The following is a 69285-nucleotide window of genomic DNA, read 5'->3' as shown; positions in this document are numbered from 1 at the left end:
ACCAGAGACTCGGAGATGAACTGCCTTCCGAGGTGACTTTTCTCACAAGAACCCGATTGGTCGGCATTTTGTCATGTTAATTTTCCAAGAACAAATTAAAAAGTCTTTCCGCTGGATCGGCAGGTGTAGGTCCCCGTGGTGTTCTCGTGTGTAAATAAGGCACGCTCAGGCTCCACTCCCGCGGGGAGTCGTGTATTTTATTCATTATCACTCGGGTGATCTGAGATGGCCTTCTCCACCCCCACCACTGATTCCCAGGTGACAGAACAACTGGTGATCAGTCTGACCTCGTTTACCACATTATAGGCCACCGTTGCCAAATAGAAAACACCAAATCACGTACTGAGGAGAACGGAGACCACACTCCGGCCGGGCACACCGTGCTGCTGGCCCCGGGGTCTCCGCCCTCCCATTTCCGACCCTTGAAGGATGGCTTCCCCGCCAGCCTGGCAGCCCTCCGCTCGGGTCAGCCCCGAGTTCCTGCAGACGGCGCCACTCCCGGCCCAGCGCCCTCGGCGACGGGATCCCCCCTGACGAGGGCTCACGATACCATCTCTTAAACCCCCGCTCTTCCGGAGGCCTGGGTCTTAGACGATGGGGTCCCCGAACGTGCAGTTCTCCTCGATAGCGAGGTTGTAGTCGGCACCCTTCCCGTCTTTGTAGGTGCTGGTCACTATCCGCATCCAGCCTCGCTCACCCTGTGGGGGGGGGGGGGGGGGGGGGGGCACCACACGTTCGCTCACCCCCGTCTCCTGTGCCCCCCGCTGCCCGTGCGCCGCCCCGCCATCGTCTCAGGCTGCGTGCCTGCCCTTCCCGGGACCCCTACTCAGAAATACCTTCTGTGAAATACTTTGGCTTGGTTAATATTTAACAAGCGAGGTACATGGCCCTGTGAGCCCAAAGAAAATTAATGTAACTAAAATGTTGACTCTTCAAGCCGGATGACTTAACTACCTATTAATATCCCCGGTTTATGGTCTTTTAATAAAAACACCGAGTTCATCACTTCGACATTAATCACTCTCCCCCACTTCATAGTAATGAATTTGTGTCTTCAGCTGTTAATGGTTAATACTAGGCCTTAGAAATGAAAATTCTGGCAGTTAATTTATCTCCCCTGGATTTTTGACCAACTCAAAAGTAGTTTTGAAAAAATGCCGCCGTATTGGGGCGTATCTCCTAAGAGAGCCGAAACTGTGCCGGCAGAAGGGATGAGACGGTTGTAGAGGGACGATCGGGCTGAACCGAAAGTTCCAAAACAGTGCTTTGCAACCAGGGCGGGGTCCCCAGGAGACACTTGGCAAAGTCCAGAGACATTGTTGGTGGCCACGTGGGGCGGGGAGGAGCCACTGGCGTCTAAGGGGTAGGGGGGCTTGACAACCCTCCCCCCACGAAGGATCTGACCCTAGATGTCACCAGTGCTCCTGGGCCGGAGCAAGGAGCCCCCCAGCCCCCGCTCGGCGCCGCAGTTCCCGGCTGCGGAGCCTGGGGGAGGGTGGGGGGAGGGCACCTACCCACGGTTCTCCCCAGGAGTTGCGGACGATCCAGTACTCCGTGCCGTCGCTGACACCCCAGCCGGCCACAGAAATGACGTGGTTTATGTAGGCCCTGTCGTGGTACTCCGCGTAGATGCCTCCCGTGTAGTTGACCATCTTCTCCGTCGCCATGATACCGCAGCTGAGCGCAACCACTTGGATCAGCACTCGGGTGGGAAGGACTCACCCCCCTTACAGGCGGCCCCGTGGACCCAGCCCGGGTCGTGCATCGGGACGACCCTGCCCGAACTTCTGTCCCTCACTCGAGTGTGCGCACGTGTGCGCGCGCTTCACCCTCGCTACGATCCCAGACGCCCTACGATCCCTCACGCGCCCAGACAGGGAAGTCGGCCCCAGGGAGGGGGCGGGGGGGTGACACTGACTGGGGCCCCTGTGCCCAGCTGGCGGGGGGCTCCGGCTCCTCACCTGATGGGGCCGTTGGCGTAGATTTCTGCCATCATCTTCTCCCGCCCGGAGAGGGAGCCATAGTCGCCGACTTTCCAGAGGGTGTAGTTCTGGATGGCGTGGCACTCTTTGAATTCAGTACAGGTTCCACACTGGTTAAACTTGTCGCACTCTGCGGGACAGCACGTGAAGTCGGCGTGAGACGGGCTCCTCGGGGACCCGCGGACAAAGAAGCACGTGCACACGCCCTCTCCACGCTTAACTAACAACAGGGAAGCATCTTGCCGACGGGTGCTGCCGAACTAGGCTCTTCGTCCGGCTGCGAGGGAGCGGGGAGGACCCCCTCCCCAGGCTTTGGCGGGGAAGGAGCACACAGGTTAATCAGCTCATAGTAGGCACTCAAGAGCGAGCCTGTTCTCCTTTAAAGGCCAAGAGCAGGGTCTTTTCACAATACAGCTGAAAGGAGTGGAATTAAACTATTAGCTTTTAATAAGGTAATTGTATTGCTGGCTAGTGAACAGGCCAATACATTTGGAAAAAATTAAGCATTTTCTTATTTTTTTAAATTTTTTTTGGTTTGAGGAGGTTTCAAGAAGTAGGCTAAAAAAAAAAAACCAAGTATGGCTCTTAGTTGTGTAAGAAGACACCATCCCCTGCGCTGTCCCCAGGCCCTCAACATCCCACTTTGCACCCCTCCACCCTGCCTTGTTACGGCTCTCGTGTCACCTACTTGTTACAATTTCCCAGCCGTCCAGATTCCTCCCCCAGGACCACAGACTCCTTGAGGCCTAACCTGCCGGTTTCGTTTGTCCCCAGGACACCAAGTGCCCCAAGCCCAGTATCACTGGCAAGGGACAGATCCGTGGCCACATTTGCTAATACAAAGAGCGGACCATGTACCGCAAACAGTCGGCTCTGCTCAGTGGCACTGGTGGGTTGGAGGGGCCTGGCCTAGGCTGGACGAGACCAGTGCAGGGTGAGGGAGGGCAGGGCCCCAGGGACCACCTGATCCCCCATCCTGCAGAGCCTTCTCCCCTTCACCTGCCCTCTCCTTGGTTCTCTGACCCCTGTTGTATTTACCACTTCAACAAGACTCACCCAACCAGTCTGGGGGAATTCTTTCTGGCTGGGCACTACGGCTCCGGAGGCGACGTGAGGGCACCGTGGGTGTGGCCCAGAGTATGCTCGGGCCCTGAGGGGACACTGGGTGCTGCCGGAACTCACCCTTTTATGGAGGGAGAGGGCAGGGGCGGAAACGCACTCGGGCTCCCCCTTCCTCCAACACTGCGGTCTCAAATGTCCCATTAAGTTCATCCCAGTTCTCCGCCCTGGCCAAGAGGGAGCTCTGACAGCGACAGGTGACTTAACGGCCAATTACGGGCTGGACCTTCTTTCCTTCGGCTTCCAAGGAAAGCAGCCTGGGGCTGTGCCAGCTCCCGAGACTCCAGGCAGGCTGGCTCTGCTGGTCCCTGCAGGACCCCTCGGCCCCACCCCTGCCCGTGTGCTCACAGCCCAGGCCGGGGAACGAGCTGATGCCGTGTTCCAGCTGGGCCCTCGTGCCTCCAGTTCGGGGCCGCAACCTACCTGCAGGCCTGCTTTCCTCACCCAGTCCTGGAAAACCTTCTCTTCCCTCTGCAGGGCTCACCTTACAGATGCCCAGGAAACCCCCAAAATGCCAACATGGCAGAACCCAAGCACCGTGGCCAGTCCTGGCCACAGGGGACACGAGGCTGGAGACACCCGCCCCAGGTCTTTTCTGGGGGTCTTCTCAGGAAGGACCGTGGACTCCAGCTGCCCGCTCCCCCAGCCCCACGGGGTTCAATTTCAAGGTGGCGGGGGGGGGGGGGGAGTGCTCCCCGCTCCGTCCCGCCCTCCCCCAGCGCCCCAGCCGCGCTCTCCCCGGGGGGACGGTGGGGGCGGGCGGGCACCTACCCTGGTCCTTAGCCTGGTAGTTGTTGCAGGTCTCGTCGGGGATGCCGTGCTCGTGGGCGTACCCCCACACCGGCAGGTCGTTGCCCCCCTCGCAGGAGCCCGCGTCGCCGCAGTCGATGACGTGCTGCACGGACAGCAGGGTGGAGGGCCAGGCCCCCTTCCTCTTGATGTTGATCCGGTCTGCAAGGGCGGCAGCACGCGCACCTGGTCAGCGCCCGCCCCTCAGGGTGTCCGCACTCCAGGGCCCCCTGCCCCAGCCCTTCCGGGCACGGAGGTGTCTGTCCACACCACTGGCCACCCGGTGCCACACGGGCAGGGCCAGGTCCGTCTGCCCGCGCCTCGGAAGGGCCTGCTGAAGGGCCGGTGGGCCCGCCGGTCCCCAAGACAAGAGCGCGGGACAGGACAGTCCTGCCCCTTGAGGCGCCACCCCCACAGCAGCCCCGGGGCCCCCTCACCTCCCTGGTGTCACCGCACAGACCTCCACTCCTCTGACCAGCCCCGTGCCTTCAGAAACCCGCCGTCAATCTGCGCCCGCTGCCCCTTCCTCCGTGCTCCCTGGCCGCTCCTTGGCCCAGAGAGCTGTCCCTGCGGACACCCCTGTGCAGCCCCCCGGCCTCCCCGGCCGCGCCGGCTCCAAGCAGCTGCCGCCACGTCACCTGCTGACCACTGCACGTACTTCCCTGGGCCCGTGTCCCGCAGGGCTCAGCTCCAGACCCCAAGCACGCCGCCTGACACGCAGCAGGGGCTCACGAAGTACCAGCCGCGGAAACGAGGGAACGAATTTTCTTTTCCTGACCCGAGCCCGGCCCTGGCTGCTGACCCCGGGAGGTCACGCCCCTGGCAGCTCCTGATGGAGGCTCCCCAGCCTCACAGCCCGCGGTGCAGGGCCTGCGGGCCAGGTGAGGGCCCCCTTCGCCCTACTGCCCTCTCCAAGCCATTTTGCCTCCACCGGTCTCGGTTTCCTTCCACACCGAGGTAAGGGTGTCCCCGTCCTTGGGCTGATGCCTGCTGGTGCACGGGAGGGTTTGCCCTCAGGCTCAGCCCCAACCCCCACCCATCTGAGGGCTCTCCAGATTCCACTGGAAAACTCCAAGGCAGGTCCCTCGACTCCCTGCCACCCGGCGTACAGGCTTTCTGCACCCCCCACCCACCTTCTGTGGCACATCCCTGCCCGCCCACCCGAGGCCCAAGTGGGCCCTGGGCCCTCTCTCCCCCATCAGTACCTGCACACACGTGGACCTGCCTCTCCTTCCTCCCTCCCTCCTCTCTCGTCCTTCTCTTTCTTTTTTTTAATGTTTATTTTGAGAGACTGAGGAGGAGAGGCAGAGAACATCCCAAGCAGGCTCCATGCTGTCAGCGCAGAGCCTGACGTGGGGCAGGATCCCATGAGCTGTAAGGTCATGACCTGAGCTTAACTGACTCCGATGCTTAGAGCCACCCAGGTGCCCCCGACATCGGCAAAGGGCCCCTGAGCCCCGCACGCGCCTCCGCACACACCGCAGTTCTCTGCTGCCTCGTGAGGCTCCGGCAGCCCTCCGGGTCTCCATTCCCAGCCCCGCTGTCCCTTCGGCGCCTTGCCAACCTGGCTGGGGTCTCCTCCCCACTGAGGAAGCTGCTCTCGGAAGGCCGAGGACCTCCATGCTGCCAACTCTGAGGCCTACTTCCCCAGCCTCGTCTCCTCCGGCCCCTGCCCGGCAGCGGTGGGCAGCAAGGCTGCTCCATCCGCGGCCCGGTCTGGCCTCCCCTGCACCCGGATCAGGCGTCCCCTCCCTCCCTGACCCAACCCCGGGGGGGGGGGGGGGGGCGGTCAAAGACCCTCCCCGCGTGGCCCGAAGGTAACTGGAAGTTCCTCTCCACCTGCTCGTCTTCCTCCATCACCCACAGGTGCTTGTCCACACCTGCTGTGCGCCCGGCTGTTCTCCGCACTGGGAACCCAGCGCTGGACAGAAAAACAGTCAAAGCCCCGACCCGTGGGGTCCCCACACAGGACAGGGAACCCGCGTACAGAGGCTCTCGTAGGTCAAGTAAGCATTCTGTGCTCGCTCTGCGTGCAATCGCGGAGGGTTTCCGGTGGGACAGAAGTACAGTCCGACCTGGGGCTCAGTAGACGGGTCTAGGCTGAGACGGGACGGCAGGGGGGCGAGGGGGCAGAGACCAGGCGGTGCCAGCGCCCGGGGCTCAGAGTAGGGGTGCAGCGATGGGGGCTGCAAAAAGCACAGGGGTTCAGAACATACCCTGAAGGTAAAACGGACAAGATCCGTCCCAGGATCGTACGAGGGGCGGTGCTAGGCTTCCACGGGAGCGACGGGAAGGATGAGTGGCTCAGCCAGGCGGGGTGGGGGGTGGGGGGACTGAGGCGTGAGGTGTCCGGGCAGAGGGAGGGCAGCGGACAGCTGGTGTCACGGAGGCGCAGGTGAAGGCTGAGTCCCGGGGAACCCAGTGCTTAGGGGGAGGGGGAGGAGCTGGCAGAGGATATGGAGGCGCAGCCAGGAAGTAGGAAGAGCCGTAGTGTGTGGTGAAAGGCGGGGACAGCGCGCCAGGGACAGGTGATCAAGCGCGACCACGGAGGGCGAGGCCCGGCGGCTGACGGCTGCACCTGCCGGCGTGGCGGCCCCTCGCGCCGAGTGGGAGGTGAAGCGAGGCTGGACGGGGTCTGAGGACGGAGGAGGGGGCCCGCAAGTGGGGCAGTGGCTGGGGCGGCATGGGCTCCAGGCCTCCTGCTCATTTGCTCCTGGCGATGGCCGGGTCCAAGCACAGGGCAAAGGGCCCGGGGACAGGAGGAGAGGCAGACCACGACCGGCTGTGTTAGGTGGCAGCCAGCCGGGCCGGCGCCCCTGGAAGTCCCCTTTTGAGGGCTTCTGGTTTCTCAGTGAAAGAGGAAGGAGGGTCCTGCTGCTGGGGGAGAGCGTCATTGGAGGAGACGGTTGCCCCGGAGAGTCCGCTCCGGAGATGCGGCAGGGCTGACCCTCTGAAAATGGAACCAGGTGGAGGGCTCGCCCTGGTGACCTTTGTGGCTCTTCTGTCCATCCCCCACCCCGAGGGCCACCACAAAGGCCCTCTTTCAGTTCCGCGCTGTGAGCACCATGCCCGCCGAGGCCTTTGCCCCGACCCTCCGCCTGGGGCCTGCCCACACCCTGCCCGCCCGGCCCAAGGCCTTGCAGGGGCTGCAGGGGTTAAGCCTCTGGCTCCACATCCCACTCAGGGGGCCTCCCAAGCCTCCCACACCTTGCAATGGCGCCGCAGCCTATCTGCCCCCCTTTCCTCCTCCTTCTGGCAGGGCCAGAAGGATGCCCCAGACCACCCCCCTCCACTCCTCGACCCAAAGACGCCCGGCAGAAGTCCTGGCCCAAAGGCCAGGCTTCTGGGCTCTACTCCCAGCTGCCACTCACACCACACCCGAGTCTCCTGACCTCCTTGCCAGGGACCTCAGCTTCCTCATCTGCAAAGTGGGAACAGTCCCAGGGCAGCTCGGAGGCTTCAATGGAGCCACCAAGCCTCAGAAGCGGCAGCAGCCTCCCTGTTCTTAATCAAGTTAACACAAGGCCACGAGTACACCAGGCCTGCCCAGTGAGCTGCCCCGCGGGGACGAGGCAGTGGTCCCCTGCCCCCCCAGCCAGGCAGTCCCTTCTGCAGCGGAACTCTCCCGTCACTGGAGGCCCCTGGGCCGCCACTGGGGATGGCGGAGCCCCTCCCACACCTCCCAAGCCAGCCTGGGGCTGAATGGAGGCCCGAGGCTGGGGGAGGTCTCTGCTCCCTGCTCTCCCAAGGCAAGGCCCAGCAGCCCTCGAGGGTGGTGTGGCCCTCAGCTTCCCCTCCTTCGTCCCCTCACCGGGGCCAGGGGCCAGATGAGGAAACCGGCCAGCCTTGCTCAATATTCCAAGCCCAGGATGGGCATCAGCTCAAATATTAACTGCTGCTGCAAAGCAGTTTCACTTCCTTGTCCCCAAATACTGGCAGGGGATTTTGGGTGAGTCTCACCTCTGGTCTGATCCCAAAGGGCCGGGGTCACAAGCTTTGGGGGAGAAACGGCACCTGGGAGCCGCATGTCACGGGGCGGCTGGCCCTCGTCCTGCCTGCCACCCACGGGCCCCAGGCGGACACACAGTCCAGCCTGCAGCACTTTGGCCTTCCCTCCACCGGGAGGAACCGCAGAGGTCACAGGTCAGCTCCCCTAGGCTGGAGAGGCTCGGCCACCTCCCACCCCACGCAGAGCCCGGGCGCAGAATCCCGGTGGCTGCCTGTGCCGCCCAGGAGGCAGTGTGGACAGGCCTTCGCGGCCCGCGGTCCGGAGGGGCTGCGGAAGCCCACCTACCCGCCATGGCGCTGGTGCTGCCGTGGGCCCAGCAGGAGCCGCAGTACTGGGGGATGTGCTGGTTCCTGGTGACACTGGCGTAGTTGACGCCGTTCACGTTCCGCCAGTCCCAGCTCTTGGGCAGGTCCCTCGGGGACAGATACTCGTGAGGCCGGGGGTATGTCCTGGGAAGAGACCAGCACGAACAGACTCAGCGCCCGCTCCCCTCCCCAGAATGACAGGCTGTGGGAGTCAGCGCCCGAACCCCCAGGGCAGCCCCTCTCCCAGGGGGCACCCCAGCCCCCCTTCCCCCCGGGGTCGTGAAGGAGGCGGCGCAACCCCCCATGCGGGAACCACATGGCTTCCCCGGCAAGCCCCCGCCCCCACCCAGGCCCCCAGGTGAGGCTTGTCCCACCTTCCAAAGGTAAAGAAAAAGAGCGATCCCCCCCAGAAAACACAGGATCTGGATTTGACCCTCAAAGGTCACGGGAGGCAGGCAGCACGCCAGGTTCCTGGAACCCGGGGGAGCCCCGGGTGGGGGGCCCAGCCCCGCGCGCGGCCGACCTGCGCCCCAGCTTGGACAGCTGGTCCCCCCGCAGGGGCAGGCGGCAGCTGTGACCCGCTCGGAAGTAGGGCCCGGCCCGCGCGCCCGCCAGCAGCAGCAGCAGCAGCAGCAGCAGCGGCCCGGACGGCGCCATGGCTCCCGGCCCGCCGGCCTCTCCCAGCCCTCCCCGCCCCGCCCGGGCCTTAAGCCGGCCGCGCCCGGCGACACACCCCCGGGGCGGGGCCGGCCGCTGGCCCCGACCCCGCCCGCCGCCCCGCCGCCCCGCCGCCCGGCCCGCGGCCCGGCAGGTGCAGCCGCCCCCGCATCCCGCGCGCGCATCCCACCGCGAGGCCCGCGCGCGGCCCCAGGTCTGCGCCCCGGGCCTGGCCTTCCCGGCCCCGTTCCCCAGAGGCCCGGGCTCTCCCCGGAGAGGCGCTCCCCGTCTGCAGAGAAGGAAGGAGAGATCCTTCTAGAAGATCCCCGCCCCCCCACCCGCCCCAAGGAGAAATTCCACCCGGCCCAGAAATCATTACCTCTACATTCCAACTTCCAAAGTTGCTTGAAAAGCTTTCCTGCTAACACAACGCGTCATGGGTCACAGGGGAACCGAAAGCAGAAGTGGGTCCCCGAGGCCCTGGTTTTACGGACTTAACAGTTGCCTCCCTCCCTCCTGCTCCTCGTGGGTGGCAGTCCCTTGAGCAGACCCACTGGCGGCCGCCTTCCTCCGGGAAGAAGAGGTCCGGGCGCTTCATGCCAGGGGCCTCACGGGCCGTGGGGGCCACGGACGAGCTCACGCCGCTCTTGCAGGGCTCGAATGGGCATTCCGTGGCCTCCCCGCGGCCCCTCCCTCTGCCCGCGCCGGGCTGGCCATCAGACGTGAACACGCGTGCCTCGTGGGCTTCCAGCAACTTCCCAGACCACCCTCGGAAGCGCTGAGGTGGTCGGGGAATCCCGGCAGAGCGGGGAAGCCTGTCTGGCAGAGCCTGCTGGAGCCCGGCGGGCCACAGAGGCAACGTCCGGCCCCGCTTTACCCGTCCAGAAGTTTAGTCCCTGCTCCTGAAAAGCCGTTCGCGGAGGCACAGTGCGGACCTGGGCTCTAACCACTGACGTGTCCTTTAGCTTCTTGCGAAGTCGGCTCCTGGTTGGGAGGTGGGGTGGGGGTGGGATGGGGCTGCCTCCTGGTTCTTCGAGATCGCGCTCAAGACTGCACTGGGGGGAGGGGGCAACTGAAACCCGGCCTCCAGATGCTGGTTTGCCCCCGCACGTGTCCCGAGGCCTGGCCTCAGAGCCCTTTGCTCCACTCTGGGTAGGAAATGTGTCGCACAGGCTTCCCCTGCCGCGTCACATGCACTAAGGTGAATCAGGTCACCCACATGGGGGAAGAAAGCCAGTGGCTGTCCCTGCCATGTCACCGGGTGGGGTATTCCTGAAAGGTGGACTTCTGGTACCTTCTAAAGAGAAAGCTAGAAGTTCATCACTGCTTCGGGACAGCCAGAGTGCTCACAACATGGAGGGTGACAAATATCGTGGAGACCCTTATCGCGACAGACGGGCACGGTCCAGACGCCAGTCACGTGTTTTACAACATCGGATCCCAAGGTCCAGGATGGGGAAGGCTCACTCAGTGCTTCCCCTCTGATGGCTGGGCTGTGAGGTCTGAGGCCTCATCCCTAATAATGGGTGAAAATGTGCTGACCTGTAAGTTTCTCCACCGCAGGGGCTGAGGGCAGGTCACCCGACGTGGCCGCTTTGGCATGAAGGTTACTCTCAGCGGAAGGCAGCTGAGACCCCGCGGGCTCAGAAGGAACATCTGCCCCTCCCTTAACTCCATCAAAGAATCTAAATTGCGGGTCTTTCCCGGAAGAAAGGTTACTGGCGAGATACATTTTATCTGGGCGACCCATCTGTGTGGCAGGACCCACGACGACGTCTACTTCCCTGCTCTGCTCTTCTTATCTCCGTGTGAAGGGCACTCCTTCCCTCTCAAGTCCCAGACCCCGTCCCCCTAGTTCAGGTCACGTATGCCTCATTTTGCCTGTCGTTGGAGTTTATGTCTGCGTGGATTCCCGGTACGCACGCCATTAAATGTGATTTTCTCCTGTTACTCTGCCTCGTGTCAATTCGATTCTTACTCCAGCTAGAACAACCTTTGAAGGGGACCGGAATCCTTTTTTTTTTTTTTTTTTTAATGTTTATTTACTTTTGAGGGAAAGAGAGACAGAGCGTGAGCAGGGGAGGGGCAGAGAGGGAGGGAGACACAGAATCCGGAGCAGGCTCCAGGCTCCGAGCCGTCGGCATAGAGCCGGACTCGGGGCTCGAACTCACGAACCGCGAGATCATGAGCTGAGCCGAAGCCAGATGCTCAACCGACTGAGCCACCCGGGTGCCCCAGAGGGGACGCGAGTTCTTGCTGCCCAGCATCACTCATACCGCAGTGGGCGAGCTGGCTGCTCTGAAGATGCTCTGGGTGTAGACACTGCGGACGCAAGCGTGTGACCCCCGTGCTCAGCCGGTGCCCCGCTCGGTCTGACACCGGCTTTTGCACCAGGCCCGGGTTTTATTTTGCTCCAGGCCCTGCAAATTCTTTGCTGGGCCTGACTGCTCACTAGGCCTCTCGGGGTGGTCAGGGTCAGACAGAGGGGTGGTGTTTTAAGGTTCCCTGACCCAATTCTAGCCTGAGACGCGGGTCCCCTTCCCGCTACCCCCCCAAACACCAAGCAGTTCTCAGACACCAGTTGGGTGTCTGATTTTTCGGTTCAAATCCTGACATGGTCTGGTGCCGGATTCCAGTCCTACAAGACTGCCCCCCCCCCCCATCAGAGGCCACTTGTGAGCCCCAGGCTGTCACCTGTGCTTCTGGCCGATCGACTACAGATTGGAGGTTCCAAAGACCGCCCCTCCCCCCCAACCTTACATTCGATTAATTTGCCAGAGCAGCTCACAGCCCTCGGGGAAATACTTACATTTACCAGCTTATTAAAGGATAAGAATCAATGGCCAGATGAAGAGATACGGAGGGCGAGGTACCCAGGAAGGGGGCGGGGCTTCCAGGTCCCCTCCAGAGGCCTCCCTCCCTGCCCCGCCATCCATTAACATAACAAAAGACTTTTATCGCCCTGAACGCTTTCAAAATTCCAAGGCTTTAGATTGCTGTGAGCTAGAAACTGTGGACAGGGGCACCTGGGTGGCTCAGTCGGTTAAGCGTCCGACTTCGGCTCAGGTCATGATCTCACGGTCCGTGGGTTCGAGCCCCGCGTCGGGCTCTGTGCTGACAGCTCAGAGCCTGGAGCCCATTTCAGATTCTGTGTCTCCCTCTCTCTCTGCCCCTCCCCTGTTCATACTCTGTCTCTCTCTGTCTCAAAAATAAATAAATGTTAAAAAAAAAAAATTAAAAAAAAAAAAAAAAAAAAAAAAAAAGAAACTGTGGACAAAGACCGAATACCTGGGAGAAACAGATTTTGGTCATCCAAGTGACCAAATATGAAGTTCCTACAAATCACGACATTGCAGGTGGAAAGTCAGGTGGAAAGGTCTGGAAGCATCAGCCCTGTGGAAGGCAGGTTGCAGGGAGGGGCGGGGTAACGAACAGGACCTCTGGAGGTGGCAAGTTGGGACACCCCAGGATCTTCCTGACAAAGAAGCAGCTCACGCTCGGAAAATGATGGAAAACCGGACAGGAGGAGGGGGAGGGAGTTCGGACATTTCAAATCACAACTTTCGGGCCGCCTGGGTGGCTCAGTCGGTGAAGCGTCCGACTTCGGCTCAGGTTATGATCTCGAGACTCGTGGGTTCGAGCCCCGCGTGGGCCTCTGTGCTGACGGCTCGGAGCCTGGAGCCTGCTTCGGGTTCTGTGTGTCCCCCTCTCTCTGCCCCTCCCACTCACACTCTGTCTCTCTCTCTTTATCTCTCGCTCTCAAAAATAACTAAAACATTCAAAAAAATTAAAACCACAAGTTTCAAGGCAAGGAGAAGGAAGTGAGGTCTCATGTGATCACCCTGTCGCCTCGGCCCCTGTGATGTTTCAAACCCGGGGAGCCAAGCGGACGTGGGGCTCTCTCTCACCTCTGAACTTGGCTGTGGTCTGTGGGCGCCTGTGTGCCTGGCTGACCGCTATCAGAGCGGCTGGCTGCATCACTTTGGGGGTTACTGGTGCGGCAGGATTTTTTACCACAATACCCGGGATTCATTGCTGCTTCGAAGAAGGAAGAGGTGAACACAAAATGAGCAGCAGCCAGAAGTTTCTTAGACTGTAAGATCAGGAACAGAATAGTAGGAAAGCTCTCTCTACAGAGGAGGGACGTTCCGAAAGTGAATGCCTGAGGACTATAGGCGAGGGTCCTTCTTTTTTTATGTTTTTATTTTTTAAGGTTTATTCATTTTTCAGAGACAGAGCGTGAGCAGGGGAGGGGCAGAGAGAGAGGGAGACACAGAATCCGAAGCAGCTCCAGGTTCTGAGCAGTCAGCACAGAGCCTGATGCAGGGCTTGGACTCATGAGCCGTGAGAGCATGACCCGAGCCGAAGTCAGACGCCCAAAACAATGAGCCACCCAGGGTCCTCGTTTTATAACGTTCTGGTCAGCGCCCCCTTCCCTGCCTCCTGGTTCCTTCTCAGGTTCTACCCTTACTGGCTTGACAGCTCTGGGCACTGGATTGTCCTTCCCGATTGGCTCCATTGGTTTCCATTGTACAAAGGGTGGTCCGTGGCCCTACTTAGGTCTTTTGTCAAATTCCCGAGGGCAACCTGGGGGGAGGGGAGCAAGTGGGGTCTGTTCCATTCTTAAGTTCCAAGATAGGTGTCTTCCCCCTCCCCCACTCCCGCCAGGGACCTCAGGCCCTAATCTTTCCCTCTCTGCCCACTGAATCCTACAGCCACTGGGTGGGGGACTCCTTTCCGCCGACGCTTCCAAAACACGTTCCATTGGGGGGGTGGCTGTGGACACAAGCGAACCCGATTTCGGCCCAGCGGCTGTGCCGAGAGCAGTGTTGGGATGAGCTGCTGTTGGTGAAGCGGGTTTGGCCCCGGAGCCCTCGGAAGGGCACGCAGATCAACTTGGACGGTGCCTGGGACCCAGAGGAAGGCACCTGCCTGAACTGGCCACCGCCCCCAGTGGCTGCCCCGGGTCCCGGTGGAATCTACCCTCAGGATCTGCTCTCTTCAGAGCAGAGCCACCGGACCAGCAGCTTTGGGGACTCGGCAAACCGGACTCCACTCGGTTTCGACTCCACTCGGCTGGTTCCCGACTCCGCTCGGCTTGCCTGAGGCCGTCATCGAGGATAATGACTCCTCTACTCTACCCGCCTGGGCTGGAGGAGGCTCAGGGCAGGGCCCCAAGCCCAGCTCGTCTCTGGGGCCCCCGCTGCCTGGGCTTGGCTCTGGCCGCTGCCCTCTCAGCTATGGTTAAGCCACCGGCAAGGAGTCTGGGGCAGCATCTAGAAGCTATGTGAGAGCTCAGAGCCTCCCCTGAAACCGCTACAAAGTGGCCTTCCTGGGAACTGACTGGGCGCCCGAGGCCCTTCTTCCTGGATGAGACCAGAGTCATACCTGTTCCCCCAGTGGTGCTTAAAGGCAGAGGTGCTAGCATTCTGGAAGACTCTACAGTTTGGGAAGTGTCTGTCCTCACTTGATTCTTGGCACAGTTCGGGGAGGTGGGGGTCAGGGGCCATCGTCCCATTTCACAGGTGGGAAGATGGGCTCCAGGAGGTCGAGAGACGCTACGGTCAGCGTGAGGCCTGTCGCTGGCAGGTTTGAGAACGCTTTTTGGTTTTTTTTTTTGACCCCATTAAAAAAAAAAACAAAACTCCTGGCAAACACGTGACCCAAGGCCCCAACACAAAAGCCTGCTCATTTCTAAAAATAAGGGGGATTTTTTCCCCCCCTCATTGTGAAGAATAGCACGCAACCTTACAGTTAGGCCCGGGCTGGCCTGCCCTCGCAACCTGAAGGACACAGGATGAGCTTTCGTTTAATCTGGGGTTGCCTCAAAATCCTTTCTTTCCTCCTTCTTTTGTGCCGCGTTGTCTGGTTCCCGCCCACCAAGCTGCGGACATTTCCCATCATTCCACGTTCCTGAGTGTGGCCACATCCCAGCTCCCGGCGTCCGTTTTGCTGGGTGCCGACGGTGCTCGGTGCTCAGTAGGCAAGTCTGGCTTTGCGGGGCACCGCGGCTTCCTTGCACATCCACACTCGCGTTCACTTCCCAGGCACCTTTGCAGCGAAGGCCTTTCCGAGGGGCGGCCAGGTGCACAGGCCATCCTGCCCCTGCCCCCAAGTGCCTTCGTCGCCACACCCTCTCCCGGCTGCACCCGTCCGCTCGGGAGGGAACGCGGCTCCCTGGGGCCCCACCGGCAGGCTGACCCCCAGCATCACCTTCAGAATGCACGGGGCACAGCTGGGCAGGCCACATACAGCCCACTCGGGAGCTGGCCCGTGACCAGAGGGGTCCTGGACACTCAAGGACTGATCAAGGCTGCGGCCTCTCTACAGTCAGGCCGTCAGCGGTTTGTGGCAGGTCACTGTCCCAGCCCTGGGGATACAGCAGAGGTAAAGTCCTTGGGGCAAGCTGGAGACAGGGGTCCTCTGGGGAGTTTGGTCTGGGACGGTTCTTTTAGCTATCCAAGGGGTTGTTGGGATTGAACGATGAGGACATAGCCATGGAAAGTGCTGGACTCTTAAAACAGAAGGATGTATGCAAAGGCCTTGAAATACAAACACACTGGCAAGCGTGACCAACTGGAAGAATGCAGTGGGGGTCGTGAGTGGCCCGGAGGTAGGCAGGGGTGGAGTCACCGGAGAGCAAACGGGACCCTCTGCGCACCTCCCAGACGTCACAGCCACAGGGACCCCAGCTTCGACCTTGCACCCCAGGCGATGCTCCCACAAGAGCCTGCCCGGTTCTGCCCCCCTCTCAGGGCAGGCCTGCACCTGGCTCTGCTCCGGCTCCCCCCACATGCCCCTGACAGGTGTCTCCCATCAGGGATCAGAATGACGACACATCAACTGTGGCACGAGGGTGAAGAAGGTTGGTTTTACGCTGGTTGCTGCTAGTTTCCCGGAAGGCAGTGGGCGAGGTTTGATTTCTGTTTTATGAGATCTTGTGACCATGGGGAGGGTGAAAGGAAGGAGGCAGGAACGGGGGGGATGGGGAGGTCCAGGGGTCCTGTGGTCGTGGAGGGTAGAGCTGGTGGCGATTGGGGGTGGGTGCTCCCGGAGAGGTGGTGACAGTGGACGCATAGGACCACGCACCTGGGAGGTGGACAGACCCACTTACCGACCAGAGGCGAGGAGGAAGGTGAGCTGAGCTGAATGGTCCAGATGCCTCAGATGCCCAGCTGGAGGCCGTCTGGCCAGCCTTCTTCTTCTTCTTCTTCTTCTTTTTTTAATGTTTATTTATTTTGAGAGAGAGAGAGAGAGAGAGAGAGCACAAGCAGGGGAGGAGCAGACAGAGAGGGAGAGGGAGAATTCCCAAGCAGGCTGCGCACTGTTCGCACAGAGCCCAGCGTGGGGCTTGAACCCACCGACTGTGAGATCGTGACCTGAGCCGAAATCGAGAGTCGGACACATAACCGACGGAGCCACGCAGGCGCCCCAGCCGGCCTCCTTCCTGACCTCGAAGCGTATCCCTGGACGTGAGGGTCCGAAGACCCGGGCCCCATCCCCGTTTCTGCCATGTTCTCCTGGGAGGCTCCCTCTCCAAGCCTGTTTCTACCGCATGTGGAGAGCGCCTTGCTCAAAGGCGGCCCGAGATGCCAGAGAGCTGGGCGAAGGCCAGCGGGAAGGGGGCGGTGCTGTGCCGTCTCCGGGGTGTGGGGCCCAAACCTTCCTCTTCCCGGAGGTCCCTCAAGCCCCCACGTGGTGCTCGGCCAATATTTGTTGGGTAAACGGATGGATTTCTGAGACTTTACAGCAGGGGTTTCTTGGGCAAATATGGGGCCTTGAGCAGTACGTGTTCTTGTTCGATTTCGGCTCCGGGTACTGGGCCATACACACGGTGCTTATCTCTGCTCCTGCCACGGCATGACGCTGACCAGGAGCTGCACGCCTTGGGAGACGGGAGACATTCAGCTGAGGTCAGCGTGACCACCCACCTCCAGGGTCACCGCGGCCCAGGGGACGTGATGTGCGTGCACCTGCGCGTGCGTCTCCTCCTGCAAACCCGCAGCTCAGCATTGACTCTACCGGGGCCCAGAGGCTGGACGGGGGTGGAGGGCAGCCCGGCGAGTCCCACGAGGTGCGGCGGTGGGGGCGACGGGCTGCCCTCCTCCGTGCAGCGGGGCAGCCCGGCTTTGGTGGACACGAGCGATGTCTTCCCGGTTCTCTTCTCTTCTACTGACTTATTCATCCTCCCAGAACTTTCTTTCACAGTAAGAGAACACGCAGAGAAGCGGAGTACAAGAAAAGTAGAACTCAGTTCATCTGATGATCTGCCCACACCCGCTGACTCACTCATAATGGCCCCTCAGATGTCAGTTTCTTGCGAAGACATTTGGAAAAATTTCTGCTTCTGAATCACAAGCAAACACTATAATTCGACAATCTTCTCTGAGTTATTCAAGGAACTTCAATGCGCTCAGAGGTGGAAGGATCAGGGGTGGATGAAATCGATGAAATCTCTGAGTACCATGCTTTTTTCTCTTAACTCGACTTTGTTCGCCAGATGGAGGCGGGGGTGGGGGTGGGACTGGATCTGACCACTGAGGGGCATGTCCCGGGGAAGTCTGGAAGCGGCCGATTGGGGGTTTCTGGGTGACACTTGGTTTTCCTTATCGTCTTAGGGCTGTTCCCATAATAGAGTCAAGTGTCATCCAGGAAAAGGCCGGCTACCACCGCCTCTTCTCGTGGACTGATGGCCTCGGCCTGCCAGGGAGAAGGTGTCACGGCTCAGGGCCGGCCTGGTCGTACTTTGCCCTCTCGGCGTCCCTGTCCTGTGGCATCACCCACCGTGCAGTCGCAGGGAGGCTTTTGCTCCTGCCCTCTGCCTTCTCGGGCGGAGCTCTAACCAGCCTCTGCCACAGCCCTTCTTCGTGGGCAGAAAATGACTTCCTCCTTCATCACAGACCGTCGCTCTGAATCCCTGCTGCTGTTCAGGGCTGGGGGTGGGGGGTGCCTTCAGCCGGGCTGGAGAACGGACCACGGGGAATGGTGGCCTCTCAAGGGCCACTGTTCACCTGCGTCCCGGGAAGGGACCATTTCTGTTAGTCTGAGAAAGGCACACACATCCGCCATTTCCCTGGCTTTTTGCTAAGCGGGCGTCCGAGGAGAGCTCTTTCCTCGGGGGAACAGGTACCTTGGTAAAGAAGGACACCACAGCAGAGGCGGTGGGGTCTGTGCATCAGACCTACCGCTTTCCCCTGGGCTCCCTCCACACGGTTCAAGTCCAGCGCGGAGCCCTCTGTCTGTGCCCCTGACACACAGTAGGCACGCAGTTCCTAGGTGCCGAATGAAGGGCGTCGTCCACGCATCTGCCTCCAGCCTGTGACGCCCGTGTGAAAAACACTGCCTGCAAAGGGGCGTTGGGGGGCCGCCCCTGCCTACTCCGTCTTCCTTGCAAACCTGGGACTCAGGACCATCATCCCATTTCACAGCTGAGAAAATTCAGATCTGGGGAGGAGGTGGGCCCCCCTTTCGAGCGGCCGGGCCCGTCCCTCCCCCCACCCCTGGCCGCAAAGTGTCCCTGCCCAGATCTGCCCTGCCCCTCACAGCATCCGAAGCTCAGACAGCCACCCAGACTGAGTCAACACTCCCGGTGGAGCCCAGAATCAAAGCAAACAGGGCTCCTCTGCCCCCCTCCCCTTTTTGCCAACTGCCCCATTAACAGAAAAACCTTTTAAGCGCCCATCTGGAAAGCTGGCCTTTTCCCTCCCTGAGCAAACTGAGATGACCAAGGGGAATGTGCTCCAGGGTGTAGGTTTGGCGGCGGGGGGCGGGGGGGGGGACCCCAACACACTGGCTCCTGCTCATACAGCAAAGAATGAACACAGGAAGATCAAAAATGCCCCCCTGGCCCGGCCCAGCGGTCCCTGCGGCAGCCAACACGGGCTCTTTCAGCAGCCCTGCCGGCCTCTGCTTCCCGTAATAGCTCGTGCGGTCGCTCCTTCTACGATCTGCTCCTGGCACCCAGTTTTCTTGGAACAGTCTCTACTCTCAGTCTGGACCACCTCTTAGGGGCCAGAGAGAGAGGTCCTCAGGCACCACGCCCCCACCTGGCCCATCAGGACATACTGGTGAATAAATACATCATGGGCTTTAAGAAAATTTGCCATTCTGGGGCGCCTGGGTGGCTCGGTGGGTGAAGCATCCGACTTCGGCTCAGGTCATGATCTTGCAACTCTGAGTTCGAGCCCCGCGTCGGGCTCTGTGCCGACAGCTCCGAGCCTGGAGCCTGCTTCGGATTCCGTGTCTCCCTCTCTCTGCCCCTCCCCCGCGCGTGCTCTGTCTCTGTCTCTCTCAGAAGTGAACAAACATTAAAAAAAAAAAAAAATTAAAAAAAGGAAAAAAGGAAACTTGCCATTCTGAGCATGGCCTCAGCCCTGCCCAGCTGTCGGTGTGCGCTCTAACATTTACTGAGGCCCCCTCATGGATCGGGCACTCTGGGGACTCAGAGGTGAGGTGACAGGTCCAGCTCCCGGGCCGGCGGGGAGATGAGGCAGGGGCATAAGTAATTAGCAAACACAGCCGCGTGCGGACACTGTCCACTCAGTGCTGGCGAGGCCGCGGGGTCCCTGACCCAGGGAGCTGCGAGCGGGATGACGGGCTCCTGGGGCACAGTCCACGGGCTGCCTTGGGCTTTTGCGCTCTGATGAACAGGGGGAGGGCGGGGAAGGCAGGTGAGGGGTCACCAGGAAAAGCAAAGGGTCGAGCAAAGGCAAACTCGGGGCCGGCGGGGGTGGGGGTGGGGGTGGGGGCTGACTTCTATGGGAGCTGAAAGGCTCATTCTGCCTGCATTTTGTACCTTGTGAAAAAAGACTGCTAATTCCATGCAAATTTCCTCCTCTTGAATTTACACTTTCTTCTCTGTACTTCTCTGCACCACACTTCTTCTGTTTGCGGCTGGCGGGGTTTGGACCAGAAGCGTCCGTAATCAGGCGGTCATTCGGATTTGAGTAGGAAAAGATTCCAAACTTAGAAATGTTGCAAGAGTATTCATCTTGCACTCGGTTTGCAAAGATTCACCGACGGTTAACATTTGGCCGCAGGCGCTGAACCCGTCTCTCTCCATTTACCACATTGTTACTGTTGTTGCCCAACTGTGTGAGAAGACCCTGGACCCTGAATATTACATAGTATCTTTTGAAAGCAAGAATTTTCGTTTGTGTAACCCTGGCCATGATCAAATTCAGGACCTGTAACACGGATACACTGTGATTCTCCAAGCCACACAGTCTGTATTCAAATCTCATAGTTTGTCCTGGGACCGTCCCTTACGGTAACTTCTCTCCTGGCCCGAGACCAGACCCAGGGGCACTGGGTGCTCTTGGCTGGCACGTTGCCTGCGAGGTCACTGGACAGCGGAGGACAGGAGTGCAGTGCCGGCATCCGCAGGACAAAGTCCTTGTTTCCCATGTGGGTCTTCTCTCCTAGGGTGCTGTTCAGCTGCTCTTACTTTGTGGCTGAATTCCTTGGGAGAAGGAGAAGCTATTTTCCAGCAAAAAGGCCACGAAAAACCAGTTAATGACTTCCCCGTCCGTATTACTGACCTCCCTTCTTGGGCCTCACCTGGCGCGTAGAAAGTGCACAGGGTTTAGGAGCTGACCGTCAGGGTGGGGCTTGGGCCGAGGCAAGGCAGACCCCACGGTCAAGGTCACCTGTCAGAGGCAGGTGCAGGGGCAGGGGCAGGGGCAGGAGGGCCCGGGGACCGGTTTTCAGTTCTGCCTTTGAATTCACGTCCAGGGGCCTGTGGCTTCCATGGAGAGTTCCTCCACCAGTTCAGGGACTGCCCACATCTGTCTCCGTCATTTCCATATCCCCGGTTCCCAATGTGTGCCCGGCATATGGCAGGTCCCTGTCTGTAGCTGTTCAGAGAATGGGGGCCTGCGGAGCCTGGCAAACACTGGAGAGAGGCCTGGAGAAGCAGGTGCTCGCCCGGTGTGGTTACCTGCTTCCCGGGGGCTTGAGGAGAGAGGCTCCGGCCTGGGAGAAGTTCTACAGTCCTCAGAAGGGCAGGGATTGGCGTGTAAGGCAGGGTGTGAACCAGCGTGGCGGGAGAGGGAGGTGGCCACAAAGCCGATGGCCCCACGTGGAGGCATCCAGAGCTCTGATGGCATCCTTGCCAAGGAGTGAAGTCCAGGAAAGGGGCTGGAAAGGAAGTTTGGGGCTACGTGGAGAAAGGCCTCGATGGAGAACCACGGAGTTTCGATTTAATCTCTCTCTCTCTTAAAAAGTTTATTTATGTATTTGGAGAGAGAGAGAGAGACAAAGATTGCAAGCAGGAGAGGGGCAGAGAGACAGAGAGAGAAAGAGAAAATCCCAACCAGGCTCTGCACTATGGGTGCAGAGCCCAATGTGGGGCTCGATCCCACAAACCGTGAGATTATGACCTGAGCCAAAACCAAGAGTCGGATGCTTAACCGACTGAGCCACCCAGGCACCCTTAGATTTCATCTCTTGATAGTTTCCCCAACTCCGAAGAATCACATGTTGCCTTCACAACTTTGGCCAAGTTCAAAAGGACAATTTCTCTTCTTATCATTTTACTATTATAAATACTAGTAATTTTTTTCTATTAACATTAAAGTAGACAAAGTAAGAATAAAAAACTGTCCCTTCGTGTTCCACCCCCGAGGGCCCTTCTGTGCTGCCAGTGGCTGTCAGACCAGTCCTTAGGAATCACAGCTGAAGAGCCTGGGAGCCATGGCCAGTTCCTAAGGCAAAGTAGGGGCATGTCTCACCAGTCCTGTGGCTATGGTGAAGTCACTTCATGCTCTGGGATGTTGTGGCCTCATCTGTCATGTGATGGGCTTAGACAAAAGGATTTCTTTCTTTTTTTCTTTTTTTTTTTTTTTTTTAACGTTTATTTATTTTTGAGACAGAGAGAGACAGAGCATGAACAGGGGAGGGGCAGAGAGAGAGGGAGACACAGAATCTGAAACAGGCTCCAGGCTCTGAGCGGTCAGCACAGAGCCCGACGCGGGACTCGAACTCACGGACCGTGAGATCATGACCTGAGCCGAAGTCGGACGCTTAACCGACCGAGCCACCCAGGTGCCCCTCTTTTCTTTTTTTTTAATGCTTTATTTTTTGAGAGAGACAGAGCGTGAGCAGGGGAGGGGCAGAGAGAGACGGAGACACAGAATCCGAAGCAGGCTCCAGGCTCCGAGCTGTCAGCACAGAGCCCGACGCGGGGCTCGAACCCACGAGCCGCGAGATCATGACCTGAGCCGAAGTCGGACGCTTCACCAACTGAGCCACCCGGGAGCCCCTGGACAAAAGGATTTTTAATAACACAACTGGCTTGGTCAGGGAAAGCTCCCTACAGGTGGTCCGGTCACCCCCCGATCTGGGAGCTGGGAGCTTGTCATAGCGTGAGCCCGGGGCCAGCGCTGGTGCCCCGAGTCCACCATGGCAAGACCCACACCTGCTGTTAGACCACCGGGCGCTGTGCACAAAGACAGCCTCTGGTCTTAAACTCTAGGAAGTGACTGGGTAATATTCTGTGTTGGGAGAGGAAGAAACACCCCTCTCACCAGGATGATAGCAGAGTGGGGGCTGGGTCCCTGGGCCGGACACACCCTTGGAGCAGTCACACTGGGACGGGCTTGGGTCAGCTGGTCCCATCACCGCAGTGCCCAGAGTGTGTGGGGGTCACACGAGTGAAGGGCGGCTCCAGAGACGGAAGGTTCTGCGAAGATCTTACACTTGGACGGGAAGCGAGGATGCGTGAAATCGTACACATTCAGATCGGCCAGTGTGGTAACCAGATCGGAGCCAAGGTAAGGAAAGTTCTGTTCCTAGGACCAGCTTGCCTACTGCCCTAGGTGTAGCCGACAAAGAAATATCTTAAGTCAGCAGGTGAGACAACAAGTCAGCAGATGGAAGGAAGCACTTGCTGAATACTTGCCTCCTTAAACCACACCCTTCGCTAAAGAGACACAGGAAGTAGTAAAGGCTTAAAGCGTCAATTTAATTCATGTTAATTTCGTCATCAGTTACATGCCACCCGTGTTTACCTTTATGACTTTAGCAATGAATTTTTCATATCTAAAGATATGAAAATGCTGGGCTCACTTGGTTAAGCGTCCGACTCTTGGTTTCAGCTCAGGTTATGATCTCACGGCTCATGAGTCTGAGCCCCGAGTCGGGCTCTGGGCTGACGGTGCAGAGCCTGCATGGGATTCTCTCTCCGTCTCTCTGCCTCTCCCCTGCTCACGTCTGTCTCTCTCAGAATTAAAAAAAAAAAAAAAAAGAGTAATTTTCTCAAAACAGTTTTCCAGTTTGTTGGGCAACTTTTTACAGCATATTACTAAGATGCCTTCCTTCTCTCATGTTTATATTACAAAGTTTAAAAAAAATCAACATGTTTGATTTAGTATGAAATCGAAAACTAAGGAGGCAAACCTAGAAGTTTTGGGGTGTAGTAGCAGAAACAATTAAAATACAGTCTCTGGAATGAATACAAACGCGTGTTTGTTCTCCCCACCTAAATTTTTGTACAAAGTGCCTGGTTCAATGGCTGACACTATGAAAACAGATGATACAGCCTAACAGGTCTCTAACCTGAATTTGAATCCTAATTTTATACAACTGTACTGTGTAACAGCTGATTGTTCCCTTTGCCATTCCAAAATTACTTCACTAGTATGAACTGCATTAAAAATGTAATTGCATTAAGCGTTAAGTTCTTAAAAAATTGTGGTAAAACTGGGGCACCTGGGTGGTTCAGTTAGTTGAGCATCTGACTTCAGCTCAGGTCACGATCTCACGGTTTGTGAGTTCGAGCCCCGTGCCGGGCTCTGTGCTGACAGCTCGGAGCCTGCAGCCTGCTTCGGATTCTGTGTCTCCCTCTCTCTCTGCCTCTTCCCTGCTCACGCTCTGTCTCTCAAAAATAAATAAAACATTAAAAAAATTTAAAAATTGTGGTAAAATACAGTGTACAATTTATCATCTAGCCACTTTTTTTTTTTATCATTTAACCACTTTTTTTTTTTCTGGCACTGTCTGTCTGAGAGGGCACAAGTGAGTGAGGGCGAGAGAAACAGGGAGAAAATCGCATGAGGGGTAGAGCGACAGAGAGGGAGAAGCAGGGCTCACTCAAAGTGGCTCAAGCTCACGAACTGTGAGGTCATGACTTGAACTGAAGTCAGATGCTTGACCCACTGAACCACCCAGGGGCCCCCTCCATCTTAACCATTCAAAAACATTTTTTTTAATGTTTATTTATTTATTTATTTATTTTTAATTTTTTTTTTCAACGTTTTTTATTTATTTTTGGGACAGAGAGAGACAGAGCATGAACGGGGGAGGGGCCGAGAGAGAGGGAGACACAGATCGGAAACAGGCTCCAGGCTCCGAGCCATCAGCCCAGAGCCTGACGCGGGGCTCGAACTCACGGACCGCGAGATCGTGACCTGGCTGAAGTCGGATGTTTAACCGACTGCGCCACCCAGGCGCCCCAATGTTTATTTATTTTTGAGAGACAGAGTGCGAGTGGGTGAGTGGCAAGGAGAGAGGGAGGCACAGAATCGGAAGCAGGCTCCAGGCTCTGAGCTGTCAGCACAGAGCCCGACGCGGGGCCCAAACTCAAGAACCGTGAGCTCATGACCTGAGCCGAAGTCAGAGGCTCAACCCACTGAGCCACCCAGGCGTCCCTAAAAGTTCATTTTTGAGAGAGAGAGAGAGAGAGAGAGAGAGAGCGCGAGCATGAGTGGGGGAGGGTCAGAGAGAGAGGGAGACACAGAACCCAAAGCAGGTTCCGGGCTCTGAGCTGTCAGCACAGAGCCTGATGCGGGGGCTCGAACTCATGAGCCCAGAGATCATGACTCGAGCTAAGTCAGACACTTAACCGACTGAGCCACCCAGGCGCCCCATCCATCTTAACCGTTTTTAAGTGCGCAGTTCAATAGTTTTAAGTATATCACCGTGTTGTGCATCTAATCTCCAAAATGCTTTTCCTTTTGCGAAACTGAAACTCGGTCCCCATTAAATACTAACCCCCCACACCCCCTTCCCCAGCCCCTGGCACCCACCCTTCCACTTTCTGTCTCTAAGAATTTGAACTCTTCTCGGGACCTCACAAAAGTGACATCACACAGTATCTGCCCTTCTGTGTCTGGCTTATTTGTCTCAGCGTAACGTCTTCAGGGTTCAACCACAATCGCCTTCCTTTTTAAGGCCGAATAATAGTCCATCGCGTGGATACACCACGTTTGGTTCATCCGGTTATCCGTCGACGGACTCACGGGTCGTTTCCAACTTTTGGCTATGGCGAGTCATGCAGCTACGAAAAATGAAAGTCTTCTAATGTGGGTGTTTAAAACCTGGGGCAAAGAATATCACTGCTTGGAAAGGAGTTGCCACCTTCCCATGCCACAGCGATGAGCTGTTCCTGAGTCAAGCACGCAGAGAGGTGGGAGGCCCAGCCCCACTGCTCTGAAATGGGGAGATAATCCGGAGGGAGGCTCGGGAGAGGAATTGCGGGGTCCAGATAGGGTCTGAGCACTTACTCCACAATCATGTTGTCTGGCAGTTCTAGCCGCACCGACTACTGATTACTTGGGGTCATAAGAACTGTAAGAGACTTAAATTTATTTATTCTTTCAGACCCAGAACAGTGCAGGTAATTTACTATGAAATAGAGTCTGGTTAATGAGACCAAGGCCCGAGCAGAGCCATCGCTTATAAGACATGGCTGGGAAAACACCCTTGGGGATTTTAACATAAATGAATATATTTTCATTGCACATATGTGCTTCTCCAGGGCAATGAAAGGGGCCATTTCAGTAACTGTTTCCGTATTAAGAGCTGTGCGCGTTCCTATATTAATAAATACTGTATATGTGATTGAAATTGTCATGTTTCAAACAGTTACAAGAGCTGTACGTAATTTTGAATTGTATGCATACCTGATCGTGAAAAATGCACACTGCTAAAAACCATGCCTAGATGTCCTAGTTATGGGCTTTTTGGGAAAACTGCATGAAAATAAATCCCCAAGTGAAAGGAGATATTACTGTGAAATCGGATAAGAATTCAGTCTATTTTCATTTAATGGGATCTATACTTTACTAGCTTGAAGCACTATACGGTGAAATTAGAGATACGCTCACTGTCGGACGTGAAATTGTAAAATAACAGCTTTAATGTATACAATGGCCTCCACTTAATAGGAGCAAAATCCATTTTAATATTTTATGCGTTGGCATTTTATTTAAGGGGTTCGGGTGGGGAGAAAACACAGTCTTCATACTCCTGTTTAGTGGGGGCAAGAGGAAATTATACAGTGGTGGAGGGGGCATAAAACGGGCCCAAAAACATCCGGGGAGAGAAAGGGCAGCCAGACAGACCCCACCAAGCAGGCCCAGGGGTGCTCACTGTCTGGCTCTGGCCAATCTGCCGGCTCACCGGTGCCTCTCTGGACCTTTCTTGGGGTCCCTCCGTACACTGACCTCCCCTCCTGCCGTTTTCAGTTCTGGGAGGTGATTGGCAAGGAGCATGGGATCGACGCGGCGGGGGGCTACTTTGGTGACTGCGCCTTGCAGCTGGAGAGGATCAGCGTGTACTACAACGAGGCCCACGGTAGGACACTGCGCACGGGTGGCCGTGGTCACCAGCCCCAGGTGGACGGTCGCAGCCAGGTCTGGGCAGAGCAGCAGGATCCCGAGGGTGACAGGTCCCCGGGCCTTGTGCAGGGCAAGGACCCGGGAAGAAGTCACTGGGGGGGGGGGAGGGGTGGGGGGGGGGTAGCGGGGGAGGGGGGAAGGGCGCGTCTCAACACCAGCAGGTTAAGCACCAAGTTTCCTTTTTAGTTTTTAAATAAAAACCGGAGTCCCTTCCACGAGGGACAGCATCTCTGTGGTTGGCGAGACGGCGAAAGAGAGCACGATGGGAAAAGCAGTTCTGAGGTATTTGGGAGATCTGTGCCCTCGCCGTAGGCATCAAGGACGTTATTTCAAATGTCTTTCTGCCAGAGACACCTTCTAGAAGAATGCCATTTCCTTTGGCCGGTGTCACAGGGTTCTATTTTGACGGAACATTAACTTCTAGAAACGCGGCAGTCGGCCCACTTCTTGCGACCTTCCTCCACAGGTGGGAAGTACGTGCCGCGGGCCCTGCTGGTGGATCTGGAGCCGGGGACGATGGACAGCATCCGCTCCGGCCAGCTGGGAGCCCTCTTTCACCCGGACGGCTTCATCTACGGTAGGTTTTCCTGCAAGGCCCCCGGGACCCGTGAGGGTGCCCCCTGGCGGGCGCCCCGCCCCCTCCCCCCGGGGGCCAGGTAACCGGCCTCCCCTCCGCCCCCCGCACAGGTAACTCTGGGGCCGGCAACAACTGGGCCAAGGGCCACTACACGGAGGGCGCCGAGCTGGCCGAGAGCGTGCTGGACGCCGTGCGCAGCGCCAGCGAGGCCTGCGACTGCCTGCAAGGCTTCCAGCTGGTGCACTCGCTGGGCGGCGGCACGGGCGCGGGCATGGGCACGCTGCTGCTGAGCCGGATCCGCGAGGACTTCCCCGACCGCATCCTGAACGCCTTCAGCGTCCTGCCGTCGCCCAAGGTGTCGGACACGGTGGTGGAGCCCTACAACGCCGTGCTGTCCCTGCGGCAGCTGGCGCGGCACGCCGACGCCTGCTTCTGCATCGACAACGAGGCCCTGTACGACATCTGCTTCCGCACGCTCAAGCTGGCCGCGCCCAGCTACGGCGACCTCAACCACCTGGTGTCCCTGACCATGAGCGGCGTCACCACGTCCCTGCGCTTCCCGGGCCAGCTCAACGCCGACCTGCGCAAGCTGGCCGTGAACATGGTGCCCTTCCCGCGCCTGCACTTTTTCACGCCCGGCTTCGCGCCGCTCACCAGCCGCGACGGCCGCCAGTACCGCGCGCTCACGGTGGCCGAGCTCACGCAGCAGGTGTTCGACGCGCGCAACGCCATGGCCGCCTGCGACCCGCGCCGCGGCCGCTACCTGACGGTGGCCTGCTTCTTCCGCGGGCGCATGTCCACCAAGGAAGTGGACGAGCAGATGCTCGCCGTGCAGACGCGCCACAGCGCCTGCTTCGTGGACTGGATCCCCAACAACGTCAAGGTGGCCGTCTGCGACATCCCGCCGCCGGGGCTCGGCATGGCCGCCACCTTCGTGGGCAACAGCACGGCGGTGCAGGAGCTGTTCGGACCGCGTGTCCGAGCACTTCTCGGCCATGTTCCGGAGGAGGGCGTTCGTGCACTGGTACACCTGCGAGGGCATGGACGTCGGCGAGTTTGCCGAGGCCGAGAGCGACATCCACGACCTGGTGTCCGAGTACCAGCAGCTTCAAGACGCCAGAGCGGTTCCCGAGGAAGACGGAGACGTCGTGGGGGAGGCAGAGATGGAACCGGAAGACGGGCCCCGGGCACCTGGCGGGGCCGTGTGAGCCGCGGCCGCAGGGAGCCCCCCTCTCGCCGGGGGCCGCCCCGGGGCCGCGCGACCGCAGGGACCTCAGGGCCTTCCGCCGGCATCTGCTGACCTTCCAGACTCCGACGTTCAGTGCACCCACCCTCTATTAGCTGGTTTGAAATAGCAAAGCGAATTCGTGGGGAATTGCTCCCTTTGGGCCGTTCCTGGGCGCACGGCCCGTGCCAGGCATCGAGACCCCCCGCCTGGGTCTCGTGTGCGGCCTCTGCAGCCCACGCTCGCCTTCGACCCCCTCGGGCCGCCCATCGGCGCCCGGGAGCCCTTGCCCGGCATCCTCGCCAGGTGTCTCGCCTCGGCTTCTCTGCCATGCACTCTGCCCAGCACCCTACCTCCTGGTACTTGCTGGCCTCCGGAAAAGCCAGGTGACTAATTGGTGCGTGGGGAGCTCTGCAGCCGAGGCAAAATGTGAGTCAGCATCCACTAGCGAATAGCGCAGACCTCGTGTGTGCCTGTCAGCGTACTAGCCGCAAAGGGAAAAGGGAAGGACAAGAACAAGTGGCAGTGCCTGATCCACTGAGACACCTGGCCAAAGACACCCCCAAGCAAGCAAAAACCCACCAACTCCAAACCTCTGCTCTTTACTGCTGCACAGCTGGCTTTTAACACACACGGTTACACTGTCGGTTCCTTCTTAGTGCTGGGTTCTGGGAATTCATGAATCACTGTCTTCGGTTTCCCTGGTAAAGGCTATTTCAAAATGCCCTTTTCACTTTCAGTCAGTAATCACCTTCTGAAAATGCTCTGTGGCCTCTGCTCTTTCAGAAAGGGCACACGGCGCGGTGCGCTGGGCGGCCATTCACATGCAGGAAGGAGGCAGCACCGGGCTGGCCGGTGTCCTTCTCGGTTCCAGGAGGACGCCGTCTCATTAGGGAACGTTTACAGTTCAAATTAATTTGCCGAAGTCGCCATCAACGTCGGCACGACGAGACAGCTTTCACCGTTACACGATTTTGATCTGCTCACATTACAACAGGACGCAATACACGAGAGTGTAATCGAATCATCCATAACTTTTTAATTAAGGTTTACCTATTTCTGACATACAGCACAGCCATCCCTTCCGGGCCCGTAAGGGCTTTAATGGCCTTCTGGAACGACCACTGAGCTATACTATAGGATCCGTGGTCAGCCAGCAATGGGAAGATGCTCCGACCTTCACTGCAGGAAATATTTACTTGCGGGCCACCAGGTTCTCCTCTCCCGATTCGTTTTTGTCACCTGCAATAATACAGTAGCAGGTGGACGGATGACAGTACCTCCTTCAGAAAAACTTCACTCCTTCCCATATGCATTGTAAGGAAGTAACGAAGACACGTACGGAGAGAAAATTAAGTCTTGCTGTCAGTATCATGACAAGCCTTCTATTTACAAAACTTAAAAAAAAAAAGTTGTATACACTTTCTCCTTGTGGTTCAAGCACTAAAAACAAAAGCAGATTTAATAAGCTGTTACCTATCCACTCTCAGAAGTTCCTAACTTCTTAGAAGCCAGAAAAGACTTACGACCTCTGAGTTTACAAGAATTGATACACATGCTTCCTCTAGCAAGCACTTTCCTTCTCAAATCCGAAAGGGAAATCAAGTAGATGCAAGGAAGGATACAGACCCAAATTAAAAAAACCAAAACCCAAAAAACCTGCTGATTTATATTACTGTCAAGATTTTTGTTGCTCAATAGTAATCATTAAAATACAAGGAAATTCAATTTTAAATGGCTAAATTGCTTTATTTCAGACTAAATAAATTCCTTTTCTTGGAGCCTAACCGCCCAGACTGATTAATTTGAGTAGTTAAAAATATTTCAAAATGTATCTCACCATCCTACTCTTTTCTATGGTAGGAATAGATTAAAACACACACACAACACACACACACACACAAGCCCACCAGAAACCAAAAGAAATCTGTCCCCTCAGATTTGGAGGAGCCTAGTCCTTCAGTGGTACAGTTGCCATGGCAACACTGGTCTCAGAGACGAGAGACCTGGGATCAGAATTTGAGAGCTTGTCCGGTTCCTTCACTTCACTCCCAAGAATGCTGCGCGAGCAGAGACTGATGAGTCCCTCAGAAATCCCTCACATGGTTAGTGAAATACCCACCACTAGGTCTGATCAGGGTGCCCTGGTCATCTGGACACAGTAGTCCTGCCGGCTGACCCCCAGCCCCCAGGTCTGGATGCAGGAAGTTTACTTCATCACGGTGATCAGTTCAGGATTTTTAACTACAGAGAAAGAGGCTCAAAGAATCTTTGCTGGGTGGTAACCTGGCTATTTTTACTTTTCCCCCTTGCCCTAGAAGCAGCCCTGGCCCCGAGTCTCACCTTCATTACCTCCCAAGCTGACCGAGGACTTCTCTCTAGTTACTCAGCTGCAAAGAATTCAGCCCTTTGACCATCAGCTTCGTCTATGAAAAGGCCTGATGGCCTTGAGATTCATTTATTCCTGTCCCTGTAATGAGAGATGCTTCCTAGTGCCTTGACCTTGGGGACCTCAGCGCCGGGAACTGGGGTGCCCTGACTGTAGAACAGCACGACAGCCCTGAGGGAAAAAGCTCACGAACTGGGGGGGGGGGGGGGGGGCTTGGAGTGGCTACTGCCCCGCAGCCACCTCCTCCCCACCCCCCCCATTCATCCTGGAGCTCTTCCTTGAGTGCCCTGGGCCAAGAATGAAATAAAACCTACAGGTCAAGTGTCCCGGGGCGGGGGCAGGAAACTGCCTCCAGAAGGCCGAGAACAAAGACATTTTCTTGGGCTCCTCCTCGGCCCTGCTCAGTGGCCCCGAAAACTTATTGTCAGCTTAAGTACCGTGGTGAGAACTGGTCCTGGCAGAGAAGCTGAACAGTGTTTCAGAATTTCCCGTTCACTTTTGATTTCTCCGTTCTCCAAAAACAGTTAAAATCAAGCAATGAACTTTGCAGTGGGTGTTTTACTCAGCCAAGTGCTTCCAAGTTTCAAAGGAAGATAAAAACAAAACACTTGCAACAAGTCTTCATGCCTGAGTACTTAATGAGTAAGCCAGTCACCACGCAAACGCCACCGAGCTGTCGTCATCCCCGCGCCCCGAGACCTGCAGGCAAGAATCTTACAAGATTTAACTTCAGCTCCGAGGAGCGAGGTACTGAAAGGCTCTGGCCCACTCCCCGTGCGAAGTGCTCCCAGGACAGATTCACCCACAAGACCACGTGAAGCACGTTTCTTGCTTAAATCCCGACATCAGTAATTCTTCTCTACAGGTGTTAAGTGTACAATAAAAAAATAAAAAAAAGACCACACTGTAGTGTTTTCTCTTCTAATCTATGCTTTTAGCAATTATTTTCATTATAACCCATCCGCCACTCTGACGTGATTTCGTAATTCAAAGATAAGGAACGGTGAAAGCCACACCAAGAGGCTCCTTTTGCTAACTGACATCACAAAAAAGAGAACTTTCTATCCTGAGACGTTTAAAACGTGGTTCCGGCATCCCTCGGCTCACTAGATGCCACACCTGCTTGCCCCAACTTAAGAGACTCTGGCTCGTAAGGTCATATGCTGCAAGGTACGCAGAGTTCCTCTGAAGAAAAAGCCTGAAGGAAAACAAACACCAACAGCAGGAGTGGACCATACTTCAATTTATTGGCATCGTCCATCTAGAACAAGACAGGGGTTTTTTTGTTTTGTTTTTTGACGAAGGGAGGTGGTTTCCAGTCGGCCATAGCATATACCCACACATCTTCACCTTGAAAACGCAGCATTTCAAGCTCTGGGCGGGTCTGGGAGGAAAAAAGAAAATGCAACAGTTGCGAGTTCTTTGTGTTTTAACTGTCCGGCGCGACCGTGGCAGTGACTTCCTTGTCATGAGCTAAGATAACTCTGGCGTCACTTCACGTGGCTAATGCTGACCCTTGGCTCTTGGCTGTAGAAAGTGCTGGTTCACGTGCACTGCCTCAGCTGCACAGAACTTCCCTTCTAAGTAGAACCAAGTTCTCTCCTGGCAATAAAGAAACCACTCGGCCTTTCAAAAGACACTAAAAGCCCCCTGTGCTGATGGGCTGGGGTCATCCCCTGCTGGACCTCGGGAGAGCTGTTTTCTTCTACTGGATCTGGACACTAATTTCTGACCCCAAGGACACCGCAAGGTCAAGGTGAGTGCGATGCGCAGCGTGGCTTGGCCATGCTGCAGAGGCTCAGTGCCTTTGGCAGCCAGGTCACTTTTAAGACAAAACAACCCAACGTAAGACTAGGTCTCATTACTTAGAATTATGAGGGAGACAGAGCGCCCCTAGAAGAAGGGCTTAGAAGAAGGGCTAAAACACCGCATCTCCAGACTCATGATAAAATATTTACTAATTCAAAATGAAAATGAAATGTGCTTAGGGGGAGACAGTTCCAATAAGTGAAATTGCTCATAACCACAAGCTGCCAAAGGATGAATATTTATCACATTTCTCTTCTACTGCAGGTCTGAAGCCTTTTTTAAAGCAAAACAAGAAAATTAAGTCTGAAAAACAGCTCTCTGGTTATTTGCCTTGTTTATCTTTGAAATAACGTCAAGAAAAAGGTTGAGAGATCACGTCGCTTTAGCAGTTGGAGCGAAGAGTCAGAACTTATCAAGTGTACGAAACTGTCTTTTACTGCACAGGATGTAACTCTACGTGACCGACATCTCTGGAAAAGTAAAACGAACCAAGCACTCAGAAAGAATAATACATTTAGCAAAAGCAGTTTTCACTGCGGGGTCTTGGATTCTGCTGCTCGATAGCTTAGCAGGACCCTGGCCTGTACTTGCAGCCCTGATGTTCAGGAAGCAGTCCTTTGTGAGAACACTGGCAGACGTGAGGAAATAAAGACGCAGAGCACTGTAATTTGTCATGCCCCTGAACTGTTACATAACTCTGACGGCAATTACAAAAGCGGGGAGTTTATCCTCCGAATTATTTGATGTGTGCAGACAAATGAAACAGGTTTAATTAAAATAAGATGGCTCTCTACCTAAGCATTGCTAAATGAGCTGAAAATCAATGTGCCAATTACTTCTGCTTGTCAGGGCCTGAAACGAGATTCTTTCATGATGCCGCGGCACTCGTATCACTCTGTGCTTTAAATTACTACCCCCCGAACTAACACCTAAATGTACCGGTCTGAACAAAAAATGGGCAGAACTGAAAAACTAAAATTACTTTGTGTTTCAAGTGCTCTAAGAACTTAAGGTGCAGGTCTTCTAATGAGGAGTCAGTAACTTACAGATTACTCCTTTTTCACTTTCACAATTTTTACGGTGCTGCCAGAAGTCTTCTCGGCATTTGCTTTGAATTCTGTCTTCAGCGCATCTCTCACTGCTTTTGCACAAATCTGGGAGTATCGGATGTAGCTGGGAGGAAATCAGAGACAACATACAATTAATTACCAATGATCCAGCCGGACTGGTTGTGTTACTGTGATTTTTTTCTTCCCGTTACGTTAACTTTTGGTTTGGCTGTACGGTATAGTGGAACTGGATTTAAAATTCACTAGTGCCAGAAGGAATCTATACAGAGTAAAAGACTAGAAAGAAATGTACTAAAGTCTCAATCTTGGTGTTAGGATGGGTAATCTTGGTTTCTCTTCTTTGTACCAATTTAATACCTGTTCATTTAAAATAAAAGACTCACAGGTATTTAAAAAAATCCTATAGCAGAGGAAACAGACTAAAATGTTATGAGAGGCTCTGATAGAAGGGGCATTTCCCCCCATGTCTCTACTTGAGATTTTTTTCTTTATGCATGTTATTCTTACAAGGTAAAATACATAAAATTAAAGGAGAAAAACTATTTTGAATTCAACAGTTCTTCCTCGGAGTAATTATTTAAAGGTTTTTCTGGAGAATACTGGATTTTGTTTCCTAAGTCTGCCATTGAAGACACTTCCCAATCAAGGTTTCTAAATTAAACCTAAAAGCTCTTTGAGAACATCATCAATTCTAACAAAAGATCTAACAGCCTGCTTCCTGTTTGGTAGATGGACTCCCATCAACATCTTATTTTCCAAAAGATGTCAGTTCAGTCTTTATACTTTTTGAAAACAGGAAGGCGGGGGGGGGGGGGGGGGGGGGGGGGGGGGGGGGGGGGGGGGGGGGGGGGGGGGGGGCTGCTGTCTATTTTCTCATGTTTCAGATTTGTTTTCTGGGCCAGAAGCAGGCGTTCCAACGCCTGTCTGCAATGTGACTAACTGGGTTGACCTTCAGGCTGCTTAATCTTTCCGGCTACTTTATCCACCTGTAGAAACGAGAATAAAATAGAAGACTAATATTACTGGCCCCACTGGTGGATGGGAGGAGACACAAGTGTGAAGGGCAGGGCCCAGCACACCTGTCACAGAGTAGGTGCTTGATTCAATGGCACCCGTTACTGGGACTATCATCCTTCCAAGGCCACGGATCCGTGCTCAACCCCCCCCCCCCCCAGGTCAGGCACCTGCTGGGCTGCTCAGCTGTCCCAGTCATGGGCCCACTAGAAGGTGTCCCTCTGGGCAAGTCACAAGCGCTAGGTCCATCGAGGGCACAAAGAGCTCAGGTGCGAAGGCCGCACCGCTGGTGCCCCCGTGTCACTAGAGATCGTGTCTTCAGTCGCGTCAGTACGTGAGCCTCGCAGGAGCACCGCCCCCCTGCGTGCAGCGCTCTCCGGTGTACAGGGCCCTTCCCCCTTTGCACCGGGCAGGAAGCACAGGCATGTGCGTGCTGGGCAGAGGGCCGGGGCGCTGGCAGCGCCGGGGAGGGGCACGAGGACCCTGCACGCGGGTCCCGGCGTCGGCGCGCCTCGCGTTCACCCGGGGCGCTCGTGGGGGCGCGGCCGCACCCCCAAGGGGACGAGCGTAGGTGCTCGGCCCGCGGCACAGGCCACGCGCCCCGCACGCTCGAGGCCGCCCCGGCCGCCATCTTGGAGCCGCGCTCCCCCGGCCCGCGACCCCCGCCGCGCTGGCGCGACCTCCGACCCCCGGCCGCGCCGCCGGCCCCCGCCCCCCAGGCGCGGGCCTACCTGAGTCCGGCCTGTCGCCAGTACGCCACCATGATGTCGCGAGAGTGGGCGAGTCGGGCCAAATCGCGAGGACGCCTCAATGTCGGCCCGGTGCGCGGCCCAGCTGCAGGAAGGTCAAGCCTGTGAACCGGAAGAGGCGGGACTCCGGACCTGCCAATCCCGCCTCCTCCTGCCCCGCCCGCCGGCCCGAGCAGCCCCTGCTGCCCCGCCGCGGAATCCCCCCCGACGCCGGGAGCCAATGGGGACGCGCGGCCGGGGCCTCGCGTGCCAATCCCCGGGCGGGACGGCCGGCAGCGCCCCCCGATTGGCTCCGCGGGAGTCCCGAGCGTGTTCCCCGCGGGCTTCCGTAGTGCCCCGGCCGACGCGGCCGGGTGAAGAGGGCAGCTGGGGTCAGCGCGGGACACGGCCCCCACCTCAACAGCCCCCCCCCGCCTCCCCGCCGGGGTCACGGCCCCGCCCGGACGTCGGCACGGAACCCTTAAAGCCCCCACCCCCGAGAGGCAGGGATCAAAAGCAAACCTCGGCCCTGACACAACCTTGGCTTTCGGGGTGGTCCCCCGACGTGCGACAGGACAGGATGGGCCAGGGCCTTGCTGGCGGCGCGCGGGGACGGAGGTGGGGGGGGGGGGGGGAGCGCGGGCTCGGGGGTGGGGGGGGGCAGGTGACCCAGTGCATTCGCAGGAGGAACAAAATCTCTCTTGCGCTTCACAGTGATTAAAAAGAAATTATCATCAGGAAACACATCATGGTTAAAAGTTTTCAGGAAGAAAGGTTTTTCTTAATATAACTTCCATTTTTAATATTAAATAGGATAAGATGCTCCATGGTCCCCGAGTCTAATCTGTGAACACCGTCCAGTTTAGTCTCTCAAACACATCTACTTGCTGTATATTTGTATTTTAAAAGGTAAAAGCCACAAACTACCAGCTATTTCACTGAAAGTAACTACACTGGAAAATGAAAATTTCTAGAATTTTATCATTAGGTCAGAGTTAAAAAAAAAAAGCAAACAGGAAAAAATTTTGTTCAGAAATCGTTTTATCATTAGGGCATTACACCTTTTTTACAAGTATAATTTACAGAAATTATACAAGGCAACTTTTAAATCAAATATCAATATTTTCCAATGTTTTGTTTAACTGAAATGTTATCTCAATTGTAAAAATCATCTCCGGTTACAAAAAATAATCAAAAACCTTATTGGATTTCAGTTGCTTTTACAAAAGTCCTAAGAAGTCTCAAGCTAAACAATACTTTAAGTAGAAAAACTCTAATTTTTAAATAATTTGCTATAGTATTTCTGTGGTTTATGTACACATATTAACTGGTTTCTTTTCCAGGAAACCTGAGGAGTTTATTACATTAAGCATTGAAAATAAAGACAAGAGCTGATCACCTTCCAAGAAAAATCCTCTATGCAACTGCAAGTATGGAAGATACTATTTCCTGGCTGGTAACTGCCCGCCTACAAAATGGGAGATACACTTTCAGACTGCAGCTGCCCCGTGGTATCCAAAGTAAGGATTTCCCATCGATAAAAGCTGCAAAGCAATTCACGTAGTGGTTGGTTTAGGTCAGTGCTTCTTTTCTCATTATTATTCTTTTTTTCTTCCCCTCCGCCCCCACCATATTACTAAAAACACTGAGTACCCGGGATTTATGCTTCAGGAAGACATCGGTTTGAGTAATTTCAAATGACGTACAGCTCTTCGTGTAAAAAAGACGTCTTGTGGTCACAAGTACTTCAAAAAGTAATTATATTCAAATAACCTGACATATCATGCTTTAGCAATTACGGAGCCAGGATTCTGACACACGGCAATTTGTAAGTCAGGCAAATGTGAAATGCTAGCAGATGCGTACAGCTGTTGTGTGTCAGTTTGGAGTGCTGCAGGATTTCGGCAATGACTTTCTTTTTTCAGTGAACATCACCAGCCCACGGGATAGCACGCTAAGTCATAAAGTACAAATCCAAGGGAGGGAACACCTTTCCCTAAGTTACAAAACTTTGGCAAATTAACACAGTACTCTTTAATACAATGAAATCCTTTCTGTTGCTGTTGGGAGTCATGTATTCTTTTAGTGATAATTTTCACTCCGAAAATGTCACTTAAGTACCAAAACCAAACACCGTGATTTTTTTAATGGTGGTTTATAGCAGAGCAAGTTATTTTACACAAATTAGCATGTCCTTTTAAAACTATGTAATTTCTCCTTTTAAAGAGCACCCCCTCGCGCCAGCTCGCGAAGTTTACCGCAGCGGGGGTAACCGCGTGAACTTAGACGGCTCCGTTTGTTCTGGGGTTGGTCCAACGCACGAAAAGCTTTAAAATACTACCTTAAGGGAGATTTAACGCGCCCATGAGATTTTCCAAGTACTTTTCAAAAACTGTGAAATTTTCACATAAATACTAGAATCCTCACAATTAGATGGTCGCTTCAAACCGTACCACTTCTGGATGATCCCTTGTATTTAGAAACCCCGCACCTCTTTGTTTTGATCCAAAGTCACATAGCTTTCCTTCACCTTAATAAAAAAAAAAAAATCCTACCTAAAATATAGTTTTATTTTTTTAAATAACAAATAAATACACTGCCGGCTGGCAGACACCTGGGGGGGGGCGTGGGGGCTTCGATCCTCACTTCTCTACAAATGCCGCCGCTGCCATCGGTGTCCTTATGCTCCCTCTCGCCGAAGCCGCCAATTCTTCGATCTCGGCATTTAACTTATGTATTACCCATTCCATCGCTTCTCGGCCCTTAAAAAAAAAATTCAATACATCTGTTCTCACCAAGTGAGAGCGAAGGCACGTATCACATAAATGGCACATCAGGAAGTAACAAGGAGCATTACAAATGTAGCTAAACCTCACCCGGATGGACCGTTTTTGTCCTTGCTTTTTTTTTTTTTTTTAATGTTTATTTATTCTGGAGAGAGAGAGACAGAGCATGAACAGGGGAGGGGCAGAAAGAGAGGGAGACACAGAATCCGAAGCAGGCTCCAGGCTTTGAGCTGTCAGCAGAGCCTGACGCGGAGCTCGAACTCATGAACCATGAGATCGTGACCTGAGCGGAAGCCGGAGGCTTAAGCGACTGAGCCACTCAGGCGCCCCTGTCCTTACTTTTTGTTCTTTAATATTATTTACCAAATTATTGAATGCTTTGGGCAACTAGACTGATCTATAAACTGCTTTTTCTTTTGCATGCAAAAGATGTTCCCAAAAGAATCTACAATTAAATGATAGTGATGATTTACTTATTTCTGATTAGAGCAGTCCCTTTCTTGGGGGCCAAAAGGTCAAACTCGGTTTTTCTTTTTATGTCCATTATTTTAAACCAAAATCCTGCAAGAGGCCCTGAAAGAGCTGGTCCCTGACTTTTTCTTCAACCATTCTCTCCTGGTGCTTGATGCAGTTCCTTGAGAAAAAGAGGGGGCACTTCATGCTTCCTCTGTCTCAGGCCCTTTGCACATGCAGTTCTTCTGCTGGAAATGCTTCCTAGCATCCCCCTCACAACCAACATGCCCCTCCTTCAGCACTCAACACAACATTCATTAAATACTCCTGTCTTTTTGTACCTTTCCTTTCCTAATGACGTGTGATTAATGTTGACTTCTTCTTAGTTCCGTGAGGGCAGGGACCATACTTGTTTTGTCCCCTGCTGTATCCCTAGTCTAGCCTAGCCCTCTGCCTGGCACAGAGAATGCAGCTAGAAATATCTTTTGACTGCCAAGTAAGTATAGTAAACATGTGTTATAGAAGAGTGCATTATGTACCTCTTTCTCTAAACTTATTTTGTTTTAAATCATGCATTCTCCAAGGGGCAAAAATCAGTTGGGGGTTGGGGGAGGTGGAAAAATCTCACTCTTTTTAGGTACAAAGCATATCCATCTATCCATGGTGTTGAGTGTTACATACTTTCATGAGCTGGTGGCTGTTAGAGAAAAAAAGGTCTGCGATGGACCTGGGGGTTGTTGGGCGGAGACAATAACGAAAAGGGTTGAGAATTGGGTGTTGTAAACAATGGCACACAGCGACACATCATCAAGCACTTCCCACACGCTGGGCCCTGGGCCACACGCGCTTTCCATACGTTGTCTCATCTCATTTACTCTTCATGCCCAACCCGGTTAAGATGGCTAACTGACCTCCACTTCACAGATGGGAAACTGAGGCACGGGAAGGTTAACCTAACTGTCCAAGGTTGAAAGGCTGGTAAGAGTTACAGCCTGCACGTAAACCCAGTGGGGCTAGACCCTACTGCGCAAAAAACGGCCTTTACGGATTCTCACCGCATCATGGTTCAGAATCCGTTTTCCAGGACAGACACACGTTCGGTACCAAGCTCTTCCAAGAAAGGAAACCCAAACCCAGGAGTAACAGCAACTAGGGAGGAGCCTGACTTACTTTATTAGCATTTGAAGATATCGTACTCGCCATCAGTCCTTCAAGGTAACTGCTGAGACTGACTCCTTTCACGGTGATTATGGCTTCTTGAGTCAAAACAGTTCTGGAACAAAACACATCCACACAGCTTCAGAATGACCTTGCATTTTTCAAAGAAATATATGACTTGAATAAAAAATTCAAACACCCTGTAAAATAAGTTTGTCAAAACATTTTTTTACTCACTTTCCTGGGTCCTGAGGATGTGGTTTGTATATAAGTCTCTCATCTACTGAAACCATATTTGTAAATGAAATCTACAGAATGAAAAAGAAAAAAAATCAAACCATTTTGGAAACCAAGATTAAAAACATTCCCCAAATTAACTCACAAGTCCAAATCTTGCTAGGTAAATACCCAAATAAACCACTTTGATATACTGCAAATCCGGAACTTAAATTTCACCATTCACCGCTTTCTTTTTATTAAAAAAATAATCTAACAAAAGTATTATCGTCACAATATGCACATGATCCCGAATTCAATTTATTGAGTGCTGACCCCTAGAAATAATCAGTGGGCTCACGGGAGCAGGAAAGCTCGAGGCTGCAAACAGGAAAGACAATGCAGCACATGAGCACTGATTTCCTGTTGAAGAGTATACATGCGCCTGTGTATCAACTATAACAGAGACCACCCCCCACCCCCACATTAAGCCGAATAGTTTTAAATTAAAAGGGAGCTCAAACTTACATTAGTAGATTTAAGTTCCATTGTTCTGTCTACGGGATCAACTACAGAATGTTCTTGCACGTACGTTTTTGTTCTTGCTGCACCAATAAGCTAAAAAGAACATTCACAATTAGTAATCAGAGGAGGAAGGGTTTCTTAACAAGTAAACTGATGTTTTATTTCAAGGCAGAGACCTGTTAACATCTTGAACTGAAAAATCTGCTTCCTAAACAACAGGAGGAATCAGACAAAGGTCAGAAAGGAGGCCCGTCTGAGGGTCACGAGAGTTCATGCGCCATGAATGAGAGGGGACTAACAGACACACAAAACGGTTCCCAGAGGCAGTTAGCGACCAGCCCAGGGAGAATGCACGCAGTATAAAGCAGACCCTGAAACCACCAAGGTGTGACAACGGAGCACTGAGCCCGAAACATGGAAATCAGAATATCTGGGTAAACACGGCGTCTAGAAACGAGAGCTCAAGAGTCTCTGTCGAGGCTTTGCTAGAGCAGTCTGAGGGAGACGGTGCCGTGGCTTGGTTCTCCAGGGAGAAAAATGGCCATTTCGTGACGGAGGATAATGCATCACATCAGACATCACCCGCTGGGCTGAGACCCCAGACCACCCCCCGACCTTGCTCATTTCTGTGTCCTCACTACCGAGCACGGTGGTTCGTACCAAGGAAGCCATCAGTACATTCCTGTTGAAAAATGTGTCCTTCGGTTTTCTGAGTGGATCTATCTTCCATAAGGAGAAACTCTAAAGGACACAGAGTCCATTTATTATGCCAGAACTCTTTCACACTGTAATGATCTGGCATTCCGGCTTCTTACCGAAAGTCTGCTCACATGTAAAGGAATAGCATTCTGTTTTTAAAGATACGGGGAGGAGTGTCAGACCTTGGAAGAAAGGTGGCGAGAGCAAAGTCTGAGGATAGGCTCTTCGCTCAACGTGCACGAGCCACCGCTGACCACGGCGACCACAGCTAACCACCACCACCAGCCCACTGCTTCCAGACCTTACTACGGGTCTGGAGCTGCCGGCCAATGCAGGAGGAGCAGAGCAGAACTCCTTTTAGATTACAGAGCATTAGCCGGCTTCCTTCAGAAGGTTTTATCGGGTGCCTTCATGAAGACTGTAATAATATTTCCAATTCATTATACACTCATAACTCAAGTTTATTATAATACAATTTGAACTGATGCGAAAATGACACTCAGAATCGGCTCCCACAACCTATTTGAAATTATAATGTGGTTTAGAAAACTTCTCTACAGCAGTCACATTTCCACAGGAATAAAGACGCACTTACAGATTTCACAATGGAAGGCAGTCCCCACTCTGTGCTGAGAAGTCTATGGCTGTGCAACTTTCCAGAGGGATCTATATGTCTGTCCAGTACGTCCACCCCAACCACACTCGGGTTCATAGGGTTTGGGTATTTCTGCATTGCAGCTGTTGTAACGGTTTCCCAAGGGTGGCTGTGGACAGGAACCAAGAAAAACAAATGCTTGAAAACATATGCATATAAGCTAAACCATTTTCATAACCCAGCAAATCATTCTTTACAGTTGAAGTTTAATTAATTTAACTAGGGAAAATTATTTTCTGAAACACTGAGCGAAAGATGATTTGGGGAGCTCAATCTACATTTTAAACATGTACGGAAATCAGCATTTTTTGAGCACACGGGCTGCTACATGGTACAAGTGATGTCCATAAAGATAAACAGAGCCGATGATGCATTACAGTACAGCTTCGCACACAATCTTTCCTATTTACCCATGTTCGCTTTCACATGCGAATCTCGTTGCTAAGAACCACCGATTCATAACAATGTATTTACAAAATGTGTTCTATGAAAACAAGCAGCAAAAATTGTTATCATACCATTTATTCTTTTGCCTGGTCCCAAGTCCCTAAAGTTATAAAGAAGTTAACAAAAGTTAACGAACTTACAGACGCCATAAATTCTTTTAGGGATTACAAGAAGATCCAGAGCTTTATGGATTTGAATACCGTAATATTAAAAAAACGTATTCTTCTCTAGATTAAGGTAATAAAAAATAGTGGCCCCTCCAGTCAATCTTTCTTTATTGCCTTCCTCAAAGGAGTGATTCTGATTTGTTTTGAAAAGGTCACACAATACCACAACGTGTTTTTAAGGTACTCCTAACACACTCTCTTCTAATATTCTCTCTCAGTTATTGTCTTCTTGAAAAAGCACATGTGCTTGGATGATTCAAAATGCGTGTACACGTGTTCGCTTCACAACCTGTACGAAGGCGATGCTGCTACAGGAGCCATCCTCCTCCAAGGAGCCCCTTATTAAGGACAAGGGGGGGGGGGTGAGAGGTGACCGGGCCCACCGGCAGTCTGATGCTACGCTATCTGTGCGCTTGTCTTCGCTGAAAGGAAAAAGAGGTCTGGAGATGATGTTTCACCACATTTACCCATAAACCACACAGCATTACTTTTTCTCTTTCTAAAAGCAGAAGAGGGAGGGAGGCCATTAATCTGGTTCAGCTTTTCAGAGAACTAAGCCTGATGCCGCCTCCTTGCCAACAGAAGGGAAATGTCAATACCATGCATTTCCCAGAACCCTGGACAACCGGTGACATTACTTCTAATGTTTTCATCTTTGCCATTGTATAAACGAACCCCACTCTGTTTTTAATCTCAAGCTGTATTTGGCAAACAGTGCAGGTATATAAGGGGAGCTACTTCATAAATCTCAACGGTCCACACACATAGAAGTGATACAGGCCGAGCACTCAGATGGTTACCAAGGCAACTATCTAAAATGAAAATCAGATGAACCCTGTCCCTGTCTCCATCTAGTCATATACCACGGTTAGCTGGCTTCCTTGCACTTATCTCTTCCCCCCTGATTCCCTCCAAAAAATTAATAATTGCATGGCTTCAGGGTGGTTACATATTATTCGTAATATAGTCCTTCTCTTCCGTGAGCCAACCTGGAAACATCGGTGTTGACTTAACTTGAACTGAGACTGCTTTATGGAACATAATCAGCTCAAACATTACAAAGGATGCATGTTAGCAGTCTTCCAGCAACTAATCTGAACCCTACCAATGTAATTATGTGAAAAGACACTCAGAATGGCACCAGAGGGCAGGAAGAAGCTTACCCACCTGCCCAGGTCCTTCACCTATAAAATGAGGTGGGCAGACACTTAAGGACACACAAAACTCCAGCCAGGCAGCAACGATGTCTTGATTCATCTACCAAAATGTAAGCAAAGAACAGCCCAGGCACATAGCAGACATTCCTATTTGTTGAAGGAGTCAGTGGATGGCTTCACCTGGATGCCAACTATAGGTGAAGTGTCAGAAGGAAGTGTTGGACAAATATGGGCAAGTCATGGCATGATGACTTTCGATACTGTAGACAGTAGAGCCCTTAAGGTGGGAAACACGGCAACGTAAGATCTGGGCGGGAAGATGGTAACTTCCATTTCAGGGCGGAGTTTGGCGAGCCCACAGGACGTGTGAGCAGAGATGCCTGGTGAAGACCTGAAAATGAGGATTTGAGGTTTAAGAGAGACTGGAGCCCAAGGTACAGATCTGGGTGTCCTAAGTATGGATGTATCGGCTGGGACCCTGACCTTTTGAAAAGCCCGGATTATTTGGGGAGAATCAGGGACAGGGCTGCTGCTCCCAGGACACGTACAGCCTTTATTTGCACACGTCTATCTTCTGGGAGGAGAGCCCCAGCACTCTCATCAAATCTCAGAGAGGTCTGTGGCACAAAGATTAGAATCACTGAAATGGCGAGACGAGAAGGCCAATAACAGAATCTCCTTGAACATTTAGGGGAAGAGGGGGAAACACTGACGAGAAGAGCAGAAAGAGTAGAGACAGGGTAGCAGAGAGGAGTGTTAGGGAAGACAGAGAAGAGAAAGCTCTAAGGAGACGCAGTGCCTCCAAATTTCAAAGAACTTCTGAAGCACTGACATCCAGAAGCAGACCGTCAAACGATCACCATCCGTGATCCCAAGGGCTGAGACAGAGTAGTACAGGCTGTGACCAGGTAGGGAGCAGCAGAAAGACCACAAATCTAGGGTCTTTTTTACCCAGAAGGAGAGCCAGCACTGGGGAAAGAGGAAATCTTCCCTCTGATTCTAACATCCTATCCATTCCAGGACCCGGTGGACTCTTGGATGGGTGTGGGTCACCGAGGACGCAAAAAGTTTACAACTTCTTTTAAAACTGCCCTCGGAACCATGGTTTAAACAATCAAATGGCTGCACTAAAACATACTTCGAAGCCATAAAAATTAAAACAGTGTGGCGGCAATAACAAGATCAGAGGAACCGAGAGCAGAGAGCTCAGCAGTGGATTCAAATGTAAAATCACAACAGTGTGTGGGACAACGGTGGCATTTCAGAAGAGTGACAAGAAGACGCATTAGCCCACTGAGGAGTGCTTCCCTGGATTAACTATTAGGATTGTTTCTTTTCCCGAAAAATGGTAATAGCTGCTTAAACGCCTGCTTCGTTTGTATATGGAATCGCGGGACCCAAAGGGAATTTCATTCCCAGCATCCGCGTGGGGTCAAGGCCTATTGTGTTACTAAGAACTTTTTCCAAACGAGAGATGTCCCTGAGCGTGGCCTCAAAGACATCTCTTGGGCAGGCCCTGACGGCACCGTCGTCTTCCGTGTCTCCGGTGCAAACGGGAACCCAAGGTCACGCAGTTTGCGGGAACCAGAGCTGGACCTTGGACTCCAATTTTCAGGCTCTGTTCCTCAGGTCTCGAGCTGCCGGAAAAGTTTCGCCTCCTGGTCGTCCGACCTCACCCGGTACCATCCTCCTCCCGAAAGGTGGCCGGGCGAGGTGGCCCGGCGAGGAGACTCGCCCACGCCTTCCCGCTGGGTTCCGCCGGGGTGGGGGGACCCGTCCCACCGGGTCTGGCAAGGCCGATGTGACAAGCAGGGCCCTCTGCCACCCGAGTGCGGTCGACGACTTCGTGCCGGGCGACGCCCCCACCAGCCTGGGGGGGAGGGGGCCTCCCTGGGGGGCGGGCCGCTAGTGCCGGTCCCGGGCCTCCCCCACAGCCCGGGCGGCCGCTGGGACCCGACGTCCGAGGGCTCCCTCCTCGGGGGACCCGCTCCGGGACGGCAGACCGAGAGTCCCCGCCCCCGGGGCCCCTCGGGGCTCGGGCCCAGCTCCCCCAACTAGGCCCGACGCCTGGAAGCTTCCTGAGGGGAGCCCCGGCCTCGCCACCACTCCCGGCCCAACCTGCCCTCCCACCCTGCAGTTGCCCCGTGCGCCCCGCCGACCCGCCCAGTTTACTCAAACTTACTCAAAGACGTGCTCTGAAGTCCAGATCTTCATGGTGCCGGCAGCCTGCGCGATGTCCGGGCGGCGCTAGGGGACAATGAGGCAAAAAAGCCACACTTGCCCCCGCCCCGCCCCCCAGGCCTCCCCGCCGGCCGCGCAACGCGCACGCGCCGTCGGGCCCGACGCGAGGGACGTCCCGACGCGCTGCCCCACGCCCTATCCCGGCCCGGGTTTTGCCCCAGTCTTGCGCGCGGCGCAACGAAACCCCGCCCCTTAGCGCCGGGCGCAACGCGCCGGCGCAGTTCCGGGGGCAGCGCCCGGGGCCGCCGGCGTAGGCGCTGTGCTGCGCAGGCGCGGCGTGCGACCGGCCGGCTGCCCCCTCGCGGGCGTCGCCGGGAGCGCTGACCTCTGGACAGAGTTGGGCCGGGCCCAGCGGGTGCCTGGGCGCCCTGGCCTTGCCCGCCTCGCCTGCAGTTTCCCGCCCGGCTCCTGGCTCGCCTTATGCTGCCAGGCCTGTAGACGGGTGCAGTAAACTCGCACACGCGGACGGTCCTGTGGTGTGCGCGTGAGCAAATTGTCATGGCACCTCGTTAGAAAGTTCCGACCAACTCTTCTCTTAACCCGGACTGTGGGTCTCCAAAGTCATCCAACCAAACAACCAGCCACCTCCTGTCTCTACCCGGCTGTGGGGGCCCCAAAGTAATCCCACCAACCCACCAGCCAATCAGCTCTGTGCTTATGCTTCTTGCCCTCCACGCGGTTAGGACCCCGGGTGGGCAGAAGATATATAGACACGGAGAAACTAACATCAGACAGTGTGATTGATGCCCAAATGAAAGGTGCATTTAGGAAGAGTGGGTCCTAGTTGGAACAGATGGGAAAACTTCATGGCCCTGGGTTTATAGATGGGTCTTATCTCAGATGTCACCCCTGAGGGACACCTTCTCTCATCACCCTTCCTTAGACATCCTCCAACCCTTGGTTCCTCCGTCACAACATCCCACTACATTTTTCTTAGCATGCATCACTCTATGAGACTGTCTTATTTGTTTAACTCCCACTTGAATGCAAGCCCTTGAAGGCAAGGATCTTGCCTGTTTTGCCCAATAAATGATTCTCAGCACCTCGTATATAGTAAAGGTTCAATGATTATTTATTGAAAAATGAAATAATAATTTGTGGAATGAACGAATTACTGAGATCATCGGGTGTATCTGTTTAACTTCCACTAGACTGTAAGCCCTTGAGGGTGAGGCTCTTGCCAGACTCGTTCCATGATTCCCTCATCCCTACGTAATAATTATTGGCTGCCTAAGTGAGTGAGTCACTAAGAAGCGAGGGCCAGGCGGGAATGGCCTGTGATGTCATACACAGGTGAGCCTTGTCCAGTGAACTAAGTGCCAGGCCTAGGTTTCAGGCTAAGCCCTCCCTTCCCCCCTGCCCCTCCTGCCCCTGTCCCTAAAGGTACAGCTTGCCATTTTAAATGATGGCTGTGGACAAAATCTTTACATCTGGTTACTTAGAAGCCAGTTGGAAGCAGTGCCTCATTCTTGTTCTTAGCTCGTTTGATTGTTAAAAACAAATAAAAGCCAGGTTAATTTAGGAGGGAGGATAATTTTTTAAAAATAGCTCAAGTCCTTTATATAGAAAAACAGAAAAATTACACTAGGCAGGAAGGAAATAATACGGTTGGGTAGTTGCTAAGTGCAATTTGTGGTACCTAGGACGTAAAAAAAAAGCTCTCTGGTACTTGGAGTGAATTCTTGGGGAGGGAATGCTTTAAAGGCGGCCCAGAGTGGCTCAACCTTGATTAAGATGCGAAGTTAATGTTGCCGGGTGTTTAAAACACTGGTTCAGGACCCGAGAGCACAGAACAACCTGTCCCTGCTATTCCTGGAGCTCCACGGAGCTCTTCGCCATCCAGGATCCCTATTCTGTTCATTTTAAAGAACACCATTCTTCCCCCTCGTTCGAGATTTCTGTTTTTCAAAGTTAGGAAAATTAATGGACACCTATCTCCCACTCACACGGTATCAGTCTATTGATGTTACTTGCTGCCTCTGGAGTGAGTTATGGGGACAGGGGCATGGGAGAGTGGGACTTTAGGACCCGATTGTCTTTCCTGTGCACTTCCCCAAGGTAGAAATAATATCACCTTGTACTTGGATTTAGAGAGCAAGACCTTTACACGTATTATCTCCCCAGAGGAAACAAATGATTGGTTTTTAGATACCTAAGAATTGCATCACTGACTGTGCCTGTCACAGAAACAGGGAAACTATTAGCAGGTCATAACTTTAACTTGAAATTAAGTAGGTGACTGGCCCTCACGGCAGTTGCCCTGGGGTGACAGCCAATCCCCAGGTCTCCACACCCTTCCCTGTGTCTGGGGCTGGAGGGTGGGCCGAGGGAGGGAGGAATGTGGGTGTCATTCCAACCGTCAAGGTACTTCTGGCTGAGGATCCAAAACACAAGTCAAGAGATGACTGGAAGATACCTAAAGTGAAGGTTAGGAGTTTGGAGCGAAGAGATCGTGGCCGTGAACCGCAGTCCCTGGGGCAGGCGTCGTGGAGGACGGTGGGCAGAGCACGAGGCTCCTGGGGACTGGTGGTGTGGGCACGCAGAGACAAGGCCGGCAGGACAAGTGGATGAAGTCACACATCTCAGCTTCAGCTGGGCCCCAGCTCCTTTGATGTCCTTCCAAACCTCAGTCCTTCACGGTGCCATCTTCACAGTTTGCCTGCCTAACCTGTCCCATGATGACTTAATGTTTTATATCAGCTTCTTTGCGAGTACATTTAAACGAAACCTTGAATGGCTACTACTGTCAACAGAAAATGGGTATTTTTTACATCTACACTAAACGCCTAACTATTAATGTAAAACAGTAAGCCTGTGGGCTCCTGCTGTCTTTCATACATCCCAGGATTGGGTGTGTCTCCCTTAAAGCTTTCTCTATACTTTTGTGACTCTCATCCATCCTCTGAAAACTCCAAACCCACCTTTTCTTCTGAACCTCTCAGCAATGACCTTTATCTCCGAATTCAATGAGAGCTCCTGTCGCTTTCCTCCACTTCTCTTGAAAATGGTTTGTGTTCTTCCGTATGTCTTCTGGACTCCGAATGTATTCTTTCTCTCTCTAATCGTTTTGCCTTTGCTCCCTTCCTTTATTCATTTAACAAATAGCCCCAGATCACCCATTGGAGGCCATCCGTATCCAGGCGGAGTTTATCCTACATCAGCGGGTTCTCGACCAGGGGCGATTTCCTCCAGGAGATGTGTGACAATGTCTGGAGACCTTATTGGTTGTCACATACAGGGAGGGGCTGCCGCTGGCAGCTAGTGGGTAGAGGCCAGGGATGCTGCTAAGACCCTACAGTGCCCAGGACGGAGACGGTGCCCTGCAACAAAGAAGTAGCTGGCCCCAAATGTCCACAGTGTTGCAGTGTGGAAAGCCTGCGGCGTCCCTAACAGGCTCTTAGAATCTGGCCCAGGCTTCCCGTCTGGACTCAATCTTTTGTCCTTCCATCCCTCAACTCCACCGAACCCTGTGGCTGCGTCTGTTCCTTGCTGTTCACAGCAGGCCATGCATTTCCACACCCTTGAACTTTGTGCACGGTGTTCTCTGTCCACAATGCACTTTTCCCCTGCCTGTCCTGAAGAGTCTTACTCACGTCTTGAGACTGTGCAAATACTCCACTGCCCCGAGGGCCTCACTGATATGCCTCTTCCCTGGCTCAGCACAGAGCTTTGCTTCTGCTTTGGGGTTCCTGTTGGCACAGGCACCTTAGATTGTAGTGTGTGTGTGTGTGTGTGTGTGTGTCTACAACTTAGTCTGTTCGGGCTGCTGGAACAAAGTAGCACAGAGTGGGTGGCTTATAGACAACAGTTTATTCTCACAGTTCTCCGGAAGTTCGAGACCAGACGTCAGCGGGTTCCGGTCGCTGACTTCTTGCTGTGTCCTCCAGCGGTGGAAGAGGCAAGGGAGGTCTCTTGGGTCTCTTTTGTAAGAGCGCTAATCCCATTCCCGAGGACTCGTGATGTAAGCAGCTCCCGAAGGCCCACCTCCTCACACCATCACACTGGGCATTAAGATTTCAGCACATGAGGGGCGCCTGGGTGGTTGAGCGTCCAACTCCCGCTCACGATCTTAAGTCATGATCTCGCCGTTCGTGAGTTCGAGCCCCGCGTCAGGCTCTGTGCTGACAGCTCGGAGCCTGCTTCGGATTCTGGGTCTCCCTCTCTCTCTGCCCCTCCCTGGCTTGTGCTCTGTCTCTGTCTCTTTCAAAAATAAATAAAAAACATAAAAAAAAAAAAAGATTTCAGCACGCGAATTTTGGGGGGATACAACCATTCAAACTATAGTAATTTCTGTGTTAGAGGGACTGGGAACCTCTTATTTAACTTTCCATTTTTTGAGTACTTGCTGTAATGTGGCTGCAGACGGAAGCAAGAATCATCAAAACATGAAAATATTCACTACCAAACCCCAAGTACTTACAGACGTGATGCCGTGTGAAAACACTAGCCTGGACCCTCACCTGTTGGGCCCCAGGGTTTGCTGGTCAGTCTCTCACTGGCTGTCCATGGCTAAAAGTGTACCACAAATGACTGGAAAGTACAATGGAAACTCTTGGAGAATATGCATGGTCTCAGCAGATAGCAGAGGGCGATGCTTGAGACTCCCTCCTCCATCGTACATGAAACCGCCAAGGGACGACTTCATGTGAATGAAGGCAGCTAACGACTGAGAAGAGAGAGCTGACGAGGGATGGAACTCAAAGCAAAAGCACATCCTAAGGGAGTAATTTAAATAGCTAGAGCCTGGGAGACACCCATGGGGAAGCTAATCAACTCATTGACTATTTCTGCCAAGAGCTCCGTTCCTGTGATTGAGCTGTGAAGTCCGGATGGACTGGGTAGTGCTCTTACCGTTTGGTGGGGAAGATTGTGGTAAAAACTAGCACTTGATTCATTCTGTGTAATAAGAATTTGCATAGACTCACAATTTTAGCCTAAGTTGTGTGTGTGTATATGTATTTCATATATGAATATATAATCATATGTATATGTATCACCACATATATGCATGTGTATATGTGTGTTATCTCATCTATGAATATATAATCATACATATAAGTATCACCACATATATGCATGTGTATATGTGTGTATCTCATATATGAATGTATAATCATATGTATATGTATCACCACATATATGCATGTGTATATGTATGTGTATCTCATCTATGAATATATAATCATACATATAAGTATTACTGCATATATGCATGTGTATATGTGTGTATATATATCTTATCTATGAATATATAATCATATGTATATGTATCACCACATACATGCATGCATGTATGTATATATATCATATATGAATATATAATCATATGTATATATATATATCACCGCATATATGCATGTGTATATGTGTGTGTATATATATCTCACATATGAATATATAATCATATGTATATGTATCACTGCATATATGCATGTGCATGTGTGTATGTGTAAAAACTTGCTTTCATCATTTTATATTTCATTTTTCAGGATGAAGTCTCAGCCACACACTTCGTTTTTCATTAGTTACTATGAAATTTGGTGTTGGTTTTAAGTGGAGTCAGTGGGCTTATTAGGCACCAATTATACACTAAAAAGGAGAGCTTTCTTAAACCCTCAGGTCTGGGTCTGACAGAGAGGTGTGGCTAGGAGAAAGATGCAGAAGTCCACGGGGTGACAAGCAGCGGGGGCAGAGGTGGGGTGGGGCGGGTGGCATTTTGGGGAAGTGCTGTTGCCCGAGGCCTTGCACAGACTCTCAGCTTTCCACGTAGTGACCTGAACAACCCTCACAAAACGGAGAGCCAGGGTCTGCATGTGGCCTGCAAAGCTCAAGCTGAAGACTTCGATGTCCCGCGGCCTCTCCGGTGCAGGGTTAGGTGTTGGGGGGTGGGGTTGATGGTTCCCCTGGCGCTGGAAAGGGAGAGGAGAGAAAGCAGGAGGAGCCCAGCACCCTCCTCCCCTTCAGGGATCTCACGTTACTTGTAATTGGACAAGTGTCTCGAGTCAAATTCAATTGCATTCCCATTAGCGACTGAAGATTTCGGGTAATTGCTCTGAACTTCCTACCCACGTGATTCACCCCCGCCTCTTATTTACCCCAGTGTCTCGCTGAGCTCTGCCTACATTCCTAGCACAAGAAATGAATCTCTCATAAGAAATGAATCTCTCCCAGGAGGACTTTGACTATTCCAGTAACTCCTCATCCTGAGAAATTAAAGGTCATTTCTTCAAGCTGAATAGATTTGTCCTCTTTGCGGTCGTCTCCTCACCAGGCAGTCCCTATCGAAATGAGCATCACTCCGTGCGCAGCACCTCTGCCTTGGAGAGACTTCCTTGCACAGACCCTCGCACAGAGGTCTAAAGCCTGGCCCGGGGTCCTTCCCGGGAGAACAGAAATGTCACCATCACACGTGTGCCCGGACACAAGCAGCTTCTGCAGTCCTTTGGCATTCGCCAGATGTACTTTGTTTGGTCCCTGTTACCACACTGGGAGACGGGAAGGTGGGGGGGGGGGTGCGCTGGCCCCGAGTCGAGGTTCTGGAGACCAAAGAAGCCCCAAAGTAGCATTTTCGCGGGCAGACTTACGAGCTTTTTCCTTTTTTTTTTTTTTTTTAAACCCTCATGAAGGACCTTTTTTTATCTGAAGTCACCCAGACGGTGGTCTGTCATTTGATGACCACGACAAAAATGGTAAACCAATTCCTGGCCTGTTGTATCAGAAAGGGAGAGGGGCTACGGTCTGTGCTGAGGGGCACAGTCTCTCTGAGAGGCATGATTAGGTTTGCGAAGGGAGACAGCCTGGCTTTCTGTTGTCTGCGGAGCTTGGCAATCTCCCGCGTTTTGCTGGAGGCCAATTAGTTCTCTAGCTTTGCTGGAGGCCAATGGACCAATCCAGAGACAGATGAGGCCCTGTAGGGGGCTCCCCTGCCAAGTACCCCTATCCACAGGGGACCCCGGGAAGCAAGGAATTACAAATGCAGCTGCATATTGGCTGGGATCGGATTCAGACAGCTCCTTTTTTTGTGCGGCCTATTCTGGCTTGACTTCATCTCGATGGCCTTTCAGATGTAACGTTTCGGTGGCCAGCGGCGCGAACACCGAGGGAGAGAACGATTACAGCCAGAGTCCAATTCCTGAAAGCCGTTCAGCTGCCTACGGTTTCAAAAGACCAGCCCCCTGGGGTCCGTCCCTTTCAATAATGAGTGCCAGGCCGTATTGTAAGGTTGAAGAAATATCTGGTCTTTCTCCAAGGCCTTTCTCCAAGCTCTGAGCTTAGGGCACATCACACGTATTCTCTCACTGGCCAGGGTGACACCTTGCGCGGGGAGGAGACAGGGGCCATTGTTCCAGCTGGGAGATGGAAGCCGAGAGACAGCCCCGTCTGTCCCGTCACAGGTGCCTTCTTCTCCCCAGCCCGACTCTCTCGTCGTTACATTAGGGCGTGGGGACAAAACTTGTGTACCGCACTTCCTCATTGTCTGGGTCCGGCCACGGGAGAGCACAAACGTTTGCGGTCAGAATACGACGTGCCCAGGTCACCCTCATTCCCGCTGTGAGAAGGTGGCTGCACTCGAATGTTGTAAACCTGAGCAGAAGTGCACGAAATACCCCGTGGATTCTATGCAGAGCAAGGGGGGGAGAGGCAACTTTTCCTTTATTGTGGTCTTAAGAGGTCCGTTCTGCAGCAATGTGACGTTTCGTGTATATTGTAAAAATTGTAATGAAAATCAAGCACAACAGGATGGAAAGGCAGAAGAGAAGTCAGTGGTTTGCCACGAACCGTCTCGTAAGCGCTGACCTGGCCCTTTCAAAAAAAAAAGAATACATGATTTCATTATCAAGGCTCAGTTCCTGGTACAGGAAGGTAGCATAATGGTGTGGAGGGCGCTGAAGAGCTTAGGAGCACGCGGGTAGAAGGTTCTTGAATGTGGCTCCAACGGGAATACTCAGATGGTACTTTAACAAAGCCTTGGGGGTCAACAATACGAACAGCAAGTACCTATGGGCCCAGCAGGGGCCCCTCCTCTACTCACCTGTCAGTCTGTTGCCTTTTGTGATGCCACGATACCCAGACTGGTTACTTCAGGCAGTTAATGACAGGATGACTGAACTGGATTATTGGCATCCAAGATGGAAACCAGAACACTGGGGGCCAGGCTTGCCGGCAGTGTGTAGGCATAGCCTCTATGCAGCTGAGTACCATGTTGGAAAACCTTTAGGGAGAGATGACATATCGACTTCCATTCCTATCGTATGTTCTGCCGCCTCCCAGACAAAACCAAACAAAACCAGACAAAACAAAAGCGCGTGTCCTTTCTATTTTGATGGCTGCTTCTTGACCGACTGAGAGAACAGAAGGTCTTCACATCTCGATGCTCCAGCATCATGTTGGAAATTTGCCAAGTGAGTTTTCCATGAAGTATGAGATGAACGCATACCAATGTAGACGATGAAGCAGACCAAACCCCAGTACTTAGGATGGGAGGGGGCCAGAGGCTTGCAAGAATGCAGGGGTTTGATCTTGGTTCTGGTGAGAGCACCGGACCGAAGGAGCATTCTGAAGAGATGGCCTGTGTCAGTCACAGCTGAATCTCCAGTGCCTACGACCAAGCACCGTGCCAGACATCACTTCGCTGTTCAGTAAGCATTTGTTGACATAAAGGGATGATAGGAAGCCATGATTCAATGTCTTATTTATCAATGGGGCCAACGCAAGTATAGACAAACTTATAAAACAGAATTGGGAACTCGCAAGGCACAACCTGAAGGTCCGTAAGCCAGAAAGAACACAAGGGTACTGAGCGAGTGCCTCAGTCTGAGCAGTACCCCCAGCAGCGCTATGGGTCAGTCTCGGAGACTGGTCTTGGAGGCCAGAGCAGAGAGAAGCAGGGACAGGAGCCCAGCTGGTGGCTCAGAGCAGGTCTGGAGGGAGGGATGTGCCCACAGCCGAAACTGCCTTCATTTGAAAGAACAGCTGTTTGCCTGGACCTAAGGCTGGGGAAAAACCGCCGAGCCATATGTCCTTAGTAAATCAGTGCGATGTGCCCGAATGATCAATGAGAAGGTGGCCAGTCAGCCCCTGCAATTCATGTTGGCCTTTCTTCCAAACATTTCAGACACCTAGCAGATGGGGAAACAGAGGCACCAGAACTCATGTGTTGACCATTTTGGGGATGCGGTGAAGGAAAACCCTATCTGTGTATCCAGGCTTTTTCCTTTTCTGAGCTGTCTCATCACTGAGAGTAATAGTGTTGAAAAAGCCTTCTGTGAGAGGTCATTTCAGAAGTTTCCTGTTTCTTCAAATGGCATCGACTATAGCTCTGAATAAGACAAAATCCTCAAATCGTTTCAGTTATTTACATCAGCCAACTGGTGTCTCAGCACATTCAGATATTTACATTTTTAACAGGAGTTATCAGCACATAGCACTGGTGTATATCCACTAAAATTTTACTTTGGGCAATACCCTGAAAACCTAATACAGACCCTTTTAAGTTTTACCTAAAATTAATTGAAAAATACAAAAATCAACAGCTTTCCTTCACACCAGCAAAGATCATTTATAAGCACTAATGGAGAATTTTCACTCAAAATTACCCCAAATATGGGATACCCAGGAAGAATTCTTAAAAAAATGTTTATTTATTTTGAGAGAGAGAAAGGGAGAGAGAGCAGAGAAGGGTCAGAGAGAGAGAGGGAGAGAGAGAATCCCGGGCAGGCTCCATGCTGCTAACAGTGAGATCATGACCTGAGCTGAAGTCAAGAGTCAGAAGGTTAACTGACTGAGCCACCCAGGTGCCCCCCTAGGAAGAAACCTTAACAAGAGGTATATAGGACCTATATGAAGAGAATCATAAACATTTAGAGGAATATAACAGGAAACTTGAATAAAGGAAGACCGTGCTCTTGAGTTGGAAGACGGAATGTTTTGATGTCAATTTCCCTCAAATTAGTTTAGTGGAATTGCAGTCAAAATCCCAACAGGATGCTTTTTTGCCACAATCACACCTCATAGAGTGATTCCAATGTTCACTTGCAACAATAAATATGTGAGAATATCCAAGAAGGTTTGAAAAGGAAAAGAGGAAAACTTGATCTACCAAATATTACAACACATTATCCAGCTACAGTAGCTAAAATAGTATACTGGGAAAATAGAATGTAAAAGTATAAAAGTACCTAAAAAGTAGATACTGGACAAAAATGGAGAGAAGGAAATGGCTAGCCTTAAAATTAATCTTGGGATATATGATACTTAGTCATTTGATTTAAATTAGCACTTCAAATCCAAGGGGACAGGATAGATTAGCAAATAAATGGTGGTAGGATAGTCCCTTAAGTATTTGGGCGAAAAAAAAAAAAAACCCAGAAAATTGTATCATCTCAGGCTACATACCTAAACCAATTCTAGATGAACTAAAGAGATAAATGTTAAAAATCGAATTATTCATACAGATTCAACTGAATAAATAGGACTGATTCACAAACACCGAAAAGCATCAAAAACAAAATTAGGAAGAAAATGTAGGAAAATATTTATCACAAATATGATGAAGAGCTAATTTTCCTAATGCATTAAAAACCCATAGAACTATTAAAAAGTCACTCAAAACTCTTTAGAAAATAAAAATACCATGCACAGACAATTCATAGAAGAGGTGCAAATGGTTAATAGGTCTGAAAAATGCTCAACTGTATTGGTGATCCAACATATGTAAATCAAAACGGCATGCCCTGTTTGGCCTATTAAATTAGCAACAACTAAAATATAGCTCTTATTCAGAGTTGGTGAGTGTGAAGTGAGAAAGGCACTTTTATACACTTCTGTTGCAAGTGCAAACTGGTACAATCTTTCTGGAGAGCAATTTAGCAATCTTATCCCGAACCTTAAGCATTCCTCTTTGCCCTGGTGATTCCCGAGGCAGAAATCTACTGTAGCCAAATATCCAGGGATCTGGACAAAGATCTAGATCTCAGAATTATTTGCAGTAATGTAAAACTGGAAAAACTCGAGTGCTCAGAGAAGGATTTACCGGTTGGGTCATGAAGGAAAAGAAGTAGTCTTTTGAAGGGAGGGAGGAGGTGAAAGAAAGTTCCAGGAAAAACAAGAGCACGGGTGAAGTGTGTGTGAAATTTTCACATGGGTGTGTGAAAATTCACTGTGTGGCCAATTTGGAGATGGCAGCGTGCTTGGACATGCCTGAGGTGGGGCGTGTAGGGGGAGTGGGAGAAAGTGAGGCTCAGAAGCTCCTCTGGAGTTGTCCACCTCCCCCATGAGAATTTAAGGTGCAGGGATTCTGTGTTGGTCATTTATACGTCCTCCCCAGTTTCTACTAGGTGCTGAATAAACGTCTGTAAGTTAATAAATAAATAGATTTCTTTCAGATCTTGAGTGGCTTTGAGTTACATGTTATTGAGCTCTGGGGTTACTCTAGAGCCAATGAAGATCCAGCAGGGTTTCTTAGGAAGAAAAGTAATAAAGATTCTTCCTGAGTAACTGGATTGATTCATTTTTTTTATGACATGCTTTAAATGATATTTTAAAACAGACTCATTTGGACTTCAGTCAGTAGGGGGTGCACCAATGCTGGAAATTCCAATACTAATAAAGAATAATGCTTGTTTATTAATCTTATGGTTTTTCATCCTGGGTGCTATTTACCTCCTTTGCACCCTTCTCCTTGCTAACTATCCCCCACAATTTTTCATTTCTCGCTGTCACGCACACTGCTAGTGGATATGTAATGCCTCAAAACAACCAGTTATGAAACTGGTTTTAAAAAGAGTTAATCTAATATTGTTACTTATTACAGTTGTTAAAAGTAAATGTGACATTTTTAAGAAATTGTGGTAAAAGGAGGAGGGCTTAAATTGTGCTTGTCATTTACTCAGGACAAATTTTCCATCAGAATAGGTGAGAAAGGACTAGAAAAAAATGGAGGCGATAATTTGATGATTTATGGGAACACTAATACTATAATTGGAGCAAGAATAATAGTGACCTTTAGAGAATGGATATTTTACAAAGGGTTCATTAACAAGAAGGATTTGGCTTTTGGAACATTTTTTCCCCTTAAAGTTCTTCATGAAACAGAATTAATAAAATGCTATGGTTTATTGAAATTAAAAAAAAAAGGACAGAAAACTGTGGAGTTGTGTAGAAGAATTGAGGGGAAAGTAAGATGATTTTGTATATGGCATTTTTGGGGACAGAAAGGAACTTGAATGGTAAATTTATAATAGGAAGATGATAACTAAAAATACTGTACCAGAATAATTAGTGTTGATATCAAAACCTAAGAAATAGAAATCAGCATTTGATGGAAGACAAATAACCAGGTATAGAACTCAAGAAAACACAACCCAAGTAGAAAAAGAGCTATTTGTAGTGATGGGAAGTTTGGAAACTTAAAGATTCTTACATTTCATTGGACAATGCTGTGATCTTTTGGAATGATGCTATATGGAGGACCAGGGATCCTCTCCCCTTTAATTCTCTTAAAATACTAACAATGTGGTTTAGAAGAAAGGAAAAAATCGCAATGGAAATGATTATTCAGATGCATCAAATTCAACCAAAAGTCAAAAAACTTTTGTAGAAGGAAAAAGAATAAAACTAAAATAAGAAGACAAACACTGTGTGGAAATTTCTCTAAAAGGCAAAGATGCTCAAAGGGGATTCTAAAAGATATTTCAACATTGTGCAGTTCAAGAATGACATACTTATAAAAAGTTGTACAGACAACCTAAAATCAAAAATTTTCATAAAGATATGGCAATGATAATAAATACAGGAAAGCAAAGCTTGCAATAACCATATCAAATAATTCATGATAAAAACTATTAAGTGAAATAAATGGGTAGTTATAGAAAGATAAACACTTAAGTACATACTTAGGAAATAATAATTGTCAATTTATATGCACCTAATAACATAGCAACAAAACACACAAGGCAAAGAATGTAAGAACTTCCTGTAGAAACTAGGAAAAATTCAGTTACAGCGGAGCATTAAGTTCCTTATAATCAAGACCAGAACAAGTAAAGTAGACAAAATTCTGTAGTCTATACATGAGGTAAAGTGTCTTCAGAATTACTTGAAGAACACTTATTAATCTTATCCCTTGCTAGTTTATATAAAATTGAGTGAATAAACTTCACCAGAGGTTTTATAGGCTACATTCTAACCAAAATACAATTAAAAATTGAAATTAGAAGTCTTAAGAATAAACAAACAAAATTGTAAGTTATTCTGATACTTTGAAATAATCTCCTGAAGAGCAACTGGGACAATGGGAAAGTCAAGAACTCAGTAACGATTTAGAAAATAATAATAATACACTACATACCAAAATCAGTGGTTAGAGAAAATGTTAGTGAAAGTTTTAAATGTTTTATTGTTAAATTGAAAAGAAAGTAAATAAATTATTCAACTTAGTATCTCAGAGAATAAAAGACACAATAAAAGAAATAAAAAGATAAAGTCATAAATTGGAAAGTAAAAAATAAAGTCAACAAAAGCAACAGATGATTCCTTAACTTTTATTAATATGGACAAGCTTCTGATAAGCCTAACAGGAAAAAACTAAACAACACATAAAAATAGAAATTAGAACACAAATAGAAATGTATTGAAATAACTGTAAGAAATAACTATCTGTAAGTATGCTATTGTACTTGTAACTCTAAAAGAAATGGGTAATTTCATTCAAAATAAAAATTCCTAAAGTTGATCCAAGACAAAGAAAATCTTCATAGATTGATGAGAGGGGAAAAATCAGAAAGTCATAAAAAAATATTACAATGTCAAGGAAAAAACTCTGAATTCTGAGGCAATTTTAAAAAATATTTTAGGAAATAGATAATACTATGTTACAAAGAGTATTCCTGCAGAGAATACACTTCTGATAAGTATAAACACCCCAAACAACTAGTAAATGCAGTGAATATAGAGCGGAAAATCTTAAATAAAACCTGTAAAGTGGGCATTGCAATATAAAGTTAAATGTATCCCTGAAATGCAAGGATGGTTCAATTGCAACATCTTATAAGACATCAGTGAATTAAATAAAAATCCATATATATAGGCATTTCCATAGATGCTAAAAAGTAATTTAAAAAATTCAACACATAGTCCAAGTACACACTTTTTTTCAAGAGGATTAAAAGCCTTTCTTTCTTTCTTTCTTTCTTTCTTTCTTTCTTTCTTTCTTTCTTTCTTTCTTTCTTATTTTTTTTAAAGATTTTATTTTTAAAATAATCTCTATACCCAACATGGGGATGGAACTCACAACCCTGAGATCAGGAGTCACATGCTCTAGTGATTGAGCCAGCCAGGCACCCCTAAAATTATATTTTATTAATATATTATGAAATTATTTTTTAAAATAATTTTAAGTGACAATGATTTAGTCCATGGACAACCCTAGAGCCATTTCTTTAAAAGCAGAATAAAATTAAGGTGCTGCCTAATTTAACATTGTTTTGGAATGTCTGTTCAATAAATTAAGCACCAAAATTAAGACATAAGAAGAATTCATGTTGGGCCATAGAGACAAAATATTCAATGTCAGGTGATAAAAACTGTAAATAAGCTGTGTCATGTTGTCAGATACACAGAATGTCTAAAATCAATAGTATTCTAATGTTCTAGCATTAACATCTCATTAATTATAACAAGAAAGAAATTACAACAAGAAAATTATGCATTTCTTACTTAGGAAAACAGACTATGGAAAGCAATGAACAATTTCCTGGAAAGTACAGACAATGGGATGTAGACCAACGCTGTGTTCTAGAAGAGAAGAAATTTTCCAAGGATGATAATTCTCCCCAAGTTGAATAATAAAAATAATAAAAATAATAAAAATCCCTAGATAATGTTAAGCAGAACAAACAAATGAAAACCACCAAAGAAAATAATTATAAAATTCATGAGGATAAAAAGAGCACAATACCATATGTTTTCACTCTTATGTGGATCCTGAGAAACTTAACAGAAGACCATGGGGGAGGGGAAGAAAAAAAAAGAGGTTAGAGAGGGAGGGAGCCAAAACATAAGAGACTCTTAAAAACTGAGAATAAACTGAGGTTGATGGGGGGTAGGAGGGAGGGGTGGGTGGGTGATGGGTATTAAGGAGGGCACCTGTTGGGATGAGCACTGGGTGTTGTATGGAAACCAATTTGACAATAAATTTCATATTAAAATAAAATAAAATAAAATAAAATAAATAAACAAACAAATAAATAGAAGAAAAGAAAAGAAGGGAAAAAAAAGACCACAAAAAATATAAACAATTTAAATAAGTGGTAACTAGTCCAGCTGGCAGAAGTAGATTTACCACGAAGCTAATGAAAGTTAAGTTCTTATAGTTTCTGTAAATTTTACAAAAGTAAGTGTATTTCCATTATATTTCTCTATCCTCCAAATTGGTTAAGCTCCCTCAAATTGTAGAAGATGCCACAATATTTCATTCTACCATGCCAGATAAAATATTATGTTATAAATCTACAATAATTAAAAGTTTACCCAAGTAGGGTAGAAAAACAAATCAGTAGAATGGGAAAAAGAAAAAGCTAGAAATTAGTCCACTGATATGTAAATTTTAGCTATATGAGAAAGTGTCACAAAAATGTGATGAGCGGATGAATAATTTAATATGAGGTGTTGGGTAACAACTCACGTGATGGCCAAAATATTGGCAACAGTATGGGATGTGCATGAGAACACATGTTGGCCATTCCCACCCGGTGTCACTCTACAGGTGGGTGTGAACTTGATTTAGCTCTGTCTTAAATTAGGAAATTGGGAAAAATACACTTTAGATCCATATTCCATACTATGTTGAACTCTGGATGGATTAGCACATTAAACATAAGGTTTGGGTTCTTCTTTTTCCTTTTTAAAAAATGTTTACTTATTTTTGAGAGAGAGTGGGGGAGGGGCAGAGAAAGAGGGTGACAGGATACAGAGTGGGTTCTGTGCTGACAGCGGAGAGCCCAATGAAGACTTGAGCTCACTAACTGTGGAGATCATGACCTGAGCCGAAGTCAGATGCTTAACCGACTGAGCCACCCAGGCGCCCTGAGGTTTGGCTTCTAACTAGTTATTGAGAAGAGGGATACAACTTTCTAAGGGCTGAGCAAAACAGGAAACTGAACATGTGACTATTGGATTGTATGCCACTTTCATAAAACGAAAATTAATGAAATAAAAAAGGAAACAGTTACCTGGGAAAAAACGTGGGAGGCAAATATAACAAAGGGTTAATGTTGAAAGAAGCCACTTAAATACGTCAATACAATGAAGAGTCCAATGAACAAAGAGACACAGTTCGGGGGCGCCTGGGTGGCTCAGTCGGTTGAGCGTCTGACTTCAGCTCAGGTCATGGTCCCACGGTTCATGGGTTCGAGCCCACGTCGGGCTCTGTGCTGACATCTTAGAGCCTGCTTTGTGGATTGTGTCTCCCTCTCTCTCTGCCCCTCCCTTGCTCATGCTCTGTCTGTCTCTCTCTCAAAAATAAATAAACATAAACAAGTAAAAAACAAACCAAACCAAAGAGACCGAGTTCATAAGTGAGCAATATACCCAAGTGTGGAGATGAAGCAAACGTACGAAAAGGTGTTGGCCTTCCACACGAATGAAAGAAATGCTAAGCAAGAGAGCTATAGGTGCTGTTAAAACAGTTCACATCAGCAAAGATGTTTTTCTTTTAAGAGTATTTATTTTGAGAGAGAGACAGAGAGCACATGGGGGGCGAGGGGAGAGAGAGAGGGAGACAGAATCCCAAGCAGGTTCTGCACTGTCAGCGCAGAGCCTGTTGCGGGGCTCAAACCCACAAACCTGCAGATCGTGACCTGAGCTGAAACCAAGAGTCTGACCCTTAACCGACTGAGCCACTCAGGCGCCCCAGCAAAATGTTTTAAAAGATTGGGTGCCTGGCTGGCTTAGTCGGTAGAGCGTGCGACTCTAGATCTTGGGGTTGTGAGTTCCAGTCTCACATTGGGTGTACAGATTACTCAAAAATAAAATCTTTGGGGCGTCTGGCTGTTTTGGTAAGTGGAGCTTGCTACTCTGGATCTTGGGGTTGTGAGTTCCAGCCCCAGGCTGGGTGTAGAGATTACTTAAAAAAAAAAAAAATCTTAAAAAAAAGATAATGCCTATTGCTGGTACAGCTGCAGTTATACTGGCAACTGTGTACGTTACATGTAATAGTTTTCTTTCAAACAGAAATAAAAGGAATATATTTGCAATATGAAAAATAGAATAATAAAAATGTTTCTGCCTCTTTATAATCCTACCTCTGAGAAAAATCACAGTTCACGAAGAGGATATGGAATGTTGAGTCAGGAATTTTAGGTTTGAATCTGGATTCTAGTATTTTCAAGCTGCGTGATCCTGGGAATGCTGTTTACTTTTTCCTCCTCAGTTTCCTCATTTGCAAAGGTGAAATTATCATATGTATCTCAGGGGATTGCAGGGAGGGTTAAATGCAATGGTGTGCATGGAAATTGAAAAGTGCTGCATTTCCGTGACACTTTGCACCTTTGTCCACAAGCCTCAGTTTCCTTATCTGTCACATGGGGACGATGACACCTATTTCGCGAGTTCCTTGGGATAATGCACGCATTCTTTCATTCAACCGCCAGGATCCAGTAGTCATGGGGGTGCTGACCTAGGTGCTGGCCGCACTGGGGTGATCCAACTGGACTTGAGTCCAGGGACAAGCTTGTCCGGTGGTGATCATGCTGTGGGTCTCAACAAACACAAACGTGCTATCATTAGCCGTTCTGGGAGTGTGGTGCACTCAGAGCTCCTCCAAGGAGATCTCGCATTTGCAATCCTTATTTGCGTCCTCTGCGTAGAACGGGGGCTCAAATTAATGTTCCACCAATTGGATGGAGGGGCAAATGCATGCATACATGTTTACAGGAAGGTAATTATTTTAATGAATCATCTGAAGTCCCCTAAATGCCCAACAGAAGACGAGTGGCTGAGCAAACGGTGTTGCAATCATTCAGCAGAAGAGTCTGCAGCCATTAAAATGGAAAATTATGAGGATCACGAAAGACAGAGACGTATCGGATATAATATTACATGGGGAACATAAGCAGAATACAAAGCAGCATATACTTCCCAATTACAACTATGTCTCCACGTGAAAGCAGATACTGAGAACAAACACTTTTATTACAGTAGCGGGGATTCTGGGTGAACTAAAAAAAATTCCTTTAACGGCTTGAAACATTAGGTATGCAATGAAATAAGGGGAGAGAAAATGGTTGTTGTACAGAGAGAACGAATAGGTGACTGTATTCACTTTTTGTGCTGAAGTGTAACGTACAAAGCGCACTGGAGCGTACCCTCAGTGAATCTTCACACACCTGTACATCTGTGTAACCTCCACCCAGATCCACTCCTAGAACATTACAACCGGGTAGTTCTAAACAGGAAGAAGGGCTTTGCTGTATACCCGTGAGTGGTGCAGGGAAAACGAACAGACAATACTATTTTGCAGAAAGCTATCGCCGTGTTTCTAACGGGGAAGATGCGACGTTAGACCGTGTGAAATCTGCAGAGAATCGCGCTCGCATTTTTAGATGGAATTGGGAAGTTGACAGATTTCCCAAGGCAAACAATGTGAGCAGGTTTTTTTTTTTTTTTTTTTTTTTTCTTTCCCCTTCCCCTTTTACACTAAAAGGCCCAAATGGAAGAAAACCGCTCTGGAATGATTACATATAATATGCATAACTGCAAATCTGACACCACCCAGGTAATAGGCATATAACCTCCCTTGTCTCTGCAGCAAGATACACAAAGTGACACGGAAAAATCCCACTGGAGCTAGGACTCTGCATTGTGCCCCCCCCCCCCCCCCTTCCCAGGTTTGGGTGGGAAAAGACCGGACCCGCCCGGGAAGCGCAGGGGGGGGGGGGGGCGGGGGTGGGTGGGTGTCTGTCCGTCCCTGCCTCAGTTTCCCCCAGGCGCGGATGCCCCGCAGCCCCCCAGATCCCCAGCCACAAACACTGCCGCCCGCCCCAGCGTCCCCGCTTTCCCTTCCGGTGGGTGACTGTTGGGGGGGGGGGGGACTCGTGTCTCTCCAGGCCTCTCCGGGCGCTTCCGCAGACCCCCCTCCGCCGGCGGGGGCGGGCGCTGGGGCTGAGTCACCGGCGCGGGAGGGGCGCGGGTCAGGGACCCTGACGTCAGGACGCGAGCCAGACTTTAAAAATAGTGAAATGCTCTGTGAATCAAAGATGATCCGATGGGGAGAAAATAGGCGGGCGGCGCAAGGTCTTACTGGTTTCCTGCAAGTAATTTGTCCTCGACCTGGGGCCGCGCCGAAGTTACAGATGGAAACAGACCCAAGCGCCTGAGGTGTCCGGAAACTCAGGAGAAGCAGTCGGGGTGAACCGGCCACGTTGTGTGCAGTCACGGGCCAAGGGAGGGGCTCGGGGGAGGGGAAGGGCGAGGAGGCCTGGCCCCCTTCCCCATCGCGGCGCCCCGAGCAGGTGGGGCGGCCGGTTTCTGCCTTAGGACGCGTAAAACATCCGGCCCCTGCTCGTGGGATGGGGATCCGGGGGTACGGACGGCAGCGCCTTCTTTGCTCAACCCCAAACACAAAGGGATCTAGGTTTTGGGACCACGTAAGGTGCCCAGACTGGGCCGCCCTGGTGGTTCATTTCGGACATGCCTGCCCTGCTGGATATTCAGTCGGCCCCGAGCTTTGCCAGCTTTCATTAACTTAATTGGTTTTCTTCTTTGGATGGAAAATAGAAATATATTAGTCAACGACTTCAAATAACCTCCCCGCCCCAAGGAAAGTCTCGGTGCATTCTCCGTGATGAGGCCGCTAAGTTCTTAAGCGGATGCTTCTGTACGAGCATAGAATCACAAGAGTAATATTTCAAGGGCACTAAAGCCGGGCACGCAGCTGGCATTTAATAAATTCCAAATAACGAGTCAGAGCGCATCAGTGGCTCTAAATTCAAAAATCAATTCTGTAACATTAATAATAAAAACAATCACCTGTGGGAATTAGTGTGGTTTTTTTTTTTTTTTTTTTTTTTTTTGTTTTGCCTTTTTTTAGTGATTATAGGATTTACCCACTGGATAAAAAATGTTCTATTTATAAAAACAAAGCAAGGCCCATAATTAAACACCATATTGCTTTAAAGGAGAGTTTCAAATTTTAGTTTCTTGATACAATTAGCTAGCTCTATTTTTTTTGAATGATAGCACAGGAGGCTAGAGGGCGTATAAAAAAATAATCTGAAGCAACTTTATAACAAAAACAAAAAAGTTACTTTCAATTTCTGTTGTTAGTCTTTACATATTATCAAGATGTTGCCATAAATTGTGAGCTCTAGGTGGAGGGCAGGTTTTAACGAGGCCCTCTGGATTTCTACTCACCACCCCCCCCCCCCCTTCGTTTCAGGTACATTTTATCCACACGATGAAACATCAGTGTAGAATTAAATATTATACTGGCGAAGGGATGCAGAAAATAAACGTGTTTTGTTTTACCTCTGATTTTCTCCCGTTGCACTTAGTGCTATCAGCGACTTGCACATGAGGTATAGCTGCAAGTATTAATTTGTGCTGTTGGGTACCATTGGAATAATTTAGAGCAATAAGGGCTGGTAACAAATGGTTGCAGGAAAAAATCCAGCTCCATCTATATAGATAGAGGCACGAGATATATGAAGAAAACCTTGGCTGGGCTCATGAAATGAGTATGAAATAAAAAACTTGAGATTGCATTACATTTTTTAAAGACAATTATCTGGGTATTGGGGGAGGTGAAGAATCTGACTATATAACTGGACATTATGACTCTAATTTTCTAATTACCGCCACGCTCATTTATAACGGTCTAGGGGGATGAAAAAGATAATTGTTTTTTCAAATGAGATCTCATGACTTCTCAGAGGGAAGTCACATTCTGTGTCACACTGTAGAAGAGCGTCATTGCCCTTTTCTTTTAAAGGGATTCGGAAGCATAAAACATATTTATGATAAATAGACAGCTATTCTATTGGAACAAGTTGGAGTCTGCAATGAATTAGAATGATTTAAAAAGGAGATGTTAAAAAAAAACAAAAACAAAAACAGGCTTGCTTTCTTCCCAAGCTCTTTTGAACAATTGATTCTATCTATTAGGTGAAAAACTTCAACCTTTAATATCACCAAAGGATAAACAGCAAGGATATTCAGAATAAATAACAAGTTAAATATCCTACCTCCATGACAGAATCATGCTTTTGCCTTCATCATTATAAAATGTTAATTGGAGATATTTTAAGAGACATCCTTTAGAAGAAAATAACATAACCCAGAGACCCTGCAATGGATTGCCCGCAATATCTGGCATATGCTAAAAAATAACCCCGTGAAAGGAAAGACAAGAAACGTGACTGAAAAATAGGAACATCAGAGAAACAGGACAAGTGGACAGAGGGTATCCAGGTACCGGAGTGAACAAAAAGTACTTCAAAGTCACTATGCTTAATATGCTTAAAGAACACAGAGACAAATGTGGGCCAAATGGGTGAAAAGATGAGGTATTTAAAAATGAATTAAAATCGGGGCGCCTGGGTGGCTCAGTCGGTTGAGCGTCCGACTTCGGCTCAGGTCACCATCTCGAAGTTTGTGAGTTCGAGCCCCGCGTCGGGCTCTGTGCTGACAGCTCGGAGCCTGGAGCCTGCCTCGGATTCCGTGTCTCCCTCTCTCTCTGCCCCTCCCAGCTTGCGCTCCCCCCACCTCTCTCTCTCTCTCTCTCAAAAGTAAATAATAAATATTGAAAAGAATGAATTAGCCTGGATCAAAAAGCCGATAGGACTGGCTATGGTCCCAGCGCAGTGCTGACCAGTGTGGTCCTGGTCGTCAAGGCATCTTGCTCCTAGCCTTACCGAGCCTTAGCAATGATGTCGACTAAAGGGTTTTTGTAGCTGTGCCTTTAAAGTCACTGTACTGCCTGTAAGTTATATCTCAATAAAAAGATACATTTCTTAGGAGATATTCTTATTTGGATGTCAAATTGTTCCCAAAGAGTCTGACCTCTATCTTGTACTTAAAAAAAAAAAAAAATGCCAAAATGCTCAGTCTAATCTCTTTTCAGTCACTGAGAACTGCGGCATTAGGATCCCGATGGTCTCCCTAAATTATTCCTGACATCGGCTGTAAACGAAACGGGAAGTAATTGCTTGGAAACCTCAAAACTGATGGAAAATTATTCCGATCAAGATATTTTTATTGAAATGTTATCGTTTCGAAATCTGGCAGTTGGTTTCTGGTCTCACCACGATGCCAAACGTGATACAAGTCAAATATTCAGTGAGCTATCCGGGCGGATCAAGGAATCAGGACTTGTTAAAATCTCTGCTGCACATCCAGGCCGTTACTTATGTCAGCAACCAGCTTAGTAACGGCCGTGACTGAAAATGGGAGAAGGGGCCGGCCCCGGGGGTGTCAGGCAGTGACGGGTGACTCAGTCTCCTTCCTGGCTCGGCCTGGACTAGAACCCAGAGGAGGCAAAGTGCCAGCAAACCCAGACAGGGGGGTGTCTTCATCTCTCACCCCCGTGACCCCAAGAGCAACGAAGCTCTTCATTTATTGCTTTCATTAGAGGCGCCAGCACAGGATATCAAACTTGCAACAATTCTTTTCACATAAAAGATTTCTGATGGCCGTTTCATCGCTAGTTTCAATGCTGTCTGGGAGCAGCATTTAAATGGAAGATATCATGCGTTTCCCCCCAAACATTTTCTGCTACCTGACGGGAAACATGATGAACCATTCTTTTAACCTGAGTGGGGTGTTTATTCCCTTGGTTTTCGGGGCTGTCTCCAGCGTTTCAATTTTCTGAGCATTCAGAGGCTTCTACTGATTCTCCCTTCTTAAAAGGTTGTCAAGGCTGCTGCCAGCCCAGGACTGTCTCTGAGTGTCGTTTTGCTGGCACACGACAGACAGAGATTAGATTCTTGCTTCCTGATTTGCCACAGGCATGTTTTGGAATCAATAAACTTCCCTGTCACAGCCCCTGGCGGGGGTCGGGGGGTGGCGGGGGGTGGGGTGGGGGGGAAAGGCACGCTGACGCTCGGAGACACGGGTGGACAAACCAGGGTCCCAAGGCCAAATCCAGGCAGCTGCCTTTCTGGTGCAGCCCAAGGGCTAAGGGAGGGCTGCTATATTATTAAATGGCTGGGAAAAATCGAAAGAGCAGTGACACGTGAAAAATCGAAAGAGCAGTGACACGTTTGTGACACGTGAAAATTACATGAAATTCAAATCTCGTCCATAAACAAAACATTATTGGGACATATGGTAGCACCCATATGGAGCATGGCCACGTTCATGCTGTAACAGCACGGCGGGGTCGTCGTAGCTGAGACCCTATGGCCGCCTCCATAACCCAAGGAGCAGCGAAGTTCTAGGACTTCGGGATCTAACATATCTGCTATTTGGCCCTTTAGAGAAAAAGGTCGCCCGCTG

The 69285-nt window shown here is 50.7% G+C and overlaps 4 protein-coding genes across 4 annotated transcripts; 1 reads left to right on the top strand and 3 right to left on the bottom strand.

Annotated features, from left to right (window-relative positions):
- Positions 1 to 176: 176 nt before the first annotated feature.
- Positions 177 to 8906, bottom strand: CTSZ (cathepsin Z). Its single transcript, XM_053890096.1, has 6 exons — positions 8728 to 8906; positions 8185 to 8348; positions 3873 to 4052; positions 1962 to 2112; positions 1515 to 1677; positions 177 to 698 (listed from the first exon to the last, which is right to left on the bottom strand). The coding sequence occupies exons 1-6, from the start codon at positions 8859 to 8861 to the stop codon at positions 588 to 590; spliced, it is 903 nt and encodes a 300-aa protein (XP_053746071.1). The 5' UTR covers positions 8862 to 8906; the 3' UTR covers positions 177 to 587.
- A 13503-nt stretch (positions 8907 to 22409) lies between these two features.
- Positions 22410 to 30068, top strand: TUBB1 (tubulin beta 1 class VI). Its single transcript, XM_019426399.2, is given in 5 exon segments — positions 22410 to 22633; positions 26327 to 26435; positions 26946 to 27056; positions 27167 to 28023; positions 28025 to 30068. Coding segments are annotated over 5 exon segments (1374 nt in total). The 5' UTR covers positions 22410 to 22576; the 3' UTR covers positions 28265 to 30068.
- Positions 30069 to 31898: 1830 nt separating this feature from the next.
- ATP5F1E (ATP synthase F1 subunit epsilon) lies at positions 31899 to 35431 on the bottom strand. Its single transcript, XM_019426402.2, has 3 exons — positions 35295 to 35431; positions 33526 to 33652; positions 31899 to 32054 (listed from the first exon to the last, which is right to left on the bottom strand). The coding sequence occupies exons 1-2, from the start codon at positions 35324 to 35326 to the stop codon at positions 33529 to 33531; spliced, it is 156 nt and encodes a 51-aa protein (XP_019281947.1). The 5' UTR covers positions 35327 to 35431; the 3' UTR covers positions 31899 to 32054; positions 33526 to 33528.
- A 2409-nt stretch (positions 35432 to 37840) lies between these two features.
- On the bottom strand, positions 37841 to 45870 carry PRELID3B (PRELI domain containing 3B). The gene is made up of 6 exons (XM_019426398.2): positions 45737 to 45870; positions 41724 to 41892; positions 40433 to 40522; positions 39926 to 39996; positions 39701 to 39803; positions 37841 to 38053 (listed from the first exon to the last, which is right to left on the bottom strand). The coding sequence occupies exons 1-6, from the start codon at positions 45766 to 45768 to the stop codon at positions 37934 to 37936; spliced, it is 585 nt and encodes a 194-aa protein (XP_019281943.1). The 5' UTR covers positions 45769 to 45870; the 3' UTR covers positions 37841 to 37933.
- Between the last annotated feature and the right edge of the window lie 23415 nt (positions 45871 to 69285).

Source organism: Panthera pardus, unplaced genomic scaffold (genome assembly GCF_024362965.1).
Source record: "Panthera pardus isolate Hobbes unplaced genomic scaffold, ASM2436296v1 HiC_scaffold_25, whole genome shotgun sequence".
Classification (NCBI taxonomy): Eukaryota; Metazoa; Chordata; class Mammalia; order Carnivora; family Felidae; genus Panthera; species Panthera pardus.
This window is presented reverse-complemented; position numbering and strand designations above follow the sequence as displayed.

Excerpts from the sequence above, each read along its gene's own strand:
- CTSZ (XM_053890096.1), bottom strand. The coding sequence starts at position 8,861 with ATGGCGCCGTCCGGGCCGCTGCTGCTGCTGCTGCTGCTGCTGCTGGCG. Across the intron at positions 4,053-8,184 it reads CAGCACCAGCGCCATGGCGG|ACCGGATCAACATCAAGAGG; the intron begins GTAGGTGGGCTT and ends CCGCCCTTGCAG. Across the intron at positions 1,678-1,961 it reads TACGCCAACGGCCCCATCAG|CTGCGGTATCATGGCGACGG; the intron begins GTGAGGAGCCGG and ends GGTTGCGCTCAG.
- ATP5F1E (XM_019426402.2), bottom strand. The coding sequence starts at position 35,326 with ATGGTGGCGTACTGGCGACAGGCCGGACTCAG. Across the intron at positions 33,653-35,294 it reads TGGCGACAGGCCGGACTCAG|CTACATCCGATACTCCCAGA; the intron begins GTAGGCCCGCGC and ends ATTTCCTCCCAG.
- PRELID3B (XM_019426398.2), bottom strand. The coding sequence starts at position 45,768 with ATGAAGATCTGGACTTCAGAGCACGTCTTTGA. Across the intron at positions 39,804-39,925 it reads CATCCTCAGGACCCAGGAAA|AACTGTTTTGACTCAAGAAG; the intron begins GTGAGTAAAAAA and ends GTTTTGTTCCAG. Across the intron at positions 38,054-39,700 it reads TATCTTCAAATGCTAATAAA|GGCCGAGAAGCGATGGAATG; the intron begins GTAAGTCAGGCT and ends TTTTTTTTTAAG.